This window comes from Thermobia domestica, chromosome 9, assembly GCF_964235325.1.
Source record: "Thermobia domestica chromosome 9, izTheDome1.hap1.1, whole genome shotgun sequence".
Lineage (NCBI taxonomy): Eukaryota > Metazoa > Arthropoda > Insecta > Zygentoma > Lepismatidae > Thermobia > Thermobia domestica.
In genome coordinates this window covers 260,733,712-260,805,800 of record NC_137462.1, presented here as the reverse complement: position 1 = coordinate 260,805,800, position 72,089 = coordinate 260,733,712, and positions in this window count along the sequence as shown.

Here is a 72,089-nt window from a genome sequence, read left to right as displayed (position 1 = left end):
ATTTCGATGGCCAGCCCCCGTTTCAAACAGGAACTTCATTCACTTATGTTGTGGGTCCAGGTAAATGACAACGTTGCATTTTCATTTAAATTTGGGTGCATAAAGAGTATACAGCACAAATATCTCGTCCGATTTTTTTTGAAAAAAAAAAAAAAAAAGTGTTCACTTTAGATTGAAAACGTCATATTTCGATATGATTTTTCCTCTTACATTTTGCTGTAACTCTGATAATAACAGAGTTACCCTATGTCAGGGAACTTTTGAGACATACTGTATACATCATAAGAAGTTCCTTTCTAAATTCTACACGGATGTGGTTTCATTGAATGTGAGGTGGGTGATACACATTAGGCCTTTTGGGAGTACATCACACGGACGACCGTAATTTTGTGTTCAAAATTTTTATTATGAACTGGTGGGATATGTGATACATATGGCCACGGGCTAGAATTTTCTCAGTATGTCAAAAATGCAATCAGATTTCATGCAGCTTAATTTGGTGAAAAGCTATTGCCAATTGAACGTTACATTTACCTCTTTCTTGCAGATGTTAAACCATGCCGTTAGCACGTGAGGAATGGATCGAAATAATAAAACTGTGGGACTGGAGGAGTATATGTGCAGTGGTTGCCGATTGCAGAGTCATCCACAACGTGACTCTGTGTCACATGTTTCAGTGCTACAGTAATTAACTAAATATGAGAAGACGAGCACATTCGTGAACATACATCGTAACGGATCAAACTCGCGGGCCCTTTTTCCTTCCCCATTTTGAACCGGTACATGAAAATGCCATTTTCTCTATGTTTGCCTGCGCCGATTTTGAAAATTCCTTCACTAATCGATTTCTCTCGACGAGTACTACAAGAATCAGTTAAAATCGCACGGGCCCTTTTTTCTTCCCCATTTTGAACCGGTACATGAAAATGCGTTTTTCTTCATGCTTGCCTGCGCCGATTTTGAAAATTTCTTCACTAGTCGATTTCTCTCGTTGAGTACTACAAGAATCAGTTAAAATTTCGCGGCCCTTTTTTCTTCCCCATTTTGATCCGGTACATGAAAATGGGTTTTTCTTCATGCTTGCCTGCGCCGATTTTGAAAATTCCCTCACTAGTCGATTTCTCTCGTTGAGTACTACAAGAATCAGTTAAAATCTCGCGGGCCCTTTTTCCTTCCCCATTTTGAACAGGTACATGAAAATATGATTTTCTCCATATTTGCCTGCGCCGATTTTGAAAATTCTTTCAGTAATCGATTTCTGTCGTCGAGTACTACAAGAATCTGTTAAAATCTCGCGGGCCCTTTTTTCTTTCCCAACCCAATATTTTTATATATTTTGAATGTATTCAAGTATGGAACAAAAGTGTTTAATTAATTCCCTTAGTAGGCTTCTCAACTTAATATTTTTCAACTTAAATTTTATTTGTTTTGATTATTTATTTTCTTGTGACTCAATATTTAATTGCAATCGTTCATTGGGGAGAAGGGTGGCCATTCTCAAATATATAAATATAGTATTCTTAAAATTTATGTCTTCTCGTATTATTAGTTTCTTCCACTAGACCTAGAAATTGCAAAATTAATACCTGGAAAACCTGGAAAATTCAGGGAAATTGAGTTCCATATTTATGTATGAACCCTGCTATTTACAATTTTTTTCGAATAGGGAGAATTGTACAAAAGGGTGTTTTGGGAATGGTATAACAGTAGGTTTCTGGGGGTGTTGTTCGAAATGAAATAAAAGTTTTACGTCCCACTATTATGCTTGCTAGGCTACAGATGACTTGGTGTTGTTCGGTGGGGGTCAATGTTGCCAATTTTGGGAAAAGTCACTAAATCAGGGGAATTCGACCTCAACGATAGCGTAGGGTGACCATAAAATTTTCAGTTAAAAACGGGATAGTTTCTGGCTTTTAGATCTACCTTTGTTCTTACCAGTGCCTTGGGGCCGCGGTGGCTCAGTGGTAGAGCGTTCACCTCTGGTGCTTGGGGTTCCGGGTTCAAACCCTGCTCCCGCCAAGTGAACTTTGTGGTGTACAAACACCGTGTGCGTGGGTTTTCTCGGGGTTCTCCCGTTTCCTCCCACTTTCTTCATTCCACCATTTCATTCATCTCTCATCATCACCGTCTCCTTTAGCCTAATCGGCATAACCGTGGGACGTAAAACTCAAAAATTTCATTTCATTTCATTTATCAGTGCCTTGATATCAGAGTTCCCCCTCTCTCTCTCTTAGTTACTGAGCGGGTACTTATGAAAAAGGAAAGACACGTTGAAGTTTGTTCAACACACAACGAACTGCTAAATCTCTGCTGTCTTTCGAGCAGTACTACGAACTATAGAGTATGTTTAATATAGGGAATTTCAGTTCAATTTTTGCCTCTTTGTTGTTATTAATACTTTTAAAAGGAGTAAAGGTACTGGGTTTGTTATTTACTTCTTTCATTTACATCAAATGGGACGAATACTACTTTTTTCCATCTACTGACGGGAAGGCCGGGAAACGCCCCTAAAACGGGACTGTCCCGGTCAAAACGGGACGTATGGTCGCCCTACGAATAATTTTTCCGATTGGAGACTTTTATAGGTGATTTTTAAATGACGATTCAGCTACTTATACATTTAGCGACTTTTTGCTGCAAACAAAATTTTCATCTGTAGAGAAGCAATATTAGTTCAAAACAGTTTTTGAACTAATAATGCTTCTGTTTGTTCTTTTTTCTGTTTGTTTGTTTTAATCAGCGCAAGTGATGAAGAGTTTGGAAATACAGCGTACCCACTGGCCCACAATCCTGCATTGTTATGTTGCCCTTGTCGTCTAACGAAGAAGAACTACAAACTTGATGTCCTTTAGTTCGCAGTTTCCGTTGAGAGACACACGTAATACATCTTTACCGATAGCAAAAAGATTAGCTATAGATGCGTGAATAAAGGCGATGTGGATGTTTGTTATATTTGTTCTTTGGGGTCTTTTAATTATTCTGCAGTTTTTCTTTTACAAAAAATTGCTTAACGTAAGTACTGTAGTGTTAATTATTTCGGAACTATTTTGACTCCACAATATGAACAAAAGTACCCGAAACAATCTGAAATGATCCCTGAATTCAAGGATTGGTTGCGCCCTGTTTACAAAGATGTGAGTAGAACCAGCGGCGCAAATCTGTCTTCAACATTGGGGGGGAAGGGTAAGACCGTTACCATACTTTTTATTTTGCGATGTCCAAAATAGTTATGAAGTTGAAAAACAATGTTGTGGAGTATCAGAGTTGTCTTCAGCATTGGGAAGCTGCAGATTTGAGGCTTATTCTGGGAGACGTCTATTTTATCTCACGTTCCTTTGTAGCAATTGGACCAAAATCATCAAATTTCTCCCAAAAAACACATTTCAAATCGGATTATTGGGGAAAACTCCCCCTCAGTTCCAAGATTGGAGGGGACATGCATCCGTCATCCCCCCCCGGGATTTGCGGCAGTGAGTAGAACATATTGTTTAGTTTACATCTACAACTTTAAAACAATGCTTATAGACAATGAATTTCTCGATTATTTTTTATAGCGACTTTTCACCCAAAATTCGAGTCGCCACCTCTCGTTTCGCAAACTTATTGTCAACATTTTGGCAACACTGGTTGCGGGGAGAGCTACAATGGAAATGAAAATGAAATGAAATCTTTGAGTTTTATGTCTCACGGTTATGCCGGTTAGGCTAAAGGTGACGGTGATGATGAGCAATGAATGAAATGGTGGAATGAAGAAAGTGGGAGGAAACGGGAAAATCCCGAGGAAACCCACGCACGCGGTGTTTGTTCACCACAAAGTTCATTTGGCGGGAGCTGGGATCGAACCCGGGACCCCAACCACCAGAGGTGAACGCTCTACCATTGAGCCACCGCGGCCCTAAGAGATTGAGAGTCATAAACTTAGTCACTTTCAATTTTGTAATATATATATATACTGTATATATATATTACAGTATATATTACTGTATATATATATTACATCACTGACTGATAACTAAAATGCTTGGATTGTATATATAAAAGTAACCCCCTGCCCGTAAAAAGCTTCATTCGAACTCGGAATCGAACCATTGCATCTGTAAAGCAGTGCTGAGTTCATTTTAACGTTCCTTTCAGCAGCAAGGCTGTATGAGACATGGACTTACAGATTAACGTGAAATCCGAACCACATAAGCTCCGGCCGGGAATCGAATCCGGGTGTCCCACGCCAAAGGCGTGTACACTAACCACTTAGCCACGAGGGAACCCATCTGGGTAATAGTTAAGAACAGCTACTTCTCATCTCCCGTGCACGAGGATACATCTTATTGTTGCACTACCTAAACACCCTAAGTACAAGGGCAAGAACTCAGTCTATTACCTGCTTTTTAACATCCTAGATCAGCGTTTCCTAACCTTTTTCAACTTGCGGCACACTACGGATGTAACTTGAATTCTCGCGGCGCACTCATAGATATTATTATTTGTAAATATAAAACTAGTATTTTTTCTGCGATTATTGATCTCCTTCTCACAGAGAAGAAAGCTCAATCACTGTTTTTTTTCCCGTGGTAAATTATTATGCTTATTTTTCATTCTAATTTAAAAATATAAAACAATTGCAATGAAATATTGGACTCAGGTTTTTAAAACTAAGCTTTCTTGTTCGAAAACTGTATCCAACCTTTCACTAAGAAGTAAGATCACTAAATAACGAACGAACAAACAAATCTTTTTTACTTTTAAAATACAAATGTATTTAATTTGTCGAAAGGATTGAATGTTATTTTAAATTTTCAAGTTACAAAATAGTCTGCAACAATAAAGAAGCAATAATAGTCACAACAATGATAACCAATATATATTTTCAACATTAAAAATGTACAGAAAAGTAACACGGTATGAAACTTAAAGTTGTAGATTCATAGTAGAGGTTCATAGTAATGTGAAATAAAAATATACATTTTTCCTTCGTCTTGCAATTTGATTGCTATAGAATTAATAATTTGCTTCGACTTCCTCGCGGCACACTAGCGGCCCATTCACGGCACACCAGTGTGCCGCGGCGCACCGGTTGGGAAACGCTGTCCTAGATAGTCAATGAATAATTCCTAAAAGTATGGCGTTTCTCGTCCTTCCCTAAATGGGAAGTACGGCTCCTTAACTATAACCCTCATCTGTAAGGCAGTGTAAGCAACAAAAAATTAAAAAAAAAAAAAAAAAAAACGCACACTGGATGTTTGCGCAACTGAGGATCAAAACATCCTCAATGGAGTATGAGAAATCGTAAACGTCAATCAAAGTGTGTTTTTGCTTATTCATTACTTCGTTAATAGTTAATTCCTTCTAGAAATAGTGAAACAATACTATGAAGAAACACTAATTAAACTAATAACTATTACGTTGTGTTTCTTACCATACCGTTTTTACCAGCCATAGAATTTGAACCTAGTACTATACTGCATTAGTCACGCCGGAACGAAGGGTGAAATTCAAACGCCTGGCACTCGTAGTGGTTGAAGCTGTGTTGTAGTTGCGCGGCCTGCGTTGGTACTCCTCAACATAAATACGTCACTGCCCAAAACCAGGAAACATCACAGACAGAAGACAGGGGCACAATCAGTGCCTGACACTTCACGAACTCAAACCCGCCAAGACTCAACTCAACATGACATTCAATTACGTTCTACAGTAGAAACCAAACCAATGCTAAGGCACAAACTTACCAACTTCCTATATGAAAACACAAGAAAAAAAAAATTCAAACTTTTTGGTTCCAAAGTGATGCCATAACAATAATACTAAAAAGGTTTTAATTCTCAGTAACCCAAACATTAATTAACTAGGGAACATAACATGCAAAAATAAATAAATAGAAATCAAATCAAATTAAATTTAAAAAATAAAAACCTGACAAGTAAGCTCTCCCTGACTACTTTTTTTTTTTTTTTAAATTTCAGTGAGACTGTAAAATATATCAATATCTTCGTCAAATATATATATTTCAATGTAAACAAGTTCTTTAAACAAAAGAAAGCTCTGTAGTAGAGCGCTTACCTCTGACCTGTTAGGTCCCTGGTTCGATTCCTGCTCCCGACAAATAGCCTTTTGGTGAACACTGTAGGTGTGGTTATTCTTAAGACTTTCCAGTTTCCTTACATTTTCTTGATTCCACCATTATCATGTATCTCATCGTCACCTTCTCACTTACGTTTATGTACAATCATGGGGCGTTAAACTAAAAGTAAAAAAAAAATGCAAATATCCTAATAAAAATGAGTTTTCTAGACTACACAAGTGGCCCCGCGTAGCGTAGTTGCTAACGCTCTCGCCTTCGGTGCGAACGGTCCCGGGTTCGATCCCGTTGGGGATCGATTTCCTCAGTCGAAAAAGTATCAAAAGATTTTAAGTCCAGCCATCCTGAATGAGATTTCCTTGGGTTTTCCTCATTCACAGCAGGAAAATGCCGGAGTGGTACCTAACATATAGGTCCCAGGCCGTTTTCTTCCTTCCCCAATCCTTTCTTCCCTTCCTTTACCCGGATAGTGTGCTCATCGAGGGACGTCATCCCTCATATGTGACGGGCTAACAAGGCCATTGATGCCGAAAGCCCAGAGACCTAAAGCCTAAATCTTCACTACACAAGGGAATTTTCGCGCTGAAAACGGTTTCTTAGCAATTATGTTAAGCAGTCCTGTAGTAACTCTGCACCACGTAATAAATCGTCACATATAAAACGGAATGAATAAACACATAACATTCATTTTGCTCCCTTGTAACGTAAAATGTTTCAAAACATTAATATTCAAAGATTTCTCAAAATTCAGATTCACCCATTCCATTCTCCTCAATCATTAACGAGTTGTAGTCATAAACTATATTACTTACTTAGTACTATACTAAAGCAAGTTACACTAAAAGAATATATAATTAATGGAATATTTAACTAAAGTAATAGTTAACTAGTGCACTTACCCAGGTTTTGTTTCCTTCCTCTCTTCTTTTCCGATTGTAACAACCTCGTTTCGCAAGCAAAAGACGCTAGTTCAATGACGTCAGCCATGGCGAAAGAAAGAGTGTCTATAGGCGGTCTGGATCTCACGTACAGATGGACGTATATAACGTATAACTGAAGTACTTAACATACATATATGTATGTAAAATACAGAAGATTGTTAGATGTCAGACATCCTGCAGCGAAATGATGTAATATCTAAGCGGGTAAAAGGCACTACCTGTGTAGTATATGGATAAAGTACGCTCCGTACAGATTTCCTTAGTAAACATAACGAATCCTTGTATTTGTACAATATACCGCTGTCCGGATAAAGGATTTTTCTCAGTGTAGGCCCTACTAATTCATAGTACAGTGGCTCCTCGTCGTGCCTCGTATACCATGTATGTATTCACGCATTCAAATCTAATGGAATATACTTTATAGAGTTTACCACCAGTACATGAAGCCGTGGGTGGAACTCAGATAATGATTCAGGTTGCACTTCCAGTAATAAATATTATCTCATATAGCCTTGATAGTGGAAAGGACAGTATTAATCAACTCGAATATCATAGTTGAATTGTTCCATATTGACTCGCTGTTATAATATATTACATGACAGATAACATAGTAGATAGCACAAAATCCTATTTAACCACATTGTAATGCAAATTTTACGATTTTCATTTAGCCCTTAAATTCTTTTATGACTGCTCTGTTAACTAACAAAAAAACGCATTCATTATGGGGTGTGATCACCAATAGTCGACCGCTGAAAAAATCTTACTTTTAAACACTTATGAAACGTGATTATTTCATAATATTTGACAAAAGTGAATTGTTTGCTTTCTTTGGCTTCTTTTGTACCTTATCGTGTGTTAAATGCTCACTTTCAAAATTTTGCAGTGATATAAAAATACGTTTTACGAAAACTCATCAGAATTCCCACTTGTCTACCATCGTTGCTCAGTAGTCGACCGCATTCATGCTATTAGTCGACCGCGCGCATTTTCTATCGTTTCTATCACGTTGAAGTAATTGATTGCCTTATATGATAGTTGATTATCGTATCATATCGTATTATTCGTCAGATTTTGAACTTGACAAAACGATTATATAGATTTTATTTAATTTTCTTTAAGGTTTTCTCCTTAGCAATTATAAATGAAAGAATCAGGCTTTTAGAGTTTGATACATAACTTTATTTGGAATAATGGATTTGAATATTAAATGGTTCTTCCATGTGAAACAAGACTTCTGTCCTGCGTGATATGCATACGTTATCTTATCACTTATAATACGGCTTTACAAATTCTAAACAAATAAATCAGAAAATCCTAAGTGTTCACGTTTCCCCCATGTGAGATATTCTTCTCTCGTGTGTTAAGTTCCTCTCCTGAGTTATTGAGCACATGGAATTATCTTGTCATATATGATAAGGTTTCTCTTCTCGGGTCCTTGAGCACATTGAGTTCTCTTTTCATATTCCTGATTCTTCAAATCAATTATATGGTACAGTACGAGACACTTCTGGATGGTACAGCCATATGGAGATTTACGGCAAGAGTGCTCCACCAGTTGAGTCCAAAGTATTTGCCGGGAAGTATTGAAACCCAATTAGATGTAAAGGAAGGCGGGTGGCATAATCGCCAGGAGCTGAAAATTCCCGTACACTTGGGTGAAATTCCCACTACCGTCTACAGCATCATTTCTCCAAAATGAGATGAATCTTAGACGTTTAGTTCTTATGCCAAACATAATACTTGATATTCGTCCTATTCGTGAAGATAAAGTGCAACAAGAAATGAAAGTCCAGACCTGTTCCTATTGCAATGGACTCTCTTTAAGTCGTTTGATCTGAAATGACTTTGCAGAACCTGAATAAATAATCTGTCACTTCAGAGGGGGTAGGAAGAGCGAATGCTCCCCTCCTACAGTATGAAAACATATACTTTTAATCAAATGCTTAGTGAGAGTGAGCCCATTGGAATAGCGCTTTTATGATTTGAAATCTTGCTCCCAAGCCATCTTTTGTCATAACTGACAACATAGGAGAACGGGAGATGCAAATATGATGAAGGAGAAATACAATCACATCTGCAAATTCAGAATTGGAGACAAAATGATCGGATAGCATCCATATTTTGTCGCAAATTTTGGTTTTGTAAGTAGACATGTAAGTGCTACCAAGTGATGTAGTCTCTGTCACATAAGAAAATGCATGTTTTTCGTGGGATACTATCTTTTTCCTACTGCTATTAGAATGAAATCGCTACACATTCCTTGCTACCATATCGCGATTTAATTAAATGTTTTAAAAGTTTTTAAAGCTCAATCCCTAACCAAATCAATAACTGCATGACCTCTCTCTTTGCAGTTCACCCAAGACACTATAGAAATATCGTAAAACTTAATAAAAGGAAAAAAGCTCTTTCACAGCGTGAAGCTTACAATTATTGCCATATATTTTTAGCGTATATGTCGTGTACCTTATTCCGTAGCTCATTGGATCCGTGCAGAATTCACATTCAAGCGACCCGGGTTCGAATCTTCGTCTCGCTATTTTTTATTTTTATTTTATTATTGGTCAGGTAGGATCCCAGTAGAAATAAACATATGGTTACAGTTCAAGGTGTCATTCGATATTCTGCAAGTATTTATTTTTTTTGTCAAGCGACAAAATGAAGTAGAATTTTACAAGGTTAAAACTTCTAGATTTAACTGTTAATAAAAACTATGAACAAGATTACAGCTTAAAATAAATTGAATATGGTCAAGGAAATGGATTTCAGCTGTTTTGTGTGTGATCAGCACATTGACTTCTATCATCCCTATTTCTGGAACTAAATATCACTAATATTGTTTTTCGTTTTTATATAAAATTCTCATCTTTTAGTCCTTAACAAAACAGAGATTATTGTTCAAACTGTCACTATGGGATTACATTTCATTATATAATGAAATAAATCTATCTATCTATCTATCTATCTATCTATCTATCTATCTATCTATCTATCTATCTATCTATCTATATATATATATATATATATATATATATATATATATATATATATATATATATATATATATATATATATATATATATATATATATATATATCGAAAATAATATGAGAAATATTATGAACAATTTTACAATAGAACTAAGCAATGTTTTATAACACAATTAACAATGAAATGCAGGGTATTTGAAGTTAGCAATAATATTGCCAGTAGATTCTGAAATACAAGTTTTCTGAACAGATATGGACACTTCACCTTGAAATATACACCTTGAATTTGATTCTCGATAGAATCTGAAATATGTTAAGAACTTTAAACCTTGAATAACGCAACACAAGTTTGAATCCCATGGTTGTAATAGTGTCGTTACAAACTCACTCTTTTTATAAAAGCAACCAATCTAAAGCCGGATCTTTGATGAAAAAGTATTTTCTCCTTTGCCTATATTTCAGGGAGAACATTTAACGTCAACTTTTTATTAGCAAATGTAGCAACTGATCAAATTGAATAATGCTAAAAATAGCCTACTTATGTTTGGTAGAAGTTCATACATCAAATCTTTTTTTGTTTGTTTCTTTGTTTCTTTGTTTTTTGTTTTGTTAGGTTTGTGAACACTTTGGAAGATTTTAATAAAATGCTTGTAATTATACATTTAGGTTTGCTCTCTTTGATATGAAAAAAAATTTATTATGAAGAAAATGGTCTGCAGAGCTCTTTGTAGAATGTCTGTTATTAGTTGTAGTACTTGCTTTTACTTTAGCGTCCCATTCACCAGCGAGGCTATATGAGATATGGACTTACAGCTTAACGTGGGATCCGAAACCATAGGCTTCTACTGAGAATCGAGCTCCGTTTTTAGGGAAAAAAATCTAACCACAGTCAGTTCCTACTCGTTGCGGTTAGAACATACCCTATTATTATACTGGTATTTTGAAGCAGTGATAATTGTTTACGAATTTCGTGACCTGGAACCAATCACACTCGTGTCCCGGCATGACCGGAACAGACCTGGCTACGACGACATGTCGTCATACGCACGATGAATTTGTATGATACTGTTAAATATTAAAGTTAATACATCATTTTTATATCAGTAAATAACTTAAATAAAAAAGACAGTAACAATACTATTCACGTATATCTACATAGTATATAAATGAAAAATACGTTGTCTATCATAACGAAAAATGTTTGAACCGTTTGAAATGAATTTTATTGACATAGTTAAGCTCTAGCTTGGACTAGGTTGCTGAGATCTTGCTCGGGAGAGTACTCCCGGAAGCAGTAACTAAATACACGATTCTGGTTGGCGTTATCCGTATCTTGCTACGTAGCGTATACCTATGTATATAATAGAAATCATACGCTTGTTGCCATCGGTCCTCATGGTAGTGCGCGCTAGCGTTGTAGGCTGGTAACAAGAATTGCTTTTGGCGTGAGGTCAAACCCGGCCGAAGGAAATTTTTCAATTTTTTAAAATCGTTCATAACACTTTTTTTCAATAAAATATGATGAAAAAGTACTCAAAAAGGCGATTTGCTTACTTTTGGGGAGATAAGTAGTAGTGGTATTAGTAGTGGTGGAAGTAGTACAGAAGCGAAGATATATATATAACTTTCCATGAAATCATGAAAATAAAAAAATGACTTCAAACTCTATTCAGAAGGTAGATATATTGGCACGTGTCGAACCGAGTTGTTTGCTACGCGACGTTATGCCTTCAGACAAACTAATGGCTATCGCCTAGATAAGTCTTAAGGGCTACCATGAAGAAAGAAAGAAAGAATGAAAAAAAAGGTATGCTTATTTCATGCGGAGAACAAAATAGAATAGTCTATCTCCTCCTTGACATTAAGTGTTTGAAACCGATGCTGTTATGAATATCCATTTTTCTAATTTCCTTACGAGACTAAAGGGAAATGTTAATTCTCCTATATATGAAAGAAAAATATATCCCATATATCACACAGATAACGAAATAAAATAGCATATTTATCTACGCCTTGGCGTTAGGTGCTATAAAATTGTTCAGAATACTTTTCCTTATTCCCATAATAACAAGAAAAAATGAGAATTGTTAATTTCCATAGAAAAAGAAAGAAAAATATAATTATACTTATTAAACAAAAAGAATAAAATAAAATATATTTAAAATAAAGGGTGCGGCAGAAATAGTTAGACGATGTAAAATGAACATAGAAAACGTAACCCGATAAATAACGTGCTCATTGTTGTTTTGTTTTGTAAAGTGGTTCAAAGCATTGTATATGCATGTAGGTTTGTTCGACTGTTCGGTGCGGATGCGCAGTATTGGAACAACTACGTAAGCCTTCCGTCAGTAGCCATGGAGCATTGGTCTAACGAACATCGCGGTTTCGCAGTGCAGTGCTTCTTCAAGAACAAAAACTCTGCAACAATTACGCAGCGTAAGTATCGGTGTCATTTTAACATTGGCAGAAATGGACAGGTACCAACACGACAAACTATTCTTAATTGGGTGAAAACGTTCCGAGCTTCGTCTTCTGCAATATCAAAGAAATTCCCAGATTGTCGACGTTCAGTGAGAACACCAGGCAACATAGAGAGGATTCGAGGAGCATTAATTAGAAGTCCAAGGCGTTTAGCTCGTGGGCATGCTGAGTCACTTGGCATGTCAGATAGGGGTGTGCGGCGAATATTACACCAAGTCATACACTTCCACCCATTCAAAATTCAGATGATTTACAAGTTGCTTCCTGAGGATTTTATGCTTGCGTACAATTCTGCAATACGCTGTTGCAAATGATGAATGAGGACCCAAACTTTATGCAGAGGTTAATCATGTCCGACGAGGGTCCTTTTCACATTCATGGGTGTGTAAATAAGCAGAATTTCCGTTACTGGGCACCCAGAAATCCAAGTATGTTGCATGAAGTGCCCCTTCATAGCCCTAAAATAACAGTATGGTGTGGTATTTATTTTGATGGGATTGTTGCACCATACTTTTCAACGACGAGGATGGTAACACTGTAACTGTCATGTGCGCTCGATATGTGGACATGCTCGAAAACTTTTTATTCTCAGAACTGCGAAGGCGTCTCCTTAGACAGATGTGGTTCCAACAACACGGGGCCACGTCACACACAGCAATTACATCGATCAACATTCTTAGGAGGATGTTTACGTGACGGGTTGTCTCTCGTTGCGGCAATGCTCCTTGGCCTGCACGCTCGCCCGATCTATCGAAATGTGACTTCATCCTATGGGGTTACTTGAAGCAACAACTGTATGCAACAAAACCTGCAACATTAAAGGATTTGCGTGAATCCATTTAACATACAATCCACCAAACCCCGCTGGACATGGTTCAACGAGCTGTGAGTGCTGTGAGGCAACGTGCAAATATCTGTTTGAATAAGCATGGTGCACACCTCATTGACATAATTTTCAAGACATAGTTACCAAATGTAATGCTTTTGTATGTACACTTTGTCTAAAAAAGGCTGAGCGCATTCTTTATTGCTGTTTCGAGGCAAAAATTTTCTAAGTCCGACTTCGGGTATCTTCGCAAAAAAAGTAAACCAGGTTCGAACCTCAAAGCCAACCTTTGCAATCGGGAAAAATCTTGCAGATGTGTTTTTCTTCTTTTAAATATAATAAGACTTGTTACCAATAATATATAAAAAGCAACATGGATTGAAATTCTTAATGATACAATATTTCGAAACTTTGTATTAATGTCAGCACATGCTTGTTTGTCATTTTGCTCTCCATACTTAATGGAACATTTAGATACGTAAACGAATCTTTCCATATGTAAAAGAATGGTGAAAGTTAAGACATAGAACATAATTCTCTCCTGAGTACTAAAATAAAAGTCAAAGTAGAACAAAAGCAGCGTTCGTAGTGGATATGAATGTAATTATTATCTTAAATACAGCTATATATCGCTAGAAGTATTCTCCGACGAGCGTTTGTGTCAGCTCAGTGGTACGCCGTTGGATTTCAAATCGTAAGGTTGAGGGTTCGATTTCCATCTGAGTCAACGTTTTTTATGAAATTTTATTTTCCGCAATGCATGAAATATTATATAAAATAATTACATTAAAATACGTCAGTTGTATATATATATATATATATATATATATATATATATATATATATATATATATATATATAACATATAATCATTGCAGAACATAGTGATTATTATGTTTAAAATATAACAGGTGTTCACAGTACGTTGCTATTCTATCATATATGCGAATATTAAATTCAAATTAAGAAAATAATATCATCGCAATAACTAAATTATGTAGTGTATTTATTTGCAGCTATTTGTCATATGGAGGTTACTTCTCAACATTTGTATTACAGCATGTCATTGATATTCTTGAAAAAATATCCGAGGCATAAAAAGAGGGTATAAACAGAGAATCCAAAGTCGGAACGCTCGCAAGAAATTCATGAACCCCAAAGGTCACGTGAGCAGACTGGAATTGTCCTTATGAAGCATGCCACAGCAGAAGGTCTTTACATAGATTTTCAATTCAATACCTGATATATGCTTTTGCAATGTGGAAGTGGTGATGCCTTTGGTCGCTCTTTCTCACTTTGTCGCTCGCTCACTCTGTATTTATATATATGAAAGTGGATGTATGTGTGTGTTTCGACATAATTCTTATATGTCTAGAGCAATTTTAACAATATTTCTTACAATCTGAAAAAGAGTACTGTCTGGATACATATCAAAAATGCTAGAAAAGGATCGATATTAGTATCGAACCCATAGTTTCGTGGTAAACAGTTCTACTTTCAATTCAAGTCCAATTAAGCTCCCATTAGCACACAGGGTGGTTACGAGCGACAAAAAAATATCGAAATCAACCGATACTAGAGCCGAAGCGTAAGTTTTCAGTGCCGCATTTCCCATTAGTACAACTAGGCCCGTGCATAGAGGGCAACATATTTGAAGAGCGCAAAGTTTAAAATTTTAATTTTTTTCGTATGAAAAAGTTTAATAAATCGAGAGCTAATATACTATTTCATGAGTAGTCCTCTTTTACTATTCTAATATATTTAATGATAGCGTAAGAAATCTGAAAATAATTCAGAACATGTTTCCTATTTGTTTTTTGTTACGTAGTTGTAGCTGTAGCATCTAGTGAGTGGTATTTAACTACAATAAATTCACTAATTAAGCATATTTTAATTAAGTTTTATTTGTAAGTTAGGGATCAAGGGGCGGAGAAATATGCAGTTATTGGTGGCGCCGAGAGCAAACGTGCGTAGGGACGCCGAGGTTCTAAATGCAGCAGTGTTCACTAAATTAATTGGTAGAAATTTTAATGTCATTTAAGACCAAATTTAGTCCAAATTTATTCAAAATTATAAAAAAAGACCTACATTAGTGTCGAATCTATAATTTTGGGGGTCTCTTAGATAAAGAGTGGCACTTCCGATGCCATGTAAGTTAAGCCCTCATTAACACAATGAAGGAGTGTGTGAAATTTGTGACATGTAGAAAAAATTGAAAATGTTAGTATACAACCCATATCTTTCGTGGTCCCCAAGTTCATTGGGAGCAGTTCTGATAACCTTTAAGTTTAAGTTCAACTTCCAGTAGGAGTAAGATCCCCCAGCACATCTAATAAGGAGAGTCGAAGGGAGTAACATATACAATGATTCAAAACGACCGATATTAGTGTATAGTTCATGGTTTCGTTATCACCGAGATAAATAGCAACACTTCTGAGCGAACATGTCAGCCTGATTTTGAATTTACATGGGCAGCACCGAAGGCATTGCTCGCACAGCTCTATGTATTTAATGTCCCTGTATAAATGAATATTCCAGCGTATTTCTGGAATGTCTGGGACAATCTTTACCAAACTTGGGGGACATATTACTTTCAATCTAAGAAAATATTGTAGTAGTATGAAGTTACGGAAGTTAGGAGGTATGATATGTAAAAATAATGTAAAACGACTGATCTTAGTGTTTTATCAATAATTTCCTCGGTCGTTGAGACGGATAGTGATGCTCCCAATGGAGGTTACATCCAAATTCATCCCCATCTTCACAGGATGATGGCCTGGGAGAGCTAAAAATAAAATCTCAAAAATTACTTAAATATTTGTCGAATTCATAGTTTTCGGGTGAGAAAGCGTTTCTTATAACTTTGGAAGGTAATTTGTACCCACTTCAAGATGGGCTTTTTAATAATATCAATTTCTCACCTTATAAAGAAGAAATTACCATTACAACTATGATATTAAGCCAACCTTCGCAATCGATGAAAAAATTATGTGGATGTATGTTTCGTCTTTTAAATGAAAGAAGACATGTTAAAATCAAAGATGGAGTGGGTAAGTGGGTCGGTTAGTAAGTGGGTGAAATGGGTCAAGATTTGGAGTGGGTCAGTGGATTGTGGGTCAAAAGGACGTGACTTACTGCGAAACTACTCACTGTGACTCACACTGGCCCACCGGGTGGCCACCCTTTTAGTCCAAAGATATTTCTTCCAAAGAACATTTCGTCCAGAGACATTTAATCCAAAGACATTTGGTCCAAAGGACGATTCGTCCAAATGGCATTTCATCCAAAAGACATTTGGTCCAAAGGACATTTTGTCCAAAGGAGAATTGGTTCAAAGGACATTTCGTCCAAAATACAATTGGTCCAAACGACATTTCGTCCAAAAGACAATTGGTGCAAAGGACATTTCCTCCATGGATGTTTAGTTCAAAGCACATTTCGTCCAAAGAACATTTGGTCCGGTAACGCTTGATAGTCAAGGGTTTGTTTTTATTAGAAGAGTAAAAGTGATTCATATAACATTATGACTCAGTAGCTTATTATTTCTAATGGAAATTTGAAATAGAGATTTATTCCGCAATTTTCATTTCGATAGAACAAATAATGCTGAGATATTCAGAAAAATGTAAACGCCTGAAAACAAGATGGCCGAACAACAGGAGTGAGGGAAAGGTTGCAGTGTGAAGTATGTTGCTGTAATAACTGCTAACATGACATCTAAAATTTTCATGTTGTGGATGAAATAGTTCTAAAATTAGTACCGGTAACTAAAATTAATGGAGTTTAAATTTGAGTAACTTAAATATTAGGTATTCAAACCCTTGTGTTAGAAAAGTGAAAAATTATGTGTCAAGTTTATTTGAAGAAATACTGAGAATAGAAAAATACACATGTGTGAAATATATTCTTAGTGTCCAAAGATAATACTCTTAAACAGTCACATTTTTGGCTGCAACATTGTGAAAAGTGATTGACAAATATAAGATGAAAGTTGGAACATTTCGTGTGAATATACGTAACTTTTGAGGTTAACCACAAGTCTGGTTTTTATTCGTAGACTATTGATAGTGTGTAACTTCGGCAGACGTTTCTACATAATTAGTGAGTTGTATGACAAACCAGAATTGTTAACTTGTCTTGTATTTTTATTTCAGTGTTACTCCTTATGCAAATATAGTATATAGTTTTGCTTTTATATTAATTTTCTCGGTACAGGACAGTACATTTAAGATATGCATTGCAAAGTCTCAAACCAAATACAAGATTCACATGACCATGCGGAGGCAATGTTGTCCGCAAATGAAGAGGGAGTATGCTCTTCAAAGGGTTGTTTATCATTTTGGGAGGTGAATTTCTTAACCAACGAAGCTACAACTGTATTTCTGTGAAGCTAAAACTGTATTTTTGTAAAATTATTAATGAAAGCAAAGAAAGGTGGATATTTAGTTTTCAGGCGTTTACGTTTTTTCTGGATATCTCAGCATATATTTGTTTTATCGAAAAGAAAATTGCGGAATAAATCTCGATTTCAAAATTTCCTTTAGAAATAAGAAGCTACACGAGTAACACTTCCCAAGTGTAACACTCCAATTTTGATCAAAATTTGGCAGGCAGATACTACACATACAATAAATAAATACGTGTTTTTTTATTTTCTGCGGAAAAACGGTTTTAGGGGGCAAAAGCCCCAATGAAAATTTTGAAAGTTGTCGCAATAAAATTGTAAGCACCAATAAAATTGTGCACAAATATTGTAGACGAAAAATGAGGGAATACGGGTTTCGTGTTTTTCTACAAAGAATGGTTGGGTGGGGCGCGGACCCCTCCAAACTTTTGCTCATGAAATATCAAAAGTGGTAGTAACAGTATGTAAGAAGTGCCTAAATTTACATAAAGAATTGCAACGAAACTTTGTGTATGAACAATACGCAAAAAATAAATGAACACGGTTTCTTTATTTTCTGCGAAAAAAGGGTTATAGGGTGCAAAAACTCCCACCCAAACTTTTGAAAGTTGACGCCCGAAAGCCAAGAAGAAGTGGACTGAAGTGAACGAAATTGTGCACAGATATTGTATTTTCCTGAGAAGAAAAAAACTGTTGAGCGGACCGAGGCGTTGAGTGGCGGTAGGTGTGGACCGAAGCGAAGGAAATTGTATGTAGATATTGGATACGTAAAATAAGACCTTTCGTGTTTCACAAGTGTCTCCATCTGATTTCTTCAAATTTGGCAGATCAACAACAAGCACAAACAGTATAGTGTAATTTATAGCATTCAGGAGGCACCTATAACCCTCCGCATAAATAAAAACACGTGTCGATTAAGTTCCTGTTTGCTGTTGATGTGGCAAATTTGAAGCAAAACGGATAGGGACACTTCAGAAACACAAAAGACCTTATTTTACATAGGGTTTCTAAAATGTCTACCCACAATTTCATTTGCTTTGGTCCACTACTTCCTGCGCTATTACGGTAATATTTATTTTTTTTTTCGGAGGAGGCCTAGGCCCCAACATTGTTTTTCCGCACTAACTAAAACACGTTTCGTTTATTGTTTTGCGAATTGTCCCTATACGAGGTTTCGTTGCAATTCTCCATACTCTTTAAGAACCTCTGGCGTGTAATTATTTGCACTTTTGACATTTCGTAATCAACAGTTTAAAAGGTCCGTGATATACGCAACCGCTTTTTTTCAGGAAAATACGAAGCCCAATTACCTCAATTTTCGTCTACAATATCTGTGCACAGTTTCATTCAATTCTGTACACTTCTTCTTACCTTTTAGGCCTCAAATTTCAAAATTTTGGGTGGGGGATTTTGTCCCTTAAAACCGTTTTTCCTCAGAAAATAAACTCGCATTCGTTTATTTTTTGCGTATTGTCCCTACACAATGTGTCGTTCCAATTCTTCATGTCCTTTAAGCACTTCTGACATATTGTTATTAGCACTTTTGATCTTTCACGATCTGTGTCGCACCCAAACCTTTTTCTTTTTTTTTTTTCAGGAAAATACGAAACCAGTATCCCCTCATTTTATGTCTACAATATCTCTGCACAATTTCATTCACTTTGGTTCATTTCTTGTGACATTTCGGGTCTCAAGTTTCAAACTTTTGGATGGAGGCTTTTGCACCTAGAACCGTTCTTCCGCAGAAAATAAAAAACGTATTATTTATTTTTTTGCGTATTGTCCCTACTCAAAGTTTCGTTGCAATTCTACATGTTCTTTACACACATCTAACATACGGTTATAAGTACTTTTGATATTTCGTGATCAAAGGTTTGGAGGGGGTTTGTGCCCCACGTCACCATTTTTTCCAGGAAAATACGAAACACGTATTCCCTCATTTTACGTCTGCAATATCTGTGCACAATTTCGTTCACTTCGGTCCACTTATTCTTGCCTTTCGTGCGGCAACACCCAAAATTTTGAGTAGGAGCTTTTGCCGCCCCTAAAACTGCTTTTCCGCAGAAAAACACGTATTCGTTTATTTTATGTGTAGTATCTACCTGCCTATTTTTTTTTCAAAATTGGAGTGTTACACTTGATAGGTATTACTTGTGAGTCATAATGTTATATGCATCACTTTTACTCTTCTAAATGAAGAAAACCCTTGACCCTCAAACGTTACCGGACCAAATGTTCTTTGGACGAAATGTGCTTTGAACTAAACATCCCTGGATGAAATGTCTCTTGGAGCAAATGTCTTTTGAACGAAATGCTTGTTGGACCAAATATCTTTGGACCAATTGTGTTTTGCACGAAATGTCCTTTGGACCAATTGTGTTTTGGACCAATTGTGTTTTGGACGAAATGTCCTTTGGACCAATTTCTTTTGGACGAAATGTCCTTTGGACCAAATGTCTTTTGGACGAAATGTCCTTTGGACCAATTGTCTTTGGGACGAAATGTTCTTTGGACAAATTGCCCTTTGGACCAAATGTTCCTGGACCAAATGTGTTTGGACTAAATGTCTATGGACGAAAATTCTTAGGACGAAATATCTTTGGACGAAACGATCCCCAACAACCCACCGTCCCATTCTGTTCAGCACATTGTAAACAGCATCTTCTGAACATTGGTGAGCTTGTCTACGTTTTACTTTCAAGATCTCCATTTTTCTTCTTTTTTTATTTGTTTCTAATGACAAAAGTTCAGGCATTTTTGGATTTTGATATCTGCAATTGTAAGAGTGGAAATAGCAATAGGAGTTCAATTTTGAGATACGGCTTGTGAACCTTTAGGCTAGAGGAGCTAACTGCTGGAAAAAAATTGAATCACCTGTAATATATGAATTATTATACCTAGTATAAAAAACTGAAAGTAACTATGTCTGCGTAAATATCACGGTCAAATTGCAAAGGCAAATGAAATGACATTTGGTATATAATCAGGCCCCAATCCCAACTGGAAAGTTATCATACGCGTATCACTTTCATTATAACACATATCCTTAGTGGGGAGTAGGTGTCCGAATTTTTTGCGAAAAACTGAGTATCTTACAAGCCGTTTAACTTAGAGAGCTGAAATTCAGTATATAACTCTTGATTAAAAATAAACAGAGCGTGTCCCGGCATTTTTAAAAATGTGTTTTATGAGCGGGCGGTGGGGGGGGGGGAGCTTCTATATATTGGAAATTGGTATTGGGTTGATTTGTAAAAATTATCGAACGATTGATACTGTTGAGAAACTAATTAAGGAATGAAAACTACAGTCATTTACATTTTATAACCACTGCTTTCTATTATAATAATTACTGAAGCTGGTGTTTAATATATGAATCGTTTAGAGCATAAGGCAATCAAAAAATAAACTTGTGAGAAAAATGGACATAACATTTGTATTCCAAGCTTAATTTCATGAGCATTTTAAATTAGTACGGCATGCTTAATTATATGGAAAAGTAGTTTTTCTTTCTTTTTTTCTTACGTTGGTCTACTATATCTTGATTTGATATTTCAAATTTCATCCTGTTTTCTAGTGAAATGTATATGTAAGCCAAGAAAGAAATAATTATGTATGATAAATTTAAATTCATCTTAATTTGGAAGATGAGAAACACTTTACCATTGTATATCATAAATGTCAGATCCACCGGTATTGTAACAGAGCGGTGCTTGAGCGATTGACGGTGGGAATTCAAACTCCGATAAGTGAAAATTTTACAGTCTTGTTTTATTTCAAGTGTAACCTCTTTAGTCAATGGAGAGGAGGACGTGGATCATGGGTCAGAGTTGATTACGTTGGTTGGTCGGAGTTGGTCACAATGGTTCAGAGTGGTTAATAGTTGGTGGTGGTTTCATTCTGTATTCTACCATTAATTTCATAATTACCAATCACCCTGTCCTTTAGCTTAAAGACACAATCGTGGAACGTAGAATTTAGTATTAGTGATGTAATAATCCCATAATGGGCCGCTTCTTGTTTTACCTTGGTGCATTATACTTTTGCAATGGTAAGACGAGTTTTTACCTCTTCTGGATAGTTTCACAGTTTCACATTAGTAGAGGTGGTCACGGAGTTTTCAATGAAGGATTTATTACCATCTTGAACGCTCGCTATTTTGCACAAGTTGGCATAATGACTCGAGACTCTTACCATTTTTATAAATTTTAGTAATACTTTTAAATGATACTATTTGATTCCCCTTGCCATTTTCAAATTTTGAGTTGCACCCCTCCTGAGACCCTCCGGGAAACCTTGGGGCAAATCTTTTTCCTCGACACGGGGTAGCTTTGAAATTATAAAATACATGTTTTCCGGTGTTGACATCTGTTTCATCGTTTCAGACGTTTATTAGTGTCAACGGGCTTCATGGATACTATGCTTCTTTATTCTCTTAGTTTTCAGATACAAGCCCCCATGCCGTAAGCGTCAGTGGACCACCGATGCGCAACTGGCGACTTTTCGCCAAAAGTTGGTGACCCCGCAGCTACGATTCGTGGTGGCCTCACTTTGGTTTTGAAAATTATACCACCCGCGGGAGAGACGACGAAGCGCCAACGACTCACAAAATTCCTCCCCCAAAATATGTTAAATCGCCCATATGCTTGATTTGTTTATATTCAGGTGAGTGTAAAAAACACTAGGGAAAAAAGCAAGTATCCCAAGGTGGGCGCGAACCTTCAACCATAAGTTTACTTGCCGCATATTCTTCTGACTTCGCCACGCAAACGATGAAGAAAATCTCGCTTGTAGAAGGATAAATTATTGAGCTCTTAATTTAGCCAATCAAATAAATCCCTGTCTCTCGAGTTCTGTGAGATGGTACTGTGAACCGTTTCGAGATTTATTGCTTTCTGGTGGGGTACTATCTATGTGCAAAATTTGAGAAAATCGCCGACGAGCACCTTCGGAGACTCTCCTCTTTAGTGCAATGTTGACCAGAGATGGTGTTGGTCAATGAAACCTGGATCCACAACATAATGACACACCACACATCGTGACCCACAATGACTCAACACCCAACGTGACCCATTCACCCACCATGGCCTACTCTGACCCACCACCAACTATAAACAACTCTGAACCATTGTGACCAACTCCGACCCACTAAAATACATCGTCATTAAGTTTGATCCATTATCCATGCCATCTTCTCTACTGACTTAAGAGGTTATATTTGTTAATAAAACAGTTTTCTCCAGTAGTTAGCTCCTCTAAAAAGTCATAGCCTGCATCTCAAAAACCAAGTAGTAAGTCCTATTGCCATTGTTACAACTGGAAATATCAAAATCCAAAAGAGCCTGAACTTCTTCCTTCATGAAATGAAACCAAAAGAAGAAAAGAAGAAGAATGGAGGTCTTGAAAGTAAAACGTAGACAAACTTGCCAGTGTTCAGAAAATGCTATCTAGAAGGCACTGAGCAGAATGGATTGGTTTGTCAATGGGTCAGTGTGAGTCACAGTGATGGTATTTCGCAGTGGGTCACGCCTTGTTGACTTACAATCCACTGACCCACTCACGAATCGTGACCCATTTGAACCACCGACCAACTCAATCTCTGATTTTACATTTAGTATATCATTTAAAAGACGAAACATACGTCTACAAATTTTTTTCTCGATTGCGAAGGCTATCTTGATACATATATTAGTTGAGATGGTAATTTCTTCTTAAGGTGAGAAATTAATACGATTAAAGAGCCCATCTTGAAGTGGTTACAAACTACATTCCAAAGTTATTAGAAACGCTTTTGCGACCCCAGAAAACTATTACTTCGACAAATATTTAAGATTTTACATTTTATTAATCATATCTCCAAGCCCCTCATCCTGTGAAGATGGGGATGAATTTGGATATAACGCCATTGAGTGCCTCACTACTCATCTCAACGACCCAGAAAACAATGGATAACACTCTACACTCAGCCATTTTACACTATTTTTACATGTCACTCCTCCCTAATTCCATCCCTTGAGGTATCTGAATTCCACAATATTTTTTCTTAGATTGAAAGTAATATGTCTCCCGTGTTAGGTAAAAGTTGCTCCAGACATTCCGGAGTTTCGCTGAAATATACACGTATACATACATCAAAACATTTAGAGCTGTGTGGGCAATGCTTTCGATGTTGCTCCTGTAACTTCAAAATCCAGGTGACATAGTCGCTCATACCAAAACGTGCCATTAAATGACATTGTTTGTAATAGTGTCATGAATTCAAACTATGGATTTGACACTAATCTCAGTCTCTTGAGACATTTTATTTTTCATCCTTATCGCCCGCTATAATAATGGGTTTTGAATCGATTGTATTGATTTTCAGTTTAACGTCCCGTCAGCAGTGAGGCTATATGAGACGTAGACCTACTAATTAACGTAGAATCCGAACTACATGAGCTCTCGCTGGGGGCCGAATCTGGGTCTCCCACGCCGAAAGCGTGTACGCTATACGCTTAACCACAAAAGAGCTTTACGATGAGAGTTAAATTTGGAGTTTAACGCTTTCGAAGTTGTAATTATTAATACCTGCAACAACGAGAACTACGGATTCGACACTAATATCGATCGATTTTACTTGATATATATCCCCATCCAACTCCCAATAGCTTACCCCGAGAGTATTTTTTAGACTGTAAGCACTATATGTAGGAAGTTTGTTTACATGATGGAACATACACACACACACACACACACACACACACATATATATATATATATATATATATATATATATATATATATATATATATATATATATATATATATATATATATGAGGCGGAGAGAAAGGGAACACATCCATATACAAAAGCCTTGTAGATTATTGAACTGAAATCCTTTGGAAAGAAATCCTATTCTGCCTTCTTTCTGGAGTAAAAATAAGTCTCTTAGACATGATTTCGTGTTCGTAAATTTCCTGTTTACATGGTTTTAGGGATCGGGAGTTTTATGTCTGTAACGAAGACGGAATTTTTATAATAATTTCTGTTCTAACCCGAATAGTCTCTTTACCTTTCAGAAAGCGTAAATCACTTGCTCTAATGAGAAAATTCAAAAGTAACTTCCGATGACAAATAGCTGCAAATAAATACTACATAATTTATTCATTACGATGATATTATTTTCCTAATTTGTATTTAACATTCACATATATAATAGAATACCAACGTACTGTGAACACTCTGTTATATTTTAAACATAATAATCACTATGTTCTTCAATGATTATATGTTATATATATACAACTGACGTATTTTAACGTAATTATTTTATATAATTGTTCATGCATTGCGGAAAATAGAATTTCATAAAAGAAAACGTTGACTCAGATGGGAATCGAACACTCAACCTTACGATTTGAAATCCAACGGCGTACCACTGAGCTAACACAAGCGCTTTTCGGAGAATACTTCTAGTGATATATAGCTGTATTTAAGATAATAATTACATTCATATCCACTGCGAACGCTGCTTTTGTTCTACTTTGACTTTTATTTTAGTACTCAGGAGAGAATTATGTTCTATGTCTTAACTTTCACCATTCTTTTACATATGGAAAGACTCGTTTACGTATCTAAATATTCCATTAAGTATGGAGAGCAAAATGACAAACAAGCATGTGCTGACATTAGTACAAAGTTTCGAAATATTGTATTATTAAATATTTCAATCAATGTTGCTTTTTTATATATATATAATTGGTAACAAGTCTTATTATATTTAAAAGAAGAAAAAACACATCTGCAAGAGTTTTCCCGATTGCAAAGGTTGGCTTCGAGTTTCGAACCTGGTTTACTCTTTTCCGAAGGTACCCGAAGTTGGACTTAGAAAACTTTTGCTTCGAAACAGCAATAAAGAATGAGCTCAACCTTTTTGAGACAAAGTGTACATTCTGGACATGTAAAACGTTTGTTAATAAAATGTCATTAAAACATTTAATTTGCAAAAAACATCTTACTATTTCTGCCGCACACTATATATTAAAATAAAATAAGACTAAAATAAGTAAAACATTTAATCCGAATAGTACCTGCAAGTAATTTGTAGACAATTGTCAGAAATAATGAACATAAACTATTAGTTGTTCAGTTATCAATTAAAAGTGTAGCAAGTGATAGTTCTAAACCAAAGATATTCATTCTGCTTCATTTAAATAATAAACATTTTAAAAAATAAGGATCTTTTGGCTGTATCGTAAATATTTTAGTACATAAATAAATAAAATACATATGTATAATTTAATCATTGTAACTGGATAGCTGATTCCGTGGGTGAAGATAATGAATATTACTACAAACTGTTACAAAAGTGGGGGCCGCAGTGGCCCAGTGGAAGCCGGTGGGTGTAGCTAAGTAGCCTGAGGTGTCAGCCTGTAGTGTTGTCAACGGCTCGAGCGGCTCGGCTCACGACTCAGTCACCACCGAGCCGAATATTGAAGTGAGCCGACCCTACACCTCAACATACCGAGCCGGTTCGAGATTCATAAAAGTGATTAGATGCTAATACAATATGAAGTATATGTTCTATAAGCCTTTCCCACAATTCTACTGCTTGGGCCTAAAATCAGTCAATACCGAGGAAGTTAATTATTCGTCCCTGACTGAAGACATCTTTAAACAAATCCCATTTTTATGGAACATAGTGAAATTGATCAAAGACAAGCGCTACAATTCGACTCAACTGACATTTGTGTGTATATGCGGCCGTTTGCCTGTTCCAGAACTATCTTTTATTGTTTTGGTTTCATTTTAATGAAAATTGGCTTATGGTTTCAACTAATAATCCTATTATTTGGATTTAACTCTATTAAGAATGAGGGGTGAAAACTAAAACACTCACCCTTTGCACATACACATATAAAATAATTTTGTGTTATAGGCAAAACAACTTGAAGATTAGACAAAACATAGGCTATTTTTACTTTAGGCCTTCCGTATAGTAGTAGTCCCCCCCGTTGGCGCGAATGACTCATCCTCACTCTCTTTTATGACCGGGGTGAAAGGTCAATGACCTGGCCCGGGGTCAATGACCTAGGGGTACCTAGGACCACCCCCTCTAAATTTTGGCAAGGGTACCTCGGCCCACCCCCTAAATTTTGGCAGGGGTACATAGGACCACCCCCCTCAAAATTTTGGAAATTGCCAAATCTAAAAATTTGGTATGGTAGCCTAGGACCATAGTATGTACCTCTATCAGTATTGGGTGTCTATGTCGTTCCCTTTCATGGGTAAAAAATTGCCAAAAATTCAAATTTCGGGGTTTTTTGACCTAATTTATCCCCTTTGATGAGGTGTTATTACCCTATATAGTTATATGGGCGTATACAGGGGTCCATTACCTTTTATAACATATGGGTATATTAATGCACCCCTTTAAATTTTTGGGAGGGGTACCTTGGCCCACCCCTTAAATTTTGGAAATTGCCCAATTTCAACATTGGGTATTATAGTATAGGACCCTAATATGTATTAGGTTAAATTTGGGCGGTCCACCTCATTCCCTTTTAGGGGTACAAAATTGCCAAAATATAAACGTAAGCAATACGTTATACCACGTGTTTGGTTTTTGGTCGATTTTATCCCCTTTGATGAGGTGTTATTATCCTATATAGTTATATGGTCATGTATAGGGGTCCATTACCTTTCATAAGATATGGGTATATTTGTGCACTCCTTTAAAAATTTGGGAGGGGTACTTTGGCCCACCCCTTAAATTTTGGAAATTGCCCAATTTAAACATTTGGTATTATAGTACCGGATCCTAACATGTATTATGATAAATTTGGGTGGTCCACCTCGTTCCCTTCTAGGGGTACAAAATTGTCAAAATATAAACGTAAGCAATACGTTATACCACGTGTTTGGTTTTTGGTCGATTTTATCCCCTTTGATGAGGTGTTGTTATCCTATATAGTTATATGGGCGTATACAGGGGTCCATTACCTTTCATAAGACATGGGTATATTAATGCACCCCTTGAAAAATTTGGGAGGGGTACCTTGGCCCACCCCTTAAATTTTGGAAATTGCCCAATTTAAACATTTGGTATTATAGTACTGGACCCTAACATGTATTATGATAAATTTGGGTGGTCCACCTCGTTCCCTTCTAGGGGTACAAAATTGTCAAAATATAAACGTAAGCATTACGTTATACCACGTGTTTGGTTTTTGGTCGATTTTATCCCCTTTGATGAGGTGTTATTATCCTATATAGTTATATGGGCGTATACAGGGGTCCATTACCTTTCATAAGACATGGGTATATTAATGCACCCCTTGAAAAATTTGGGAGGGGTACCTTGGCCCACCCCTTAAATTTTGGAAATTGCCCAATTTAAACATTTGGTATTATAGTACCGGATCCTAACATGTATTATGATAAATTTGGATGGTCCACCTCGTTTCCTTCTAGGGGTACAAAATTGTCAAAATATAAACGTAAGCATTACGTTGTACCACGTGTTTGGTCTTTTGGCCCAATTTATCCTCTTGGATGAGGGGCTATTACCTTATATGGTTATATGGTTATGTATAGGGGTCTATTCCCTATCATAAGACATAGGTACATTTGTGCACTCCTTTAAAAATTTGGGAGGGGTACTTTGGCCCACCCCTTAAATTTTAGAAATTGCTCATTTTATATATTTGGTATTATAGTACTGGACCCTAACATGTATTATGATAAATTTGGGTTGTCCACCTCGTTCCCTTTTAGGGGTACAAATTGCCAAAATATAAACGTAAGCAATACGTTGTACCACGTGTTTGGTATTTTGGCCCAATTTATTTCCTTGGATGAAGTCCTATTACCTTATATGGTTATGTATAGGGGTCTATTCCCTATCATAAGACAAAGGCACATTTGTGCACCCCTTTAAAAATTTGGGAGGGGTACTTTGGCCCACCCCTTATCTTATGATAGGAAATGAACCTATATACATGACCATATAACCATATAAGGTAATAGAACCTCCTCAAGCATTTGGTATCATAGTACAGGTCTCCAATATGTACCACTATAAATTTGGATGGTCCACATCGTTCCCTTTTCATAGGTAAAGAACTACCAAAAATCAAATTTCGGAGGTTATTGACCTCTATTTAGCATGTTATATGGATATGTACAGAGGTTTATTACCTTTATATGTTTATGTTCCCTTTTAAATTTGGGAATTATCAAATAACAAAATTCGGTAAACGTTTTCTAAGCCCCATTGTAGATGTTGATGTTCCTCTTATGGCCAAATATTCAAAATTTAAATGTTATTGACCGGCTTTATTATTGAATAAGTACAGGATTTATTACTTTTTCATAAGACACAGGTGGAATTTGTGTACCAATCTTAAATTTTGGAAGGGGTACATTTCTTATTGTCGTATCAATAATTGGTAATTGGATAGTATCTCATTCATTGGGTAAATCATTAGGATTACGTGATCGGTTATTGACCTATGATGGGATTAGGAGTCCAGGACATTGGTACATTGAAACTTTGTAGGATAATTTGATAATGCGTCATTGGTTTTGATTATTCCCGCCAAATATAAACGTAAGCAAGACGTTGTACCACGTGATTGTTCTTGATGAGGTAGTGTACAGGGATTCATTTCCTTTGTTGTGGTACTTCTTAAGTTTGAGTACACACACACACTTCTAGAAAACAGTTGGTTCTACTCAGGTAAACAATTGACGGACATTATTGACCTTATTGAACATATAATGATATGATTAACTCTAAGACTTAGGTATATCAAGAGAAGTATTCTTTAAATTTGGGAATGGTGATAAACAGAATTTTAACATAAGGTGTGAAATTTGAAACAATACATTGAACTTTAGTCACAGCTCATAGTCTAAGATCATTGGTGGTGATTGATTTGAAATCTGATAGCTAACCTTATTGAATCTTATGATTCATAGACGAAAGGCAATACATGCTACAACAGTTTAAAATTTAATCATAAGGTGATGTAATCTGACACTAGCAAAGTTATTGTTAATGCAATTTGATTGGATGATCACTATCTTTCCTGCAATCTGATTGGTTGATCACTATCTTTCGTGCAATCTGATTGGTTGATGATTTTCAAATCTTTGCTGTATTCAGTTTTAAGTTTTGTTTAACATTTAAAAATCTTGGTTTCGTTCAACATTTTGCACTCACTGATAAATATGATCAAAACCGTTTATTTGTTAATCGAATAGTTAAAAACCGGATAAAGTTTGACGGTTAACCGTGAAACGTAAAATTTTTTTAGTTTGAAATTTTTTTGCTTGAAATTTTTTGTTTGAAACTTTTCGTTTGAAATTTTTGTTTGAAAAAATTTTTGTTTGAAAATTTTGTTTGAAATTTTTTTGTTTGTAAATTTTTGTTTCAAAATTTTTTTTGTTTAAAATTTTTTCGTTTGAAATTTTTCGTTTCCAAAATTTTTTTCTGTTTAAAAAATTTTTGTTTGAACAGTTTTGTTTGGAAAATTTTGTTTCAAATTTTTTTGAAAATTTTTGTTTGAAATTTTTTTTGAAATTTTTGTTTGACATTTTTAAAAGTTTGTGCACTCATTAGTAAAGAACTGGAACTGTTTAGAACTAAAACCTCTGGCAACATTGTGGTGCACGTCAGAACATGATAATGCAACGTCATCAGTTTTGCATCATATATAAGTATCGTTCGAGTTAGTATTCATGATAACGTCATCATGGCTACTTGTCTGCAGTTTCTAAACACGCGTGATGTGATGAAATCATTTACCAAAATTACCGAATTACAACAGAATGTACCTTATAGAATCTTAGCTAGCCAAATGATCCCTACAAAGTTTGGATTAAGAATCGTAGTGAAGCTTGAAAATGATAAGAATATAATTTTACCAGCAAGATATTTACCCATGGAAGCATCAAAACAAGAAGAACTGCTGCGTTTCTTAAATACTGAATCTGTATCTTTATGTTACAAAGGATTCTTGGGTCGAAGTCATCAACTTGAATTTAGTACACAACCAGATTCGTCAGCCATTGTGATGAAATCATGAATCAACACATTTCTTTCCAATGACGTCAGCCGTAGTTGTATGAATGTGGTTGGTCGGCATGACGTCAGCAACTGTGATGAAATCATGAATTCAAACGTCAGCACATTCCTTACCAATGACGTCAGCAATAACTATAAACCAGCAAATACAGTGTCATCCCACGAAATCATTTGAGCAAGTGCTTTTCAGGAGGAAAGATGTGTACTTCTAACGATAAAGAGTTCATCTTCGCAAGCTATTATCCAATAAATATATTTCAAACAAAACATGTGATGATTGGTATCAGTGCTAAAACATTTGAACCAGTGATTCGATTGGGCAAAGCAGAACAATTTGGTGTACAACTGACCTGTGAAGAATGGCAAATATTATGTTCACGAATCGACCAAATGAACGATTATTTTCATGATGAGCTAAATGTGACCATAGTCAAATCATTAGGCTCAAATCATGAAGTGGTGCTGCGTACAGTCCTCGAAGAGAAGATGGTGCTGTTACGTAAAAAGAGTACATTTCATGTCCCTCGCAATATGGTGTATCTAACACAAACGGAATGGAACAAATTCATCAGCGTATTTCAGTGTGTGAAACATGCAGTGGAAGTGTGCAACAAAACTAGTATATTCCTGAAAAAGTACTATTTTGAAAAATGTGTTATGCATATTGTACAACATGTATCTAGATATTGTGATGGTTGTCAACATCGTTCTTGGGTGCATAACTGTATTGATAAACAGTTTATTTGTGATCAAATGGACATTGAGTTTCCACCAATTGATATTGCATTAGACCTTAAAAGACTTCAACTGGAATTAAAATTATATGCTAAAGACAAACTAGTGCAAGAAGTTCAAAATACGTTGTATCGACAATATCCAGAACCACTATCTGGTATGGATGTATGTGGAGTGTAATAAAATGATCCATTTCAATGAATTGTGTTTTTTCATTTCAAGTACAAACCCATATTCTGACGTGTACTACTGCACCACAATGTTGTCAAAGGTTTTTGCTCTAAACAGTTCCAGTTCTTTACTAATAAGTGCACAAACTTTTAAAAATGTCAACTCAAACTTTGAAAACAAAAATTTAGAACAAAAATCTTTGAAACAAAATTTTGAAACGAAAAAAAAAATTCAAACAAAAAATTTCAAACGAAAAAAATTCAAACAAAATTTTGAAGCGAAAAAATTTCAAACAAAATTTTGAAACAAAAAATTTCAAACAAAAAATTTGGAAACGAAAAATTTCAAACAAAAAATTTTAAACAAAATTTTCGAACAAAAATTTTTCAAACAAAAATTTCAAACGAAAAGTTTCAAACAAAATTTTGAAACAAACAAAAATTTCGAAACAAAAAAATTTAAACAAAAAATTTGGAAACGAAAAAATGTCAAACCAAAGTTTCAAATTTTTTAAATGTTAAAACAAAACTGAATGCAGAAAAAGATTTAAAACTCATCAACCTATCAGATTGCACGAAAGATAGTGATCAACCAATCAGATTGCAGGAAAGATAGTGATCATCCAATCAAATTGCATTAACAATAACTTTGCTAGTGTCAGATTACATCACCTTATGATTAAATTTTAAACTGTTGTAGCATGTATTGCCTTTCGTCTATGAATCATAAGATTCAATAAGGTTAGCTATCAGATTTCAAATCAATCACCACCAATGATCTTAGACTATGAGCTGTGACTAAAGTTCAATGTATTGTTTCAAATTTCACACCTTATGTTAAAATTCTGTTTATCACCATTCCCAAATTTAAAGAATACTTCTCTTGATATACCTAAGTCTTAGAGTTAATCATATCATTATATGTTCAATAAGGTCAATAATGTCCGTCAATTGTTTACCTGAGTAGAACCAACTGTTTTCTAGAAGTGTGTGTGTGTACTCAAACTTAAGAAGTACCACAACAAAGGAAATGAATCCCTGTACACTACCTCATCAAGAACAATCACGTGGTACAACGTCTTGCTTACGTTTATATTTGGCGGGAATAATCAAAACCAATGACGCATTATCAAATTATCCTACAAAGTTTCAATGTACCAATGTCCTGGACTCCTAATCCCATCATAGGTCAATAACCGATCACGTAATCCTAATGATTTACCCAATGAATGAGATACTATCCAATTACCAATTATTGATACGACAATAAGAAATGTACCCCTTCCAAAATTTAAGATTGGTACACAAATACACCTGTGTCTTATGAAAAAGTAATAAATCCTGTACTTATTCAATAATAAAGCCGGTCAATAACATTTAAATTTTGAATATTTGGCCATAAGAGGAACATCAACATCTACAATGGGGCTTAGAAAACGTTTACCGAATTTTGTTATTTGATAATTCCCAAATTTAAAAGGGAACATAAACATATAAAGGTAATAAACCTCTGTACATATCCATATAACATGCTAAATAGAGGTCAATAACCTCCGAAATTTGATTTTTGGTAGTTCTTTACCTATGAAAAGGGAACGATGTGGACCATCCAAATTTATAGTGGTACATATTGGAGACCTGTACTATGATACCAAATGCTTGAGGAGGTTCTATTACCTTATATGGTTATATGGTCATGTATATAGGTTCATTTCCTATCATAAGATAAGGGGTGGGCCAAAGTACCCCTCCCAAATTTTTAAAGGGGTGCACAAATGTGCCTTTGTCTTATGATAGGGAATAGACCCCTATACATAACCATATAAGGTAATAGGACTTCATCCAAGGAAATAAATTGGGCCAAAATACCAAACACGTGGTACAACGTATTGCTTACGTTTATATTTTGGCAATTTGTACCCCTAAAAGGGAACGAGGTAGACCACCCAAATTTATCATAATACATGTTAGGGTCCAGTACTATAATACCAAATATATAAAATGAGCAATTTCTAAAATTTAAGGGGTGGGCCAAAGTACCCCTCCCAAATTTTTAAAGGAGTGCACAAATGTACCTATGTCTTATGATAGGGAATAGACCCCTATACATAACCATATAACCATATAAGGTAATAGCCCCTCATCCAAGAGGATAAATTGGGCCAAAAGACCAAACACGTGGTACAACGTAATGCTTACGTTTATATTTTGACAATTTTGTACCCCTAGAAGGAAACGAGGTGGACCATCCAAATTTATCATAATACATGTTAGGATCCGGTACTATAATACCAAATGTTTAAATTGGGCAATTTCCAAAATTTAAGGGGTGGGCCAAGGTACCCCTCCCAAATTTTTCAAGGGGTGCATTAATATACCCATGTCTTATGAAAGGTAATGGACCCCTGTATACGCCCATATAACTATATAGGATAATAACACCTCATCAAAGGGGATAAAATCGACCAAAAACCAAACACGTGGTATAACGTATTGCTTACGTTTATATTTTGGCAATTTTGTACCCCTAAAAGGGAATGAGGTGGACCGCCCAAATTTAACCTAATACATATTAGGGTCCTATACTATAATACCCAATGTTGAAATTGGGCAATTTCCAAAATTTAAGGGGTGGGCCAAGGTACCCCTCCCAAAAATTTAAAGGGGTGCATTAATATACCCATATGTTATGAAAGGTAATGGACCCCTGTATACGCCCATATAACTATATAGGGTAATAACACCTCATCAAAGGGGATAAATTAGGTCAAAAAACCCCGAAATTTGAATTTTTGGCAATTTTTTACCCATGAAAGGGAACGACATAGACACCCAATACTGATAGAGGTACATACTATGGTCCTAGGCTACCATACCAAATTTTTAGATTTGGCAATTTCCAAAATTTAAGGGGGGTGGTCCTATGTACCCCTGCCAAAATTTAGGGGGTGGGCCGAGGTACCCTTGCCAAAATTTAGAGGGGGTGGTCCTAGGTACCTCTAGGTCATTGACCCCGGGCCAGGTCATTGACCTTTCACCCCGGTCATAAAAGAGAGTGAGGATGAGTCATTCGCGCCAACGGGGGGGACTACTACTCGTATCATTCGAATTGGTTGAGGGTGAAATTGGGAATGGATAAGCGCGTAAAAGGGACCAAGTTCCTCTGAACTTCGAAACTTGGTTATTTAAATATTATAATAAAATATTTTAAAAAATAACTTACCCCATATTGAGTCAATTTGATTCAATATGGAGTATATTTTCTTTAAGAGTTTTCGATCATCCCTATTAAACGAAGTCAATTGGGGTTAAGAGAAAAATGAAATTAACTTTTTCAATTTTACGTCCAAAGATTATGTCCTGTAGACTAAGAGGGACGATGATTGAGGGATGTGAATTATGATGGCTGACTTGATGGAATGATAATGTGGGAAGAGAAGGAAGTACGCCAGCTATCAAGAATTAGAGATTGAATTACTTTACGCTGCCGTTTTAAAAAGATCCAGTATAACTTCTGTAAAAAGTATTTAATTTTTAATCAGTCAAGAATGACCAATCGGCTCCTCCCAATCATGTTCCTTTATAAAATTCCAAGTATTATTTTGTAGGTTCCCAATTATTTCCGCTGTTTGGAATTATAATTGGTCAATAATAAAGGAGTAAATTTCACTCCTCTTGTCATGTAATAAGAAATATTTTGTGCAAATTAGAGTTTTGTTTTAACAAAAGAGAGAAAAGAGAGTTAGTCTACAGGACATAATGAATAGTCTTACTATAGAGTTTTGTGAAACATAATGTGTCTTGTTTGAAATTACAGGCAGAAAGTTATTGTTTGGAGTTCAAGTTCGAGAAAAAAAGGTGAATTAATTTCATTTCGTGAAACTGTTAACAACATTTTTTCTCCAAAGTTCAAAATTTTAATGAAATAAGAGGTATGTTTTCTTTCAGGCTGTAGTTAGGTCTGTTGCTTATGCTGTTACGCATGAGAGTTACGGAAAATTAAGCCAAATTCAAGATTACATTTTACGATAACTTCTGTGCTTTTGTTAAACCTGATTTCATGAAGCAACTTTTATTTTTGAAAGTGTAAGAACTAGTATTGTTGGTATTGACTGAAAATGACGAAGAGAAAGATAATGTAAATGTAAAAGTTGAAAAGAAATCCGCTCGCTTCTTTATTATTAAGTTTCTTTCTTAAAACGTTATTTTGTAAAGAAGAAAAAAATATATAATTCTAGCCCCAAATGTCTTTTCGGCATTAATTAGGAAAAAATAAAATTAAAACTATTTTTTCTAAAAACGAAATAAAATATTTAACTTTAGCTCCAAAGGTTTCTTGGACATTATTTGGGATGAACATAAAATCAAAGTAGAATTTGATGAAGAAAACGTAAGACATTTAATCCAGCATTTGCAAATACCAAGTGATCAAAACTGGCATTTTTCATTTGTTCGTCCATATGCCTGTGACTGCTGGCATCAAAGTACAATCATTTCATTATCTTACATGTAATTTAAGGCAACGAATGCTGAGTAGAGAAAATTTCAATCGTGTGTTATCAATATTCTAGACGTGATATTTTGTTGTGTCTGAGCTCGTATGTGGCTGAGTGGTTAACGCACGCTCTTTTGGCGTGCGATACCCGAGTTCTATTCCTAGCGGTAGCTCATATGTTTCGGATTCCACGTTAATCAGAAGGTCCACGTCTCACTATCTTAGTTGCTGAAAGAGACGCTAAGCTCACAATCAAATCAAATCTAGACGAAATCGCCATTTTTGAGTCTATGCTTGGTATCTTCTCGCTCCCATCTAGAGTCACAAGTGTCTCCCTCGATCTCCGCCAAGCCTCGAGCAAATGTGGACTTATTGAATATCGGCTTTGTCTTGAATTTCAAATACCCGTCTCGATCTGTCTTACCTCGAAATTTCGAGACAATGCCGAGATTAGAGTTTGTTTTGATGACACGCTACATGTAATACAAAAGGGATTCATAAAGACCGTAAATGGTTTGTATGCTAAGGCAAATCAGTGAAGCATGGTGCGTTAACATTTATCATCATTATGATAATGTGTCCGAAATAAAGCTTGTCTCATCCAGGGAAATACTTTCAAAGATACTGTTTTGAACAAACCTGTATTTGGAGATCAATTTTATATTTCGCAGACTAACAGACGCTTATAAAGAGTATTTGGAGTTTCGATACCCATAACATTTCGTCCTGCCACCTTTTATTGTACTCTATGTAATGATCATCAATTCTGTCCATTTCTCAACAATGTACATTTTGTTAGATATTACTTATTTGGAGGTGTGAAACTGTTATTTTACTTCAGTTCAAAGGTATTTCAGAGGACAGAAGTTATGCTACAGCACGAGAAGAAAGACGACGTTTCACATGTAAAAAAACACCGTTGAAGTAACTAGCATATAATTATTCACTGATCGATTATTAAAACATTAAGATGCCCATTTGTAGTTTCCACACCTTTCAATATAATCTTCTGATGCTCTGCTATCTGTTTGCTGACCAGTCCATATCCAGCGAGGATATTTGCATGTTGTGAACCAAACAATACACAATATTGATTTTCACACTGCTCCAAATGTGAGGTATATCTAATTTTCCTAGTATTACTGTTCATCTACAATTTCGTTGCATTTACGATTTCTTCGGTCTTTTCTATCTAAACATCTAAACGTGATTGCTCGAATCTTTCCACAAACATCAAATATATCCGCCGACGACTGCACGTTAACTCGACTACGATGACTGAAATCTTTTACAATTTGTCCCGCAGTTCATACTAGTACAGATTTCTGGGATGGTTCTTTGTTTTCCCTTTGATTATACAGCTAACTCTCAGTGCATGAACATTCACCTTACCGATCACCTTGGAAAACAACTTTTTTTCCACAGTCATAGTGAATTATTAGTTGTGACGCATGTATTGGGAATCCATAGCACTATCTTTATTGGTTTTCTGATTCATCAATGCTTTTCTTTTGCTCAGAAACAGTAGTGACCTATTCACTCTGGTCTATTTCGAATGTGGTTCATTTCAAGAGAGGTTATCCTGAATATCGTAGAATTATGAGATTTACAGTAGAGCGTACAAGAGGATATCTGCGTTAATAGAACTAGTTAAGTATGCTACGAAACTGAAATGTGCACTTGGGTTGGTGTTGACAGTTTGTTCTGAGCTGGACAGTATGTTATGTTCTGAGAACCATAATTTTAATCTCAAATCTCGCTTTTATTCATCAGACTAAAAACCACGTAATAGCTGGAAACGTCAAGTGAACTTTAAAAACAGCAAAAAGGACCCATGGATGAAAATATTTCAGTACGCATATCTAATTTAGGAAAAAAAATGATAATTGATATTCTTATATGTGTTTATTTAAGAGCTACAATACACCGTACATCAAATAACAATATTCTTAGATAACACTGCCCAACACGATTATTACCTTCGGGAAAATAATATTTGATTCTGAATGACATTGGTGCATAGAAAACGAAAATGATAACACTTTTTGCACGTCACGTCACAGTTATGAGAGGGTCTAGGTCAAAACCCCCACAGCCAAAACCCCCCACACTCAAGAAATGTCAAAACACCCACACAAACGGTCATAACCCCCACACAAATGGACAAATCTCCCAAACGCACGAACGGTCAAAACCCCCACAGCCAAAACCCCCACACTCAAGAAATGTCAAAACGCCCACACGATCGGTCATAACCCCCAAACAAATGGACAAATCTCCCAAACGCACGAACGGTCAAAACCCCCACAGCCAAAACCCCCACACTCAAGAAATTTCAAAACGCCCACACAATCGGTCAAAACCCCCACACAAATGGACAAAACAGCCACACATAGCAACGGTCATAATCCCCAAATAAATGGACAAAACTCCCACAAAATCGGACAAATCCCCCACACTCTGAAATGATCGTCATTTCACGTCTATGTTGCGGCTCTTTATGACGCCCAAGAAGAATAGTCGCAACATCAGTTTAAGTGGAATAAAAAATGTTATTAAAAAGTACAAGGGCAATACATGAGTATGGGGGTTTTGTCAATTTGTGTGGCAGTTGTGACTATTTCTGCATGTGGGAGTTTTGTCCATTTGTGTGGGAGTTATGACCGTTGGAAGTTATGACCGACTACCAGTGTGGGGGTTATGACCGTTCGTGTATTTGGGAGATTTGTCCATTTGTGTGGGGGTTATGACCGATCGTGTGGGCGTTTTGACATTTCTTGAGTGTGGGGGTTTTGACCGTTCGTGCGTTTGGGAGATTTGTCCAGTTGTGTGGGGGTTATGACCGTTTGTGTGGGCGTTTTAACATTTCTTGAGTGTGGGGGTTTTGGCTGTGGGGGTTTTGACCGGTTCCCTTATGAGATATTGCATGAGATATATTTCGCAATTACATGTAATTTGTTGAAATAAAGAACGTAAAGTAAACCCAGTTAACCGTTGAGAATCGAAGAGTGGAAGTTTAAAATACTTTGCCGTAAGGACATTGAGCCTCTCAGAGCCCTTGTATCTCTCTCTTTAAATATATAACAATTATGCAGTGTTGCCAACAACGTAAACAATAATGTTACTAAACATACTGCGAAAAGTCGCTAGAAACCTTAATTGTAATATAAATAATAGTAGTTTATTCACTGCATGATACTTCGAAAATCGCGAAATCATTATTTCAACAATGGTAATCGAAACAAAACTTGTCTCTAAAATATATTATCAAATTTTTAGATTTAGCTACAAAAGCCATAATTTGGCAACAAAAATTCTAGACCCTTTAGGTTACAAAAATTTCATGTATTTCGTCACTCGCACCGCATATCTCTATGTATTTTTGTTCATATAGTTCATCGATGATTCAAATTGAGAAAACCTATGCCCCATCCTCTGATCGTGTTCTCCTTTCCTTGCAAAGAGATCTATGTGAGGTGTCAGAATTTAGAGTTCTTGACAAAATCTTTTTAACGGATGGTTGTGTGTTGTTTACAAGATCTCTTCGCGCCTGTATTGTTTAAGTGTGTTTAAAGCATATTGTTTTAGAAATGAAGTGTTGTGCTGTGTATCAAGTGAGTTATTGGTACAAAATAAATCGAGTTGGTCCAGGTCTAACGTGTACTAATCATCAGCATATTTGTTTTTATCTGTGTGGTAGATTTACACCCAAATCACGAAGAAAGAAAATAACATTACAAAACTTGCTTATTTTTTTGTGCTTTGATTGTTTAATTGGTGACCAAGACAAGGAATGGGGTCCTCATCAGTGCGGCATAACTTGTACAACAAATCTTAGGTTGTGGTTACATGGGAAACTAATAACCTTGCCATTTGCTGTACCGATGGTGTGGAAGATACCAACACACCAACAGAACAACTGTTACTTTTGCATGACTAAGATCTCCGGTATGTTTAGAAAAAGTAAACACGTCATCCAGTACCCTGATATTCCTTCGGTCATACGACCTGTGCCTCACAGTGACGATTTATCAATACCTGTACCACTGACACATAGACAGTGGGAGAAGATGACTGGAATGAACCTGACGTTTCACCGGAACCAGTAGCTTCTACGTCAAAAGATCCGGATTATATATCAATACATGCTGACAGTGATATACATTTAATAGAGCAGGAAGACTTAAAATGTTTTAGCTCGTATTAATAACTTAAATTTGTCGAAAGAAGCATCCAAACTTCTAGTTTCTAGAATACAGCAATGGAAATTACTTGCTCCTCGTACAAAAATTTCTAATTGCCTACACAGTCATCAATCCTTTGCATATTATGCGTGTTTCTGTCTGGTTTGATGAACACAATAAGAGTGACCATGTAACAATCTGTATCAAAAAGTATCAATGTACGTATAATACAATAGGACCTAGATTATACGACAAAGTTTTGAGTTGTTTCTCAGCCTCTATATAACCGATATGTTTCAAATTTTGGTGGACGTAACTAGAAAGATCTGGAAGATTGCCCTTAGTATTTTCAGTAAATCCCTTAAATAGGGCAGAGAAATATCCTGACAAATTTGTAGGGTAATCCAGAATGTACTGTATACAATGCGAATAATAAATATGTTTATATCTTCTGAACCTGACGTGACAGGACATCCTTATGGTGATTTTTGAAATCAGCGTGATCATTTCCTCATGAATCACCTATTTTGATTGCGGTGATATAAAAAAGGTTTTATCTGTTGGGCAGTGTAATTGTATACTAATAGTTTAAACTTCATAAATTACACAAATATTAGGCAATATATATTTGTTTAATCATACTGCTAAATATAGATACTACGCTCTATAATCATAAACTAGTAAATATATAGCTGTTTACTGATGGTTTGAACCTCACAAATTACACAAATGTTAGGCAATACGTTTTAGGTTTAAAATTGTATATACTACACTGTAATCATACGATAATATTTAATTGTTCACTAACGGTTTGAACCTCACAAATTACACTAATATTAGGCAACACATATTTGATTAATAATATAAATAAATGGAGATATTATACTCTGTAATCATAGCTTATAGATATATAACTGTTCACTAACGGTTTGAAACTAGCAAATTACACAAATATTCGTCAATACGTATTAGATTAAAAATGAAGATATTACGCTCTAGAACCATAAGGTAATAAATGTATAATTGTTCAGTAATTGTTTGAAGCTGATAAATTACACAAATATTAGGCAACACGTATTTGATTAATCACATGAATATATGGAGATATTATATTCTGTAATTATAAGCGAATAAATATATAACTGTTTAGTAATAGCTTGAACCTCACAGATTACACAAATGTCAGGCAAGACGTATTTGATTAATCATAGAACTAAAAGTAGATATTACGTTGTGTAATCAAAGCTAATAAATATATAAAAGTTTTCCAACGGTTTGAACTTACCAATTTATACAAACATTACGTCATACGTATTAGATTATAAATAAAGATACTACGCTTTATATCCATGACATAATAAATATATAACTGTTCAAATATAACTATATAAACAAAGCTAAAAAATCTAGAACTGTTTACTAATAGTTAAAACCTCACAAATTACATAAATATTAAGAAACACTATTTAATTAATTATAAGGCTAAATGTAGATATTGCACTCTGTAATCAAAAGCTAATAATTATATAAATGATTTCTAATTGGTTGAACCTCACAAATTACACGAACATTAGGAAACACGTATTTGACAAATCATAGGGCTATAAATAAGTATTACGCTCTCTAATGAAAGCTATTAAATATATAACTCTTCACTAACTGTTTGAACTTTACAAATTATAAAATATTAGGCAATACGTATTAGATTAAAATGTAGATGTTACGTTCTGTAGTCGTAAGCTATTACTAATGTTTTGAACCTCACAAATTACACGAATGTTAGGCAACACGTATTTAATTAATAATATGGCTAAAAGTATATATTATGCTCTGTATACGTAAGCTAATAAATTTATAACTGTCTAGAAATGGTTTGAATCTCACAAATTACACAAATATTTGGTTAAGCATAGCGCTATAAATAGATATTACGCTCTTCATTGAAAGCTAATAAATATATAACTGTTCACTAACTGTTTCAACTTCATAAATAAGACAATTATTAAGCAATACGTATTGGATTAGAAATGTAGATATTACGTACTTTCTTCCTAAACTATCACTAATGGTTTGAACCTCACAAATTACACGAATAAAGTATTAGAGACCACGTGTTTGATTAATAATATGGCTGGAAGTATATATTACCCTCTGTAATCATAAGTTAATAAATATATAACTGTTTAGAAATGGTTTGAACGTCATAAATTACACAAATACTAGGGTACACGTATTTGGTTAACCATAGAGCGACAAGTAGATATTACGCTCTTTAATGAAAGCTAATAAATACATAACTGCTCACTAACTTTTTGAACTTCATAAAATACACAAATATTAATCAATATGTATTTGATTCAAAATGTAGATATTACGATCTGTGGTCTTAAGCTATTACTAATGGTTTGAACCTAACAAATTACAAAGACATTAGGCAATTCGTATTAGATTAAAATTTTGATATTGCATTCTGTAGTCGTAAGATATTGCTAATGGTTTGAAGCTCACAAATTACACAAATATTACGCAACACGTATTTCATTAATCATAGGGCTATTAGTTGATATTACGCTCTATAATCAAAGATAATAAATATATAACTGTTCACTAACTGTTTGAACTTCACAAATTACACAAATACTAGGCAATACGAATTAGATTCAAATGTAAATATTACGTTCTGTAGTCGTAAAATATTACTAATGGTTTGAACCTCACAAATTACACAAATATTACGCAACACGTATTTCGTTAATAATTGGGCTAAATTATACATATTACGCTCTGTAATCGTAAGCCAATAAACATAGAACTGTTTAATGATGGTTTGAATCTTACAAATTACATAAATATTAGGAAACACGTATTTGATTAATCATAGGACTAAAGTAGATATTACGCTCTTTAATAAAAGCTAAAAAATATATAACTGTTCACTAACTGTTTGAACTTCACAAATTACACAACTATTAATCAATAGGTATTAGATTAAAATTGTTGATATTACGTTCTCTAGTCGTAAGCTATTCCTAATGCTTTGAACCTCACAAATTACACAAATATTGGGGTACACGTATTTGAATAATAAGAGGGCTAAACATATATATTACGCTCTGTAGTCTAAGCTAATAAATAGACAACTGCTTAGTAATGGTTTGAACCTCGCAAATTACATAAATATTATGAAACACATATTTCATTAATCGTAGGGCTATAAATAGATATTACGCTCTGTAATGAAAGCTAAAAGTATATAACTGTTCACTAACTGTTTCAACTTCACAAATTACACAAATATTAGGCAATACGTATTAGATTAAAAATTTAGATATTACGTTCTGCAATCGTAAGCAATTACTAATGGTTAGAACCTCACAAATTTCACAAATATTACGCATGATGCATTTGAATAATCAATGGGTTAAAAGTAGTTATCACCCTCTGTAATCAAAGCTAATAAAGATATAACTGTTTAGTAATGGCTTGAAGCTCACAAATTACACAAATATCATACAATACGTATTTGATTAATCGTATTGCTAAAGTATATATTACGCTCTCTATTCAAAACTTATATATATATATATATATATATATATATATATATATATATATATATATAACTGTTCACTAATTGTTTGAACTACACAAATTACACAAATATTATTCAATACGTATTAGATTAAGAATATAGATATTACGTTCTGTAGTCGTAAGTTGTTACTAATGGTTTTAACCTCACAAACTACACAAATATTGGGGAACACGTATTTGATTAATAATAATGTTAAAAGTATATATTACGCTCAGTAATCGTAAGCTAATAAATATATAACTGTTTAGAAATGGTTTGAGTCTCACAAATTACACATATATTAGGAAACACGTATATAAACAGTACGCTCTATAATCATAAGCAAATAAATAGGTTAATGTTTAGTAGTGGATTAAATGTCATATATTTCACAAATATTAGGGAATACGTTTTTGATAAATCGCACTGCTAAGTGTAGATATTACCCTCTATAATCATCATCAAATAAATAGAAAACTGGTTACCAAAGGTTTGAATCTCAAAAAGTACACAAATATTGCGCTATATGTTTTTGATTAATCTTACTGCTATTGATATAATGCTATAAAATTACAAATTTTAAAATGTAATTAATTATTACAGTTCATTACGATAACACATATTTTTTGACAGACAATAATGCTAATATAGCATTTAAAATATAGGTAGCATATATCTGATTGCAAACTCGGCTTGTTACTGCATTTATAAACCAATTCTAAATTTGATACAATTTATTGTTGTTAAAAAGTTGCTAAAATCATCCAAAGCTAAATCAGAGCCATTTTCGTTGTGTTAAGAAACAGCAATAATTTCAATATTTAATATTGTATAACATAGTGACTCAGGAAGTACAAATCAACTATGAGAAAGGAATAGCATTCTATTTTTTGACGGCAGAATATGTCATGTTTAAGACTCTCAGTTGTTTAAGTTTCTCAGCTGATAATAGTATGTTCAAAATTCTTGAATTCTTTCCGCTGTGTGCCTCAGAGACTGTGCCCATAGAATTTAATGTCACGTGTTTGTTTTCAACTCCTAGTGAAAAATATTGACAAAGACAATTTATTAAATATTAATTATTAAAATATATGTTTAAAAATGATTAAATGTATTACTTATTTCTTTAAAAATGATCTCAATAAACTTTATACTTGAATTTTGATGCATAGTTCAAGAGTTATTATATCCCTGTTTTACAAGTTAGCAATTATTTAGTTACAAGAGATATAGCGTTAATTAATTTTCCACTCTTACTTACGTTTTATATCCACTTCAAATTACATTATTAATAAGTATGTATATTAATGGGTAGGCAATCGAATGATTTTACAAACACGATAGATAACTTTAAGCTGAAAAATAGGTTGGGCAGTGAAGGCAACAGCAATTGTTTTCCACTTTTTGAGTAGCTTGCGTACTTTTTCCACGTAATTAAGTTAAATAATGTGTATGTAGGGTTAAACCTGTGATTCACCAATATTAAATAAGTATTTTTGTGTTATATTGCACCTCACATAAGAATTTAAAGAATATATGCTAGATGTTGTTGGTAGTAGAGAGAAATTTGGATTCACAAGTGTATCCGACGTGATTTTCTTCTTATACAACTCTGAAATTACCCGCTGCTTAGGATTGTCATCAACATTTATATGAAAGACATAGGATATGTGTGTTTAACGTCTCTGCCTTCCAATATTCATTATGCGAATAATTACTCTTACTACCAAAAAGTAAACGATCTCCATAAGACTAACAATGCTGAATCCAAGACATAAACCCAAGACTCCTCCACAGTTAGCTGAAAAAAGAAAAAGAAACGTAATAAGTTTCTAAATAGTCTATACCTCATTCAATACAATATACCGGTACTTCAAAATGGGTGAGTTTAAGATCAATTGATAAAATCAGCTTCAATATGTTGTTCTATAATGTTTGAATTCCATACTCTAAAACTATCTTAAAATTGTACGTATATACAGGGTGGCCTGAAAGTTCCTTTACACTCGATTAAAATATATGTATCATTGTAAGATGCAAAGATATTTAAAATTTTAATTTCCCATCCTCATCATTGATATTTTAACATTAATCGTGATGGGAATTACAATATTATTGTCTCGTGACTGCCCATGGAGGGGGAAGAATAACGTCTGTATGTTGACTAGTTCATTGTCTCACCTTTCCGTGTTCCGTGTACAACAATGCCTGGCACCAATGACTTCACCTTGGAGAACGATTTAATACTTAGTGTGTGGGTCTACGGGCGGAAGTGCAACAACAAAAAAATGCCGCAGGCAATGGATAAGTTTCTTGAATGATTCTGTTAGTAGCAACCAAGTCGTTAGACTTTTATCATGTGATAGAAGAAAGCATTTCCCCTGGAAAATGTTCTGGTCGTCCATCAACCCGAAAGGAAAAGTGTGCAAGAGTTGGTGCATCAGTGATTCATTCACTCTGCTAGTCCGTACTGTACGAATCTAGAAAATGTCCTGTGGGATATAATCAAATCACTCGCCAGGAAGAAGCAGTACGTGAACAATGTGCTCTGTGGTCAAGTTTACTTGATGCCTTTCAGTTTAGGAAGCCACAGCAGCTAAAAGTAATGAGTAGGAGAACAATAAAGCTATCTATAGATAATTGAGGTGCACATACGGACATTTTGAACATAGTTGTAAGTATTATTAACGTAGGTATTAAATAATGCAAGTGTAAAGAACTTTCGGGTCACCCTGTACATGGCACGCAAAAATAAAACCAGTGCGAACAATTGCAAATTACACGATATTAAATGTTATTACATGTCATTACATGACAGTACATTTTTAATCATTGAGCATAAGAACTGAAAATTTACATTCTACACACGAAGTATTCAGGGTGAAATATGCGGCATGTAATTATATGGACTAAGCAGACTTATTTTTACTGAATCATTAATGTTATATTGTTTGGCAAACATTTTATTTATCACTGTTCTGCATATACTAGATATTCTTTTTCAGCAATAGCATTTGATGTTTAAAACCTATTGATATTCTCGTAAAAGACATGTGTCGCGAAAGTAATGTCACACATAATAAAAAGAAGAGTCAAATTGTGCTGTATCGAATGATTTTATTTGCTTGACGTGACTTAGCAGGTTATAAATAGAAAATTTATAATGTATTATTGAAATTACTAAAAAAACGAAAATATTTTATTAAAATGGAAATTCCCTTATAAATACTGTCATCGACCAATGTCGGTATGAGTAAAAAGCTAAGTTGTCGCGGGAGTAAAACACACAAATGATTAATGCTTTTCCCAGAATAATTACAGGACCCACACAATACTATGAAAAAGCAGCGAAAATCCTAGGAGAGCCAGAGAATATTTAACAACTGATATGATACATTTGGATAGTTTGGGAATTTGCGATATATAAAAACATGGTCTCCTAATAGAAAATGCTATTGGAAACCTGCTAGAAGGGCTTATGGACCTTATTGTGATCTTACAATTATCAACATAACATTCTGTATGTTTCTCTACCATTTCCGTCTAGATAAAGCGTTGATGGCAGCCATGGACACTTCAACCCCATTCTCACATTAAGCAAGTAGAATGGGAGTCTGATTGTATCATAATAACAGGCTATTGCAAGTGCTGATTAGGTTCTAGTTCTCCAATCGTCTTCATCGCATACTTGATGCTAATTCCTATGGTCCTTGATGCTAATCCTTTTTCAATGCTGAGGGATAATATTCACTGAAGCTTGTATAGATATCATATTACTCTTCTTTGATGTTTTTCTGCCATCAATTTTGTAGGTCGTTATCATATTCGGCGCCACATTTATACATACAACAACCTGTTGATACTTGCTCCAACTTACTGCACAATCACAATTCAGCTCTTTTTGGAGTTTACAATGAATTTCCATTTTATATCAACACAAGTATCTTGTCTCAACACATGACTTTCCGCTCAGCAAACATACTTCATCAGTAACCTATTAAATTACTAATAAAAACCAAGTGTTGGCAGCACGTGCTCAGCATTGCCGGTGCACATGTCTTACGAGTTTCAAACTATAGTTCTTCCTATTATTTAAACAACCAGAGTCGTATAAAACATATCATATCAATAAGTAAATTAAAATAACAAATGTTTAAGAATATATTCTTATTAACTCAAGTATACAATAAAATAAAATAATGAAAATTGAGGTAAACAAATTTAAAAGTTCCCAACGTGAAAACCTGTGTAAGATAATCTCTGTTGTCTCTGTTCAAGTCTGACCAAGAAATCTAACGAATTTTAGTGCGTAGCAAATGTATTATTTGCTCACCGAATCTTGTTCAGATCCGATCAGTACTTAATGAGAAATAGTATAATATATATAAAATGAAATGAGTTAGTCAGTGAAAGAGCGAAGTTACCAGTTATAGTCAGGATTTTCCCTTTGATGAAAGGTTACTTGTCAGCCTAACTTCAACCTTTTATTTGTTCCCACTGTACATTATACGTATATTAGTTACTTATTGCATGAATTACATACTAGTTTACAGTGTTCCAAGTTTGGAACATGGCCTGTAACGTATAATGTCTTACTTTCCATAGGACCTCTAATAACATTATATCTTCTTTATCAGAAACCAAACGTTCCCTCAAGGCCAGGACCAAGGAAGCACCTTTCCGAAGAATTAAGAATTTCTAACAACTATTATTTGATGACGGGGACTCAAAAACGGTGTTCGATACACTATTAAATTTTGCAAAGAGTGTGCTAACAAGGGACATCACACAATTTTCCGGCTCCGATTTCAATGAAATTTATTTTGCTGATAGAGGACATTTATTCATTATTTTGATGACAAATATTTTTGTCATGGTGCACGTTTTCTATTTTTCTATACTTTTTAAGTTATGATGTAGTTATCAGAGATTACTGCAGAAGTCCCTTACTACCCTTTGTAAATGGAATGTTAATGAAAGAACCATGCAGATACATATAAGGTCTAGGGGGACGTCGTATGGTAGGTATGATCTTGACGGTAGCCATTTTGAAATCCAAAATTTTGAATTAAGGTCAAGTTTTTTAAATGGGAATAAGGTAAAATGATACATAATTTTGAGTTAGAATTTAATCAGGAAGACAATTGTGAAGTTAGTTTTAAGTTACGCCCATTTGGGAAAAAGTTACAGGCATATTAATTGTTTATACTTAATACGTGCGTAAGTCCCTTACCTCCGCTTCTAACCCGCGTATTAATGATAACAAGTGGATAAAAGCTTCGGTAATAGATATTATACCTAGACGGAAGTGATAAGGTAAGGGTATCTTTGACAGCAACCATCTTGAAATCATCCATTTCGAATTTAAGTGAAGTTGAAAAATGAAAACCATAGCATGTGACACGTCATTTTAATAACAAATTTTCCCAAAAAGTCAATTGTATGTTTATTGTTATTCTACAGTTAACCAATATGAATTTAGGACTGCCTCTAATGTGTACCAAACGTCCATTATTCGATTTTTCAAATTGGCAACACTCCTACTTTTCATCGCATGTTTTAAGATTCCAACTGGCATTTTGCAATTGTTGCCATGGCTCATGATTTCTAAATTTATTACACTTTTTAAGAGTTGCGAATAGTCAGTTCGTGAATAGCTTTGGGATAAGCATCCAGCAATCTTTCTGAATTTTGAAGACTTGCAATGTAATTATTTATTTTAAACCAGATTACATGAGGAACCTATGGACCTAGGTGACGTAAAGAAATACAATTAAAATTATAACAAATTTGTGTTATAATACCAACACAAAATTATCAAGAAATGTACCCTACATGTTGCGCAAACGACAAACAATGAAATATTTTAATAAATACAACTTTAGAGGAACAGTAGCAATGATAGAAGATATCTGTTACACGCTGTTCGTGCCATGAACATAATATGGAAACAGGTAACTTGTTTATAAAGAGGTGTAACTTAATCGAATTCACAATCAAAACTCATTACAAATCTTACGAACATGAACCATAGACAACAATTGCTAGAAAACGAATGACCTTTTCGTGTGGTTAGCTAAAAATTACCATAGAATAAATAAATAAATAAATAAATAAATAAGAAATAAGTAAATATACAATAAAGAAATAAATATAAAACGAAACAAAAGACCATTGATTTACACAACAATCATATTTCGTTTTTCTTTTTGAAGTGACTTTTCATTTGATTTCTCGTCTCATCTACTATCCATTACAAGCTACGTTTTCGGTATTACCTGAGTGCAAAGGTGGAGTTGTTTCGTCGTGCGATGATTCATGTCAGTAAACGAGTTTTTGAAGGGTGGGTATAGGAAATAAATAATTACATGGCATTGGAAACAAATAACTACAAGTCAAGTCTTCATAGGTTTGCTGGATGCTTATCCCAACACTATTCATGAACTCACAAATCGCAACTCTTAAATAAAAGTTAACAAATTTATAAAACATGATCCATGGCAACAATTGCAAAGTGCCAATTGTAATCTTAAAACATGCGATGAAAAGCAGGAGTGTTGCCAATTTGAAAGGTCGGATAATGGACGTGTAGTGCACATTAGAAGCAGTCCTAAATTCATACTGGTTAACTACAGAACAAAAATAAGCATTCCATTGGCTTTTTGGGAAAATTTGTTATTAAAGAGGTTTCACATGCTATAGTTTTCATTTTTCAAACTTTACTTTTATCCGAAATGGCGGATTTCAAGATGGCTTTCGTCAAGGATACCTTTACCGTATCACTTCCCTCTAGGCATAATATGTATTACCGAAGCTTTTATCCACTTATTATCATTAACACGCGGGTTAGAAGCAAAGGTAAGGGACTTACGCACGTAGTAAATATAAACAAGTAATATGCCTATAACTTTTCCCCAAATGCGCGTATCTGAAAACTAACTTCAACGTTGTCTTCCTGATTAAATTCTAGCACGAGATTATGTATCATATTACTCTATTTCCATTTAAAGAAAATTGATACAAATTCAAAATGGTGGATTTCAAGATGTCTACCGTCAAGGATCTACCTACCATACGACTGCATGGTTGTTCTTTCATTAACACTCCGTTTACAAAGGGTAGTAAGGGACTTCTGCAGTAATCTCTAATAATCACTTCACAATACTTCAAAATTATAAACAAAATAGAAAACATGCATCATGCAAAAATTTCTGTCATCACAAATAATGAATTCATGAAAAAATCATTAAAATCGGAGCCATACAATTGGGTGAAGTCTCTTGTAAGAAACTATATGACGGATGCTTACCTCTGTTCCAGAAAATGGAATAAAGTTTGCAGAGGATTTTTACAGATCACAATAACAGAAATATTTTGTGGTTTAAGCTATTATTCCTTATGTATTATTACGAATATCCTACTTTTGTTTCTGTGTGTCTTTCATATGACTCCTGTAAAATCAATATTCTAATCTTCTTTAATCGAATTTATATGCTATTACATTGGAATCATACGCATCATAAAATAAATTATATTATTTGAATAAAAATGTTATAATAAGTGATTAAGTTGGAAGTTTCGTATTAGTTACAACAATATTTGAAACATTTATTAGCAAATAGTAGATGAAAAGGTAATCCATACTACAAGTTTTCAAAGTAGGGTTTATCAGGGAATATATGTTGTAACAGTACAATGCTCCAATTTCGTAACATGCTCAAAAACTACCTTTCAATCATCGGTCGCTTTGTTTCTTTATGGGTGGTCAATAATAAGTACAAATATGCAAACGTTAAGTCAAAATAACAACGGGCCCATAATTAGGCCAGTAATAGGTTGTTGGCCGGTAGTTACCCAAAAATAAAGTACCGTATTTAATTCGAAACTAGCATGTCGTTAGTGAGGCAGGCTAACAAATGTAGCGATCTTCATTTCCTAGTCGATGGACTAATTGTCCGTGAAATTTGACTGAGATCAATCCAATAGTAACCGAGAAACAAAGTACTTAGTACAAGACGAAACGAGCCTCTTCAAATACAAGAAGCAAAAAGTGTAACCCATAGGCTTTTTTCGCGGTGAGTTTAAAATTCATTTCAGTTAATTATGCGACACTTATATTTGATGTCCCTTTCAATTTACTTAATGACAATAGCGTAGTATTTATTCGTTACCTTGAAACCTCATTGTACCAAAATATTTATATTTTTAGTTTTTCTGATTACATTATTTTATAATTAGAGTTGATATCATGAACTATTAAATTGCGAATAAAGCACATAATATAATAACAATAATAATAATAATGATAATAATAATAATAATAATAATAATAATAATAATAATAATAATAATAATAATAATAATAATAAATATTTTGGTACAATGAGTTTTCAAGGTAACGAATAAATACGAATATATATACCGGGTGAGGCATTTAAAACTTTTTGGGGGATATCTGGAAAACTACAGATCGAATTTTGAAAAAAGTTGTAATAAAAGTTGTTCGACTCCAATGATACCACACTCGAACCATTACCCCCATCACCAGGGTCGCGAGGGGGGTCAACTTTGAAATCTCAAATATCTACCACCATTTTTATTGCATATTCTGATTCTCCGTGAAAAAATACATAACTTATGTATTGAACATTTTTTCGTTGCGTGATAGATGGCCCTGTAATCGATTAAAATCAAAATGTTTAAAACTCCTTTAGGGAATATCTGGAAAACTACAAATCGGATTTTGAAAACGTTGTAATAAAAGTTCTTCGTCTCGAATGGGGACATCCAAAGATACCATACTCGACCCCCTATCCCCACCCCCCGTGGGTGAGATGGGGATCAACTTTGAAATCTTAAATAGGAAACACCATTTGTTATTGTATATTCTGATTCACCGTGAAAAAACACGTAACTTTTGTATTGAACATTTTTTTTGGTGCGTGATAGATTAAAAGAGATGTCTCGAGAAAGCTCGCTTGAGGTGAGGCATCGGCTCGGTTGCGATGAGCCATTTCCTCTGTTTTGTTGAATTGAGTCTACAGCTCGAGCAGGTTCGGTTGGGTGAACTGTTAGCTCGGCTTATTGTTCCGTTCGGCTCGTTAGTGAATGCGATGTGAGCCGAGCTGTTCGAGCGGTTGATAGGCCTAAGCCCGGGCCGAGCAGTTTTGAACTTATTTTGCCGGCGCCTTATAACTTTTAAGTTTTTGGCTCGAGCCGGAATACTTCCTCCTCTGGATCTCAAACCCCGATGTCCTTGCCTCCTAAGCTTCACGACTACCGAGGTCGGAAGACAAGTAGTTTCTGGTATTGAGATACAAACCGCCTATCTTTTATATTTATACAGGTCTTGTAATAATAATAATAATAATAATAATAATAATATGCAGTAGTATCATTGATGATAATTATATTGTCTATGTAGGATACTTCAAGAGAGTACTTGAAACTATACACAAGATTTTGCTCATTTTGTCCCGACTCGACTCGAAACTCGAACGAATTCGAGTCGAATTGGAGGAAATTTTTCTAGTCGAGCTCAAATGTGTTTGTTTCAAGTCAAGCTCAAAGAAATCTATTTCTAGTCGAGTCGAGTTTCACAGAGAACTCTCTCGAACTTGCTCGTACCCATCCCTGAACGCCGTTGACAAGTGATAAGAAAATGTACGAAATGGTGTTTATTTTCTGCGATACATCCTTTATCATTCAAATTACAGTCTATGAAGCAAGGACTGCGATCGTGCGCCCCAGTCCATGGTCAGACTCTCGCTGTACATGTAACACTTGCAATGTTTGTTACAGAAAACGGACACCATTTCGAACATTTGTTTCAGTAAACAATGGAGATGTATGAGAAGCAAGGAGACTCTCCTAAAACAAGCACCACGATGGTGAAAGGCAAGAGGACTCCCCTTGAAACAAGCACCTCGATGGTCAGGGTCCATGACATTTGGGGGCGAGACGTTTAAGTGTGGCCGCTTGGGCGCGAAATGTTTGGACACAAAACCTTTTATACAAATAGTTTTCCTACCTACATATACTGTATTTCATAACTAGAATCCGGATGTTTAGGCACTAAAATGTGAAAATAGGCACTGGAAATTTCGAAAATCTTCCATAACAATTTTGCAAAAACTAAAAATAACATCTAGAACACAGCAAAGTTCCTGCACGTTATGCACAACTTATCTGTACGAGTAAAAAATAAATAAATAAATAGAAAGCAGCAGATTCTCGACTATTCGCATCTCTAGCATCAGATCTTCGTACCAGGCCCGTATTCAGGGAGTCTAGGGGGGCTGGTTCCCTCGTAAATGTTTCCTGCTCCCCTAAAATTTTCACGGTCAGCTTGCAAATGAATTATAATATAGTTGGATCGGGTCCCTCCTAACTTCAGCCGCCCCCCCCTAGATTTTTGGGCTGGCTACCGGCCTGCTCCGTACTATGCGACTTAGTTTCGGAAGTATATTTCTCTTTATAAATTAAGATATATGTAATAAGGACATGTAGTTTGTGTAAAAAAAACGTTTTTTTCTTAACGTTTATTTATTTTTAAAATGTGACTTAAAATGTGTGCAACACTACACATATTTTCATTTTTGCATTTTCTTTTTCTATAATAAATTATTAAAACGAATGTTACAAAACATAGGAAATGTTTATTAAGTACTTGTCTGTACCAAGAGGTCCGAAAAATGAATAAAAGCTGTTTTTGGAATAAAAATTAAGTTTTTAATGCTATGGGTGGGTATTTCAGGAAGTGAGAATTTATTGAAAACTTTCTTTGTTATTCGATCTGCCCATTGGGCCGGATAGTTGAGGCTATTGTATTAACAGAAAGTTATATCAGATTTCATAAAAATTGGCACTAGCTATTCATTGAAATAGGAGGCGTGGTCCAAATAAAATTTACTGTATGCAGCCTGTGACACCCCAAACTAAACATCTGTCCTTTATAATATATCTAACATAAAGGAACGATATTGATCGAGTTGGCAGTTTATTGATTCACTTCGGAGGACACAAAAAAGCAGGACTTAGTGTACGAGGCAATGCTTCGAGAAGATACCCTCCCATGAAAAGAAGAAAATATATTCTTGCAGATGAAAAATTCGTACTGTTGTAAAGAAAGTTTGAAACTGTTGATATTGTAGAATACCGTAAGACGGGATTACTTTGCACATCAGGAGTTACTTTGCACAAAATATGAAGAGTTTCACAGTTCTCTGTCGGCAAAACCATGAACAGAAAACAGGAAGTTTCAACTGGTGTAGTAAAAAAGAACATCTAACTGTATTTTGGCTATAATGTTGGCGGTTAACATCAGTTCTAATTACCGAGAGAGTTCATTGTTGTAGAGGTATGATTGATTTTGAGTTTTACGTCCGGTTCAGCAGCGAGGCTATATGAGACGTGGACTTACTGATTAACGTGAAATCCGAACCACAGGAGCTACCGCCACGAGTCGCTTGGATCCGTGAACTTCATATACAGCAGAAATGACCTATGCGTTACTCACCCACTCTGAACATCGACAAATCTGTTATAGCAAGACGCCTTTCCACAACTACTTCCAATCTGGATTATATTTCACGGCTAACTTTTTAAATTATACATAAGAGTATCATTAATATGTTAGTGTTAATATTTACGGAACCAAGGACAGGTCTTAAACTTCCAAACTATGCTGTTCCTAAAAGTAGAAAATGTTCCAGAGCTCTGAAAAACCGGCCTGGATGGATCTGTATTCTGTGCCCGGCTCGACCCAACCGGGCCCGGCCCGAATCTCGAGCCGGACAGAGAACAGGCCGGGCTCTAACCGAGGTGGGCACAAACGGGCCGGACCCTAAACTGGCCGGGCACAAAATAGCCGGGCTCTAAACGGGCCGGGCGTAACCGGTCTAGGAACAACCAAGTTGATAAATCAAGTCAATCCTTCAATATGCAATGGGAAATGAGAAAGGTGTCATAATATTACAATGTCTATTTGTCCGTCTCTAATGGGAAAATCGTGTGAATGGTTACCCAAGGTTTGCTTTCTAAGACCTTATTCTCTCTGTCTATTTGTTATCTGTGCTTGCTCTGTCCAGCCTTGTTTATTATACAATAATTACAGCTCATGGACATAAAAGTCTTATACTACGCTCTTTAGTGCATTACTAGTAACAGAGAAGATATGTAAAACTGCTACACCGTATGTGATACTAATACTACAACTACTACTCTCTAATACTACTATTACTATTACGATTACGAATGTTATTGCTATTCCACTATTGCTACCACTGCTACTACTATACTACTACCACTACTGCTACTACACATTACTATACTAATATACAGTGAATACCACTACTGGTATTACTAGTAATACGAAAACAAAACAATGAAAATGAAATCTTTGAGTTCTACGTCCCACAGTTATGCCGGCTAGGCTAAAGGAGGGGGTGAAGATGAGAAATAAATGAAATGGTGGAATGAATAAAGTGGGAGGAAACGGGTGAACGCCGAGAAACCCCACGCACGGTGTTTCTCCACCACAAAGTTCACTTGGCGAGAGCTGGCATCGAACCAGGGACCCCATCTACTAGAGGTGAACGCTTAACCACTGAGCCACCGTTCCAGGAACACCAAATCGACTCTGGCGTCTTGGTGATTTATTTGATCATTATATTTTGTTATATTTGTAGTATCATACTACAAACCAGACAGGAACATGTAACGCTATTTGGTATTTGTGTTGCTAATTGAACATTACTACAAGTTGTACTGAACATTACTAGAAGTTGGACTGAGCATATCAGTTCACGGTTTTGGCCTTAGTGGTCTTATGGTAGTGTGCTAAATTCTACTATAATAACTACCAAATTCTACTTAGTAGATCAAGTTCTTGATTTTATCATACGTTCTTTATGTAACTACGGCTCAGGCCGTATAGATGATGATAGGATGAATTGGGGGAATGACAAGGGTGGAAGGAAGCGGAACCAGCCCGGAAACTCCCACGCACACGGTGTTTGTCTACCACAAAGCTCACTTAGCACAAGGAGGGATTGATCCGACGACCTCTAGCACGAGATGTGAATGTTTTTCCTTCTGAGCCACCTTTGTCCCTCGTAGATCAAGCATATGTTCTCATTCTATGCAGACCGGCCATAATAACTAGCATTTCTTCTTTCCTTTCTGTACTTAGAAGGTAAATTCGGTACCACCAGACATATCAACTCTGACGCGAAGTCGTAGGAGTTGTAGTAATATCAGCAGTGGTCCTAGTAATAATAGTAGAAGTGGTAGTAGTAGAAGTAGTAATATTAGTAGTATTACAGTACTTTGCAGTCTTGAATAAAGAGTCATTTTCCCAAACAGATTACGATTAACAGAGGCTGACAGTAGACTGAACGAACATTAGTTCCCGATCCATCTTTCAGAGTGGCCGGGCCGGGCCGGGCATATTCCGGGCTGAACCGGGCCGTACAGAGCTCTGCCTTCGGCAGATACCAGAGCAAAGACAGTAAGTGATATAGAGGAATGGTTTTCTGCCTTTGATTCTGTATCCAACGAATAGGTTTCATCTCATCCGTTAACTCTATATTCAAGGCAGAAGTGGTTGAAATTAGCAATTTCTGCTTCTAACATTTAACCCACAGATAAAAACGGCAACATAGAGGGAGAAAACGTTTTGTAAACGATTGCGCGTGTATAGGCAACATATCATGGTCATCCACAGTACTCTACTGAAATTAAATGGTTTAAATTTATTATTACTTCGGGTTTCAACAACAGTTTCGTCTTTTATCGTCACAGCATGAAACGTTAACATAGCAAGAGCTGATTTCTAAAAACGAGCTACCAACTAGAGCCAATATCAAGAGTACCCAAAATATTCTACCGAAACCATAAATGGTTGAAATTTACAATTACTTCCGGTTTCAATTTCCAATTTCCGTCTAATAGAAATAGTAAATTCTTCAAGATGTGGTTTTTTGCAATTAATTCAGTATTCAAAGAATATATTTTGTTTCCTCCGTTAACCTTCTACTCAACCGGAATTGGTTCAAATTAGTCATTTCCGGTTCAATGTTTGTCGATATTTAAGAAAATGATAACGGACAGTGATAAGTGGTTTCTCAAACGATTTGGAGTTTAAAGACAACATATCATGACTATCTACAATACTCCACTAAATTCGGCTGTAGGTAGAATATACTGTAACTTCTGGTTTCAATAGTGGCTTCAACGTTTATCGCTATATAACGAAAACGGCAGCAGATAGCGAGAAGCAGCTTTAAGCAAATAATTCAGACTATCAACAAATATATCGTTAGTATTCATATAACTCTACCAAAACTGGTAATAGTTCAAATTTACTAGTACTTCCGGTTCCAATACTGATTTCCGTAGAGCAAAAATGATAGAAGATATTAAAAGGTGGCTTTTTGCAATAGATTCTTCGTCTTAAGAATAGCCTCCTCCTTCTCAGTCGCATCTTTGATCAAAGTAGAATTTGTTAAAATTAGCCATATTCAGTGTGAACGTTCCTCGCCGTAGAAAGAAAACAGTAACAGATAGCAAGAATATTTTTGTCCGAACGATTTGGCGTCTCAAGGCAACATATCATAATTATTGTCAGCATCCTACCGGGAAAGGAAGTGGTTTAAATTAAGTATTACTTCCTCTTTCAATTATTTTTCCATAGATCAAAACAATAGGAGATACCAGGATACGGCTTTTTTTACGATTAACAGGAAGTGGTTCAATTAACTATTATTTCCTAGTTCAATTCTTGTTACCAGGAATGAAAACAATAGGAGATTTAGAGATACGTGTTCTTTACAATCAATTCAGGATCGTAGGAAATTGTTTGTCCTAGAATTCAGCATCTTAAAAATATTTTCCACCAATTGCTATTCAAACCAGAAGTAGCTGAAGTTAGCTAAGTTCGGTTTTAAAGTGTATTGCTATACAAGTGTCTAATCTATGACTAAGTTTGTCAACATGTTGCATATATTAGACGAGTTACCAGTACCAATACCAAACTAAATGAAGTGAGTATCGTTCACAGTGTGAAACGATTTCCAAACTATATGAGTTCAATAGTCAAACTTGAAGTAGTATTATCATCTTTCACAAAAGAAAATGCATGCTTTTCGAAGGATAATATCTTTATAACACCACTCGATTTAATTAAATGTTTTAAAGGAGCAATCCTTAACCATAAATCGATAAACATATTATCTTTCATTTTGCACCTCAGATAAGATACAATAAAAATACCGTAAACCTTAATAGAAAACAAAACAGCTAGTTTCTTTTACAAGGTTGAAACTTACGAATATTAGCAATATATATTTACAGAGTAGGGAGACTCTCCTACGTTATTCCGTAGTTCATTGGGTCCGTACAGAACTACCATCCAGATGACCAGTGTTCGAAACTTCCTAATATGCTTGTGCTAAAAGAATAATATGATACAAACGTAATTGATTCAATATTCTGCAAATTTTGTTGTTCTTGTTGTTATTAAGCGAAAAATATTTAGTAGAATTTTACAAACGTAAAGATCTATCTAAATTTTAATATTAATAATAACTATCACGAGGTTTACAGCTGAAAATTATTTTCAATTATCTTCAATTTTAATCCACAAATGGCTATGATCAACGAGATGGGTTTCAGTTATTTTGAGTATGGTAAGCACATTGCCCTTTCTAATTCTTATTTCTTGAACTAAATATAACTAAAATATTTTTTTAGATATAAAATACTCATATTTGGTACTAAACAAAGCAGAGCGCAGTTCAAAATGTCACTACGCCACATTTCTTTACATAAATAATTGAAGCAAATGAATGTATTTATACGTGTAAATGTAGAAGATAATGTAACAAACTCTGTAATAAATTAAATAATAGTTTATAATAAAGTAAACAGCAATGAAGTGCAAGGTATTGAAAGTTAGGAAAAATATTTGTCGTTATATTCTAAAACACAAGTTTATTCAATAGGTAGGAATACCTCACCTTCAAATATATAACTTGAGTTTGATTATCGATAGAATATTAAGAAGAAGATATATATATATATATATATTAAGAACTTTAAATCTTGAAGGGACCGCGGTGGCTCAGTGGTAGCGTTCACCTCTGGTGCTTGGGGCCTCGGGTTCAAACCCTACTCCCGCCAAGTGAACTTTGTGGAGGACAAACACCGTGTGCGTGGGTTTTCTCGATTTTCTCCTGTTTCCTACCACTTTCTTCATTACACCATTTGATTCATCTCTCATCATCACCGTCTGCTTTACCCTAATCGGCATAACCGTGGGACGTAAAACTCAAAAGAAAATATTTCCTTTTCATTTTAAATCTTGAAGAACTCACCACAAGTTTCAAATTCCATGGCTTTAAACTGGTCCTTACAAATGACCAAACTAATGATAAATTCAGGGAGTGGTTTATTGAACTAGCTCCTGCTTCCTGTTTTGTCTATAAATCACAATGCCTCATTACATTACTACTACATTCTGTATTTTAGGTCAAGAAATATTTTATCCTTTGGATATAGTTCACGAAGAAAAGTAACGTCAACATTTAGCAAATGTTATTACTCATCTTTGATTTCAAAATAGAATGTCAAAAATAGCGCACATCGCATGCTGGAACCTATTTATGGTGGAAGCCCATATATTAAATCTTTTTAAAATTTTTGAGTACTGTCGAAGGTTTTACTGAATGTTTATTGTTATGTATAAATGTTTGTTCTGTTTGACACGAAGATAACATTGCTATGAAGAAAATGGTATGCAGAACCCTTTCTAGAATATATGTGATTAGTTGTAGTAGTTGTTTTGAGTTTGGCGTCCCGTTCTGTAACGACGTCATATGAGACATAGAGCTACAGCATTAACGTGTGATGCGAACCGAATGAGCTCCCGCCAAAAATTGAATTCCAGTTTTAGAAAAGAGTATCTATCTCACTATAGTCAATTCTTACCTGCTGGGATTAGAACAAACGTTGTATTGGGAAGTAGGGATGAAACTGGTTAAGAAATTTGTGACCTAGGATCAGTGAGACATATGACTCGGTAAGACCCGAAAAAATCTGAAGAAAACAAAACTTCATACACACGAAGAAATTTATGCCATTTCTAATATAGTTCTATCCTTTCCTACTGGCTTAGTTGCTTGCGTTTGCTCATTTGCTGTTTTTAGTCTGGGGTTCGACTCCCGTTAGAAAATTGAAACTTTCACTAGCTAGGTAACTTTTATTAATTATCTGTCTTATTTTGCCTAAAGTACTTGGTGCGAGCGGTCGCTTGTTCGATTCCCGGTCGGGGCACCCGTTCTATAAAATATAGAAAGCTTTTGCAAGTCAGCCATCCTGAATGAGGTTTTCCTGGGTTTTCCTCATTCACACCGGGAAAATGCCGCGGTTGAAACTAACTTGAAGGTCCCAGGCTGCTTTCTTCTTTCCCCTAGTGTTTATTCCTTCCCTTTCCCTGGATAGTGTGCTCGCCGAGGGACGTCATCCCTCAAACGTGACGGGCTAAATGGCCATAAGTGCCGAAAGTCCACAGATGTAATTCCTAAAGGACTTAAACGTAGGACGTTAAACTAATTTTTCATTAATGTTCATTTACTTTTGAAACGTTATTCTAGAAACACTATTCTCCGGTCTCTTCTCATTATATCTATGTTTGGCTATCTCTCTTGATGTGTGTTTCTGTCACATAACTTTATGCATGTTTTTCGCGGGATTGTATCTTTTGTCCCTTAGAGCGATGGAAGATATAAGAAAATCAGTTGCCTTAATGTAACTGACCTTAATTTTTTTTAACGCTGTGGATCCTGGTAAAACAACAAAATATATTACGTTTGCAAGTACAATTTACAAAACGAATAACACAAATAGTGTAACAAGCAAGGAAAGCAGAGAAACTGTTATAAGACAACAGAAACAAAAATCATATGCTGAATATTTAAAGTGTATAGCAAGAAAAGATGCAATTGCGTGTGTGGCGTAGTGGGTAACGCTCTATCCTACCAATCAGCTGATCCATGTTCGAATCTTCAAGTGCCTTTTTCTTTTTGTTTAAAGAACAGCCATTATTTGTTGTATTACAGTTAGAAGCATTAGAGTTAGAGTCATTCTGTTAGATCTTTTTAATTTCTTGTCTAAGGTAATAATATAAGGTTGCAAGTATGCTTCTACCTACGTAGATCAAAAGCAAGGATGCTCTAGATTTCTTTGCATTAATAAAATATAAAAATAAGCTTACATCCGAAACTAAATATACAAGTAATTGAAATGAAAGTAGCAGGTTGGTCCAATAAACATGAGGGCAGAAGAGCAAACCACTAGACAGAAGAGCAAAGCAATATAACCTGTGGCGCTTTCCAGTGGCTGCCTTATCTCTGTTTTAACTGTGAACTGAATACACCTTATAAAATACAATGTTATCAATGAAACACTGATCTGTGTGAAAACATAAAGAGAAAAGAAACAATATTAGTATATTTTGCTTTTATTATGATATGTTTCAGTGTGTTGTAAAAAGAAATCATGTCCACTATTTAATGAGAATATGATTAATAAACTAGTGTTCATACCGAGTGGAAAGAAAGTATGTATTCTGGAAGGTCATATTCTATTTGGGAACATTCACGTGAGAATTAAAAGAATGTAACATTTATGGAATCAACCCTATCAAGAGATGGATTTCTGATGGGAGTTCATTTAGTTTAGGATCCGAAGTTAAGTTGTAGAACCATGTCTCATATAGTTTCGGTGTTGAAAGAGATGTTACACTTTCAATGAACCAACTGATCAGTCTTAGAACTATCAGTTTCAGGAAAGATGATTGGATTCTTAACTGTGAAAGGTCCCTATTAATCAACAAGCCAAGCTTGGATCAATTTCCATGTAACCCTAAATATATTAAAGTCATAAATCTGCGTATAAAAGTTCATCGCTAGCTGAACCATTGTGACCCATAATTAAACCTTATTCTTAGCTTCCTAAAATTGAGCTTCTTGGTTCACTGGAGCAAATACTGGGGGAATGACAGGGACATATCCCCTCCAATCTTGGAACTGAGGGGGACTGTCCCCTCAATAATCCGATTTGAAATGTGTTTTTGGAGTAGAAAAGTGATGATTTGTGTCCGGTTGCCACAAAGGAAAGTGAGATGAAATTGAGTTTCCCCAAAATAAACCTCAAATATGCCTGCCTCCCAATGTTGAAGACAATTCTGCTCCCTTGATCCTCCACAACATTATTTTTCAACTTCAAAAATATTTTGAACATCGCTTAAAAAAAGATTATGTGAAAGTTGAAGACATGCTTACGTTGATGTCTAAGTTCCTAATATGCGTTCAAAGACCTGTAAATATACTCTAAAAATAAAAGATAATAATGCACAATTCGTTTAAAAATATGGGTTGAAGCAATCTTTAAAGGTGAGACACCAACTAGTTGAAATGCTAATTCTTTGAACGAAAAGAATAAGTTTATGTAAATGTTATTTGCGAAATATTCAAACTTCTTCCCCAATAGAATAGCATATCAATCAAAGTAAAGTGAAAAAGACTCAAGCGAATCCAACTGCTAAATTCATTCTAGATTTATTTTAAACAGATAAAATGCTTACTCACTTTGGCCAATGTATGAAAACAAAATTGGAAATTGATATATTGTAGCAGTTCCCTTGCTTTCTTTGTTAGAATTGGAATTTACAAAAACGATGCACCACGTGGTCACAGATTTGTAAGAAGGAGTTTAAATGAGGAGTTTCATTTCTTATGGTAAGAGATTCGTCAGAAACTCTCTTTCTTTATATTTTTAATACTCCTTGCCATGCTTGGAACATGTATTGTATGAAAGTAACGCGAGAAAAGCCCGGAGAGAGTTAACTAACAAGGGAAAAACAGACCTTGGTAAAAAAAAAAAAAAACAACTTCGGGACCATCCTCCGCGAGGTGGTAGTGAACATTTAAAGTGTTAATATCACAAACTGGAGGAGCGCAATAGCCAGAAATAGTGGACGAAAAGCATCTTAAAGATTCCAACTTGACGCATGTATGAGACGAAGCCTAAAGTTATCAAGTGACTGCGTGGCAGAGTTAGAAAGATCCACGTCTCACTTGCAAAGGGTCTTGGGCTCGATTCCTGCTCGAGCTTTTTTCTTTTAACCATCAAAGTAGCCATTATTAACTACTAATAAAATATTAATTCATCATATATTTCTGAAGTTCACCGAAGCTTCCACTAGACGTCAACTAATCATTTTCTTCCAAGCACTAAATGAATTCAGATACTTATTTCAAGCAGTTCATTTGATTTCCCGTGATGATCGAAAAGACAATCACGATGTCACTTTCACATATTGACCGCGTATTTAGAGCTTGTCTCCTTTTTCCCTCAAAAGCGGATTTTAAGGAGAACGGAAGATGGGCTCACATATTTGAAAATAAGGTGTTTATGTTCATCTCTTTTTCTTATGATATATGCATTAATTAATTATAGAGACCCGACTAGACCAAATGCTAAATACAGTATATTAAATATATCAATTCAAGTACTTCATCCTTTTTGCTATGATGACAAAGACACAACCTCGATGTCATCATTCTTAACTATTGAGCAAAAATAATACTAATTACCCCTATTCTCCATTTAACACCAAAAGTTCTAAACACGGTTGGAGATGTTATGTTTAATGTTTAACAATACCTATCATTTTTTCATATTGTTATCAGTCAAGTAGCGAACTTTTTGAGTAATATGTATATTACATTGAATTTAATGTGTCACGCTAGTAGTAAATTAAGCATGAAAGCTAAAACATTGTTTAGTTTCAGTTCTTAAGAGATTTTTTTTCCTGTCTTTTTTATTATTTTGCCAATAGCTTACAAAACACTGGCACCTGACTTTTGTATGCATAATCTTCAACATTTTTTCACATATATTTTTCTCACCGTTTAAGTTCTTTACGCTAAAAGAGACGGATGATTAATGAGAATAAATTCTAGTTAAAATAAAATTTTATTTGTCTTAAAGGGAATCCAACGCGAGAGTATTTTCTGTCAAACAAGTTTATGCGTGTTTTCCGGGGGATAGTGTCTTGCCCCTTGCTCCTATGAAAATAAAATACTACACATTACCCCATATCATTTCGCCAGTAGCTTCCTATTTGCTGATTAGTTAAAACGGTATTTCTACGCATTGTGGCGAAAAATGTATTTGCTTCTTCGTTCATTGTACGAAAAAAAATCGAACGCAATTAAAACGAAACAAGCAAAAAAAATACAATGCAATGTAAAGTACTTGGGCAGTTTCGGGAAATCACTCAATGTAGCGCTTTGCTTGCAAGCAGGTCTTGATAGTGTAATCAGTAACACCGTGGGTTCGAGTTCACGTTCAGATCGATTTCCCCTCAATACATACTTCTTATTTTCTTTACAACAATAGAAGATTTTACTTTTAAAAATTATCCATCCGAGAAAAGGAAATTGTGTACAAACACAACCTTTCACTTTTGTATTCACAATGCCACAAAGAAATATGATCATTTCTTGCAGTTCAAACCGTAGACAATTATTTAGTGAATAATGATTTTCGGTCTTTTTATAAATAACATCCAGTGTGTTGTCGTCAACAGAACTCTACACTGTAGACATTAAAGTCGCAAGTTTCTGAGGAAAACAGTGCCTAATTATTATTATTATTATTATTATTATTATTATTATTATTATTATTATTACTAGAATGACAAAAGAAGAAAAAAGACACATAGTCGAAGCTATTGATAGGAACAGAAGAGATATACTTTATGTCAGTTTCCAATTTAGGTTTACATATGAAGGCAAAATAATATTATTACATTTATGGATTGACAGATAGAATTATTATTTTATGAGAGTAACAAATGGAGTAAATATTTGTTAGCTGGTAGCAGTAATGAATTTTGTTTCGCGCTTCTTGTAGATAGATTGAGCTGATTTTGAGTTTAACGTCCCTTTCAGCAGAAAGGCTATATGAGACGGGACTTACTGATTAACGTCGAACATGAACCATATAAACTCCTGCCGGTAATCGAACTCGGCTCCTTTTCTAGATAGGAAGGTGAGATGACACCTTGAATAGAATCGTCCTTGTCACTACAGTTGTATGTTCGATCACTATTTGTAATTGTGTTATTCCTTTGCTGCTTTATCAATGTTGCATGTAGCGTTAAAGCTAATAATTTGTTGGGGAAATCACGTGTAAAATTCGAAGACCGTGTTAGTTGTGTAAATTCGCACACAGATTGGGGTAACGAACCAGAGTAATGTGCGTATGTCCCTTATACAAAGAAATCAGTTTCTCTGCTCTGGCCATCCTCCCTTCTAGACTATGCAACAGCAAGGTGGTCTGGAGATCATATAATCCACGGATCCATTCCCGCGCACGCAGAACCAATTTTACATCTTGAGCACAAGTAGAAAAGGCAAAAAAAAAAAAAAAAAAAAAAACGAATCGAGACGCATGAAGTCTTATTGCTGACAAGTAAGACGAAACCGAAGGTATGGGTCACTACGTGATTTGTTTAGAGAAACAATAGAATGGAGGAAAGTTGTTTTGTATGTGTCTAGGAATGAAGTATAAATAAAAGAAGAAACTACACATCTGTCAAGAATTTCTGACGCTTGTATCTCAAAATTACAGAAATATTAATAACTCTCTCTCATATGATAGAAAATGTTAAATGTCTTTTTAGAAATATGCAGTGCAAGGGACCCCTTCAGGGCCATTTGCTAGTCTCTTATATATTATTATAATTATTATTATACACACACACACACATATATATATATATATATATATATATATATATATATATATATATATATACGTACATAAATATGTATATATATACATTATACAAACATGAATATATTCTTGTATAATTGTAATTATAATATAGTTATAAGATAAACCAGCGCTGGTTTCAAAGGCAAAAGGTTATGTAATACATATTATTAATATTATTACTATTTCATGTAAGATATATTGCATTTACCATGTATAATCTATATATTAATCTTGCATATTCTTTTCTGCAACATATAAATGGGAAAAAATCTTCCTCTTTTGTAGATAACGAATGTTAGTTGGGAAAAATGTCCGTTACAGGCAACGTTTAGGATACAGACACAGGGGAACGGGGCCTGATTTTACTTTCGTTTCTTTTATTCCGCCTATGCCATCCATATGGGTCAATAGGTAGTTTTGACCCATATATAGAAGGCCTTCTATATATATATATATATATATATATATATATATATATATATATATATATAGAAGACATTCTCTTGAGGCGAGGAACCATTTAGTGCTTCCAATAGCGAGAGAGGCAGTTTTGTCCTTCTCTAGATCCATTTCAGGGGATGGGAGTTCCTTGGCTAGAACAGTCTAAATGATGACTGTCGTTCGGGTATCTTGGAAATAAACCGAAAAGTTAATGTATAGTATAGCGAGTGGGCAAGTGAGTCCACGGGGTAGCTTAAAGCTTTATTTGTTTCAGTTTTCAATCTAAGGGAATAAATATTTATATTTTTATTTTGGATAATATTTAGCTCGCAAATTCTCTTTAAGCATTTTAGTTATGATATTTAGTGTTTGTAGTTTACATTAGAGTTCGCCTGGGCTCCTAGATTGGTTCCAGTGGGTAGGCTTATTGATTTTGAATTGGAGGGCTCCGGTTTCGAGTTCGGCCAACGTCTGGCTATATAAGGCCAGGCCGACAGATTGTTTCTTAAATCACATTTAGTTCGCTCTAGAATGCTAGAGTACTGAACAGGATGAAACTTAACCTACACCTATAGATCTGAGTGCTTATCTAGAATGGCCTCTCATTGGGGTCTATTCCCATATGCTCACTGAACCTAATCCTAGTAAATTTTGTTAGATAGAATCCTTCTTGAGGAAGGTCTGGTTCCGGACTCTTCCTCGATTAGGTTTAGGCCAGGTGCTGGATAAGTGGTGAAGGTACCTTTAGAACAGTATATTGATTCACTTCATCAGCTTGTAAGAGAACGCTTACTGAGTGAACCCTGATTATTTAGAGTATTAGTTTATGTAATTTTGTCTTTATGACTGAAGTAGGAAATTCTTAGATCTATTATAGTAGGGACTAATTCCCTATTCTTTAGGGATTAGGATAAAGATATACTTAAGTCCCTCTCAGTCTCCGAGAGGGCAAATAGAGACAGATAAATATTTTATCTAGAGATCATAGACTGTGATCTCAACTATCATTCGCACTTTATTGAAATAAAAATATCAAAAAGACAAAGCTTGATGAGTTTTTCATTATAATTTGAGTCAGTATGCTAGTTGTAGTATGAACTCCCCTAGATTCTTGCAGACAAGGTGAATATATTGGCTAATTTAGAATTGGTCGACAAGAAATGCTGTACGAGGATATTTAAAGGATTAAGAGATATTTAACCCATCGTTTCTCTCTGCCTCCCTCGAGAAAGTTAAAGGAAATAAGGGAGAGAGGAGAATTTTAAACCGATCTGGTCGTAAACAACCTTGGTTGTAGTTAATTATTTGTAATTAGTGGTTCTATCAATACTCCTCCATAGAAATATTCTGTTGGAAAGATAGCTGTTAACTGGTGGATGAGGTAATAACTTTAGATACTGGAAGTCTGGAAATAGCACTCGCACCCAGATAAGTACACCCAAAACCGTTACAGCTGAGGGCTTGTAGAGGGAGCCATTGCAAACAGTGGGCTCGTATTCAGCCCTTACAAACTGGGAGCTCGTAGGCAGCTCTTAGAAACTGGGGGCTCGTCCAAAGTAATTAATCACCCTGAACCTAGGCGTACACACCGACTGAGTACAAATCTCATCATTTTCCTTGTATGCTATTAAGATTTGGGAAATCGGCAAGTAACATGGCGGAAGCGGTAGAAATAAGCTCACTCAGAGAGGCTCTAGGTGTAAAGAGCGAAGATGAGCTTAATGCACCACAAATCCTAGAACTACTCAGAAATCTCAAAATTCAAATTGAAAATAACAATAGCACACCGTAGCAAAATGCTCAACAGTCTCGTTGCTCCTCTAGCAAATGGCCACATGACATCAAAATTTAGTTACCAACGTTTAGTGGAGAACCGGACCAGCATCCATTTCAGTTCATAGATGCTATCACAGTATACGCGAAGAGAAAAAAATATCCCCGGACGATATTTTGTCCAAAGTTTTTCCACTGCTTCTCAGTATAGTCTGGAGGATCGGTCATATGATCGCGCACTTTATGATACAAGTATGAAATTTAAAGTACACAATTATTGATATGTAAACAACAATATTAGGGGTGGAGCTAATCGAAATTGGCGCTCTTGTCGTAATGGCGGCCATATTGAAAAAATAATATCGTAAAGGCATTTTTTCTTGAAAATAGCTTATATTTTTCTCTTTATGTGCAAGTGACAATATTATTTTAATTACTATTGACCAAATAATGAACAATTTACACATTTGTATATTTTAGTTTGTAATTTAGTTTATTTAGTTTGATATTTTTCAACATGGCGTCCAATGTGACCAGATTTAAAATAATGCCATAACTATAGAGTGATGGGTATCAAAATATATGTTCTTGAGGTCACTAATTGCAAATATACGCTTAGAAATACTATCAGGCGGTCTGTTCTTGATTTAAGAGAATGGAATTCATAGCACTATTAAGTATTTTAAGTTTATCTTTCAAACTTTACACGTCAAGATTGTGGAAATTGAAGTTTGAATATAAGATTTTTGCAATACCAAAACTTTACAATAAAACATATCACATAGCAACAAAATTGTGAATTTTACTTCATGTCAAAACATGAAGGAGAGTAAAATTGGAATTTACAGTCTTTCTTCGTGTACCTATATTCAACGTTCACATCCTTCACATCTACAAAGAGCTGTACATGGTAAGTCAGCTTTGAAACAGCTACACTTTCCAGAACACACATTTGAACAATTACATTTCAATATCTCTCTTGAAGACTCACTGACTAGTGGAGTTGTTATCCATCGAGGTATCCATCTTCCTTCCTCGGTTTGTGTCCATCCGTAAATACTCGGAGATGGTAGTTCAGGTTCTTTTTCAAGTGATCTTCCCCAAATCTGTCCTGCTTGATAAGCTGTTCGAAGTAAATGCTGTAGCAAACCATCTTGAGTTGGAGGTATAAGCTCAAGATCACGATTCTTTCGTGTAAACATCTTTTGCCTTACTATATTTATGTCATTATCTATGCTGCAACGGTCATGTAGCGATACAACAAATTTTTCAACAATTGGAAACACTGTCTTCATGGCTTCTACATCTGGAGCACTTGATAATACTTGAAATGCCGACGTAACCTCATCATAAGCTTTCCAGGCTGTCCAAGCTAATATTGTACCTTTACCCGCAAATTTAGATGTAGTGTCACTTCGCGTCAGAGCATGAAAAGCAAGTATTGCAGAGCTTTTCTCACTTCCCAGTGCCTTTGATATTGCTGTAGCATTGATGTAACGCATATGTTTTCCTGATCCATACAATATCCACAAACAATCGCATTCCAACATAGCTGCATGGTTGGCTGTCAACACAACCACATCTGAGTCAACCGTAGAAACTTGTATATTTCGATACCCTTCTATTATACCATCTGCTGCATGTAAAAATATCCTTGTGTCTGCTTCATCTTAAGCACATGGTACTATTCGACTTAAATCAGCTGGTTGTGAACTAACGGCACTGTTTCCTTGAGTGACAACAACTTTTCCTGGATATTCTGCTAAACTTACAAATGTTGCCAATAAAAGAAATAATTCTGTTTTGTTTTCATCAACTTTAAGAAATTCCTTCCAGTTTTTAGGCACCTTTTTATTATCTTCAACTTTTCTTCGAATGCCTGTTCCTCTCTTTTCACGAACACAACTCTTCAAGCTATCTGGTTTATAGGCATCAAACACTACATCAACACGTTTCACTTGTCCTTTAAATCGATTTCTAATCATGTTTATGAACTTTTCGGCATAGTCAGCAAACGAATCTATAGCGTCTGGTGTCAGAAAGTGCACAATGACTGCACCATCAAGAATAATCATTTCAACATCAGGTCCAGCTTGATGAGGTTCATCACTATCTTCTTCATTGCAAGAAATAAGTTTTTCCAGGGAGGGTACTATGTCTGATTTACCTCCATACCGAATGCTTCCATTGCACTCTGCCAGTGACGGAGGAAATGATTGATGCTCATGACTGAAAAACTGATAAAGGTCGCCACCTCGAACTTGACATATTATGTACATTCTAAGGAAAAGATTGCGGTCTTGTTTGACGGCTACAATTTGTTGGGTGGTTGTACATTTCGACCTAATTGGAGAACTGAAAAGCGGAAATTTATTCTTTGTCAGAGTTTCATTCATATTAACTTCACAGTTTAATAGACGATCAATGAAGAATTGTGTGCTCTGTTCTCTTCCAAGTGCTTCCATGTTTGTATATGATTTTGTAAAATTTTCGTCAGCAACCACACGTGAATTCAAGGTAACTAAATCTTGCGTACTGTCCAGAAAAGAATCTCACATTTATTCTATTGTTTCCGCCAGGTTTCTAACATCCTTGATAAATCGAATCTGATTTGATGACAATTGTTCATGATGAATAGTTGAATCTGAGGAACTTGTCAGGCTAATACTTTTTAAGAATTCTTCCACTACCCTTGATATTTGTGGCCCTAAGACCATCCATCTACGAAGGGCTTCTGGATTCTCTGTAATTCTTACAGCTCCTCCTTCGCCCTTAACAAGCGCATTATTTTGTTCATGTGCTTCGTCAAGAGGCATGAAAGAAAAAGGTCTCGAAGTTTTATTTACTGTGAACTTCCCCTTGGAAAATTCTTGAAGAATAGTAGGGTGAGTTTCTTTAAGTCTTCTCTGAGATGAACTGAAACAGCTCTGGCGTAGTTAGTATTATCCAAAGCAAAGACCAACCATACAATGTTTGACAAAGAACTCACATAGCACTGAAAATCTCCTTCATGGACAGATCGATCCCATGTTAATATGTAAAGGATGACTTTCATTATAATGTTATAGAAGAAAAACTGGGGA